This window comes from Vulpes lagopus, chromosome X (genome assembly GCF_018345385.1).
Source record: "Vulpes lagopus strain Blue_001 chromosome X, ASM1834538v1, whole genome shotgun sequence".
NCBI lineage: Eukaryota > Metazoa > Chordata > Mammalia > Carnivora > Canidae > Vulpes > Vulpes lagopus.
In genome coordinates this window covers 121,397,433-121,468,885 of record NC_054848.1, presented here as the reverse complement: position 1 = coordinate 121,468,885, position 71,453 = coordinate 121,397,433, and the positions used below count along the sequence as shown (strand labels likewise).

Genomic DNA, 71,453 nt, shown 5'->3' with positions numbered 1-71,453 from the left:
TGGGACTTGATCCCAGAACTCCAGGATCACACCCTGAGCATGAAGGCAGACGTCCAACCGCTGAGCCACCCAGGCGTCCCAAACCTTAGTATATTTTTCTACTTTTCAATGGCAAAAGTGAAATTATATTATTTAAGCCCTGTTTATTCAAACTAAGGAATTCAGTAAGACCCTCCTCATTGTTTTTTTTAAAATTGGTTTTCTCTTTCAAAAATGTCTTGACTTCTAATCTTGTACAGTTACTCTTCTCAATCTAGATTAAATTGTTACAGTCCACAAAAACTCCTCGGTCTTGACTCAGGGGAAAAAAATTTCCAGATTAATTTGTGAAGAATTGACAACTTTACTATGTAACTCTTTCCTTCCAGGAATGTGGTAGTTCCTTTTTTTTTTTAAGGTCTTCTTTTATGTTTTTCAGTGGTTTTGTAGTTTTTTAAATATAGGATTTTGGCATTTCTTAGGTTTACTCCCAGCCATTTTACAATTTCTGTAGCCAGAGTGAGTTGAATCCTTTTTTAAATTACATTTCCAGCTTTTTATTACTAGATGTATCTATATGTCTGTATCCTAAAAACCAGGAAATTGGTCTTTCTCTACTAGGTTTAATGAGTCTTTCTCCTCATGGTGAAATTCCACGGATGACATTTAAAAGATGATTGGAGGAGGATGCACGTGTTTCATTTTATATGAATGATGCTGATGCTGCACTATAGATCTTGTTCTGTTTCTTGCTTTGTTACCACTTAACACCATTAAATATGATGTTTGCTCTAAGTTTTTATTTTTTAAAAGATTTTATTTATTTATTTATTCATGAGAGACACAGAAAGAGGGAGAGAATGGCAGAGACACAGGCAGAGGGAGAAGCAAGCTCCACTCAGGGAGCCTGATGGGGGACTCGATCCCGGGTCTCCAGGATCACTCCCTGGGCTGAAGGCAGCACTAAACTGCTGAGCCACCAGGGATCCCCTGCTCTAAGGTTTTTTTTTTTTTTAATTTAGATTTTATTTATTTTTTTTATTAATGAGAGATACAGAGAGAGAGGCAGAGAGAGAGAAGCAGGCTCCATGCAGGGAGCCTGACAAGGGACTCGATCCCGGGTCTCCAGAACCACGCCCTGGGCTGAAGGCAGGCGCCAAACCGCTGAGCCACCCAGGTGTCCCCCTGCTCTAAGTTTTTAAATAGATACTTTTGATTGGATTAAGGAAGCTCCCTACTATTCATAGCTCTCTAAGTCGTTTTTCTCATAAGTAGGTGTTGTATCTTATTAAACATTTTTCCTGCATCTATTGAAATAATCCTATCATTTGTTTTCCTTAAATCTGGTAAGGTTGATTTTCTAATTTCAAACTATCCTTGCATTCTTAGTATAAATTTTAACTTGGTTATGATGTATCATTATACTGTGCTGGATTCAGTTTGTCTAGAATTTTACATCTATTTACCTATCCAATGACACATTTCCATTGGCTCATCATAGTAGTAATATTAGTTTTGTAAAATAAGTTTGGAGAGGTTTTTTTTCTGTATGTGGTTGGAATTAACCATTCATTAATAATTTAGTAGAATTTGGGACACCCGGGTGGCTCAGCGGTTGAGTGTCTGCCTTTGGCCCAGGGCGTGATCCTGGAGTCCCGGATTGAGTCCCACATCAGGGTCCCTGCGTGGAGCCTGCTTCTCTCTCTCTCTCTCTCTCTGTGTGTGTGTGTGTGTGTCTCTCATGAGTAAATAAATAAAATCCTTAAAAAATAATTAAAAAAAACTAATTTGGTAGAATTCATCTGTAAAGCTCTCTGAACTTTTTATTTTGGCATGGGATAGATTTTTAAAATACATAGTCAATTTGTTTGTGGTTATACAGGGGTCTATCCAGGTTTCATGTTTCTTTTTTAAAATTTTATTTATTTATTCATGAGAGACACAAAGACAAAGAGAGAGGCAGACACACAGGCCGAGGGAGAAGCAGGCTCCATGCAGGGAGCCCGACATGGGATTCGATCCCGGGTCTCCCGGATCACGCCCTGGGCTGAACGCAGTGCTAAACCACTGAGCCACTCGGGCTGCCCCGTTTTATGTTTCTAGGGTCAGTTTTGGTAAGCTGTGCCTTTCTAGGAATTTATTCATTTTGCTTATATTTTCCATTTTTCTGACATATAGTTGCTCATAATATCCTTTTAAAAAAGTATGTTTTATCTACTATCTATTGTGTGATCTATTGTATCTGTGATTACGTCCATTTTTCATTTCTAATATAATTTGTCTTGCCTCTCTTTATATTTTGGTTGTTAAACGACTGGCTTTTGTTTTTCAGCTTTTCAAAGACTCAGCTTTTGATGTTCTCAATCCTATCATTTATTTCTGTTTCATCAATTTCTACTCATCTTTATTTTTCTTCTATTTTCTCCAGGTTTACTCCGCTGTTTCTTTTATAACTTCTCTTCTCTAAGATTTTATTTATTTATTTATTTATTTATTTATTTATTTATTTGAGAGAGAGAGAGAGAGAGAGAGAGAGAGAGAATCAGCACAAGCAGGGGTAGGGGCTGAGGGACAAGTAGACTCCCTGCTGAGTGCAGAGCCTGACATGGGGCTCTATCTCAGGACCCTGAAATCATGACCTGAGCTAAAGTCAGATGCTTAAGTGACTGAGCCACCCAGGTGCCTTCTCTTTTATAGGTTCTTGAGTTGGATGCTCAACTTGTTGACTTGTTAACCCAAACGCCTTCTCAACACCTCCACTTGCACATCTAGTAGGCACTCGAAGCTTAACATGTTCAAAACGGAACTCTTAATCTGTACCTCTTAAAATGTGCTTTTCCTATGGGTTTTCCCATCATAGTGAAAGAGTCTGATTCATTCAGATGCTGAGTGAAAAACTCAAGAATCATCCTTGATTCTTCTTTCTCTGTACATCCAAACTTTTCTGTTCCATTTTGAAAATATAGATTGAGGGTCACAACTTCTCAGAACCTCAACTGCTACCACCCTAGTTAACGCCACTATCACCTCTTCTAGACTGTTATCAGGGTCTCCTGACTAGGCTTTTGCTCCTAGTTTGTGCCTCCAGAGACAGTTCTCCACACGGCACCGTCAACATGGATCTGATGATGTTAACCCTCAGTTTAAAATCCTCCATGGTGTCTCCTCTCAGAAAAAGCTCCCAGTTCCCGTGGTGGCTCCAGCTGCCTCTCAAACTGCACACACTAGTAATCTAGCCACATAAGCTTTCTCCCCAACATGCCAGGCATAGTATCTCCTTGGGGCCTTTGAATTTCCCTGGAATGTTCTCTCCCCAGACGTCCATTCGGAGGAGTAAAATGTGAGCAAAAGCCTATAGCTATCTAAATAGCACCTCCTGGGACACCTGGGTGGCTCAGTGGTTGAGAGTCTGCCTTCAGCTCGGGGTGTGATCCTGGGATTCCAGGATCAACTCCTGCATCTGGCTCCCTGTCAGAACCTGCTTCTCCCTCTGTCTGTGTGTCTCTGCCTCTTTCTGTGTGTCTCTCATGAATAATTAATAAATAAATAAATAAATAAATAGCACCTCCTTCACCCTTGCTTTATCTGTCTCAAAGCCCTTATCACTACGATGTTGTATTATATATTTATCTGTATGCTTAGTATGGATCTTTGCCACAAGAATGTTAGTCTACTGCCTTGTTCAGGATTGTGAATCCAGAACCTGGAACAGTGCCTGGCACATAGCAGGTACTTAATAAATGAAGCAGGGGCAGTAAATCAGAATTAGAAGGCCCCTTGTTAAGCACAAAACCAGTATAAGGAGCGTTGGATGAGTTGGTTGATGGGTGGAATCAGAGTGAGGCTGCTTTGCGAAATAGTCCTGTCCTGCACACCCCATCGGATAAAAGTTTTCTCATACTCTTAAATATTTTTCTGACACAGAATTGCTGCATCTGAGCTCCCAAGTCATCTCTTCTAGCAAGTCTTCCCTGTCCCCTCCTGGAAGAGCTAAGCGCCGCTCCCTTTGTGCTCCCACTGTCCCTTGTCCACACCTCTCCGGAACCATCTGATACAATAGTAACAGATCTCAGTACAGCCTGGGCACGCACTGTCTTCTCCCACCAGTTTCCCACCGAGGCCAGGGCTGCGATTTGTTATTTATTCCCCGACCCTAGGAGAGTGTGGCACACAGCAGGCCCGGCTGGAAGAATGCAATGGGTAGGCCCCTGAAATGAAGGTCCGTTGTCTGGAACGACGTCAGGCTCCAGGGCAGGCAACTTTCCTGCTTCCAGGGAAGGTGGGGATATCAGGGAAATGCAGGTGCGGTGCAACTCTTGTAGCAGTGTAGTTTGTGCGTTTGTGTACAGCGGGCCAACGGCCCGGGAGGGCCACGCAAAAAGACGTGCGGAGCCTAGGCCTTCACTTGCCCCAGCATCCGCAAGGGCCCATTAATCCTTAATATTCAAATTCCTCCTACTAAACCAGCCCCTCCGCGCCCTAGCCGCCTCTTTTCCCCAAATGACGGTCGACGGCAACCAATCGGGAGCGGGACAGGGTTGCCACCCCCTTTTCCCGAGCCGGAATGGACACAAGCTCCAGCCAATGGGTAGCGCCGTCGCCGAGACCCCGCCCCACCCCGGCCGCCGCACCCAATGGCGGGAGGCTCGCGGCGGCGCCGGGGGCGGGGCGCGGGCGCGCAGGTGCAGCAGCGCGCAGGCCGGCCGGGAGGGCGGGGCGCGACGTCGGCCGTGCGGGGTCTCGGCGTCGGCGGCGCGCGCGCTCCCTCCTCTCAGAGAGAGGGCTGTGGTAAAAGCCGTCCGGAAAATGGCCGCCGCCGCCGCTGCCGCGCCGAGCGGAGGAGGAGGAGGAGGCGAGGAGGAGAGACTGTGAGTGGGACCGCCGCGGCCGCGGGCGGGGACCCTTGCCGGGGGGCGGAGGGTAGGGGCGGGACGTGGCGCGGGAGGGGCCCGCGGGGTCGGGCGACACGGCTGGCGGATGGCGTCCCTCCTCTCTACCCTCCCCCTCCCGCCGCCGCTGGTGACGGCTCCCCCCTCGGCCCGTCACCCGCGCTCGCGGTGACCGTCCTCGGCGCGATCTCCCAGGGCCGACTTCGCCTGGCGCCCCCCTCCCTCCCGCCTCCGGCGCGCATCCCGGCTCCCGGCCCCGCGGGCGCCCCTGTCGCCGGGGTTTTGCCTGTCGGGGCTGCGCGCGCGTCGTGCCCTTCTCGGGGCTTCGGGCCCGCGGCGTCGTCGCGCGCCCGCCGCCCCGGCCTCTCCCTGGATCGCGCTCTCCCCTCTCCCTCCCTCGCGCGCCCCCTCTGCCGTTACTCGGCCCCCCCACCGGCGCGCGTGCGCAGTCCGCCTCCCGTCGGGAGAGTGCGCCACAAGGGCTCCTGCGCTCTCACCCCCATCTCCAGGCTTTGCCTCCCCCTCCTTCTCGCCCATTCCATGACTTTCTGCCCCCACTGCGAGCGACTCGGTCCACCGTCTCCTTCCCCTTCCAGCAGGAACAAGTAGGTGGGAATTATTGTCCACCCACAAAAGGGCTAGACAGTGTGTTCCTGGTCCCACAACTCATCATAAAGAGGCGGTTATAGTTCCCAGCACGAACCTTAGGTAGGGGATTATGTGTCTGGGAGCACCGGAGGCTCTTCGGGGGGAGCGCGCCCCCAGGGTCTTTGGGGCGTTCCGTGGCCTCAGAATGTGAGCGCCCTCCCATCCTCCCCGCCCCCCTTCGCCGGAGATCTTCCAGTTACATAAGTGGAGTGGGACATAGTATGTAACCGGCTCCTATAGTCCTGGAGCGCGCCCTGCTCAAGATCATCATCACCAGATGGGGCAAGTTCATCGCATCGCTGTGGTTCCTGTCAATTGCCCCTGAAAGTTTATTTTCTCTTTAGTTTGGTTATAACGAATTACCCAAACTGAAACTCAGGTGACTTACGTGGGGTGGCAGTTTCTGTGGTTTTGCCCTGAACACTTCATGTCACCGTAAAGAGTCTAAAAAAATTGCTTTCACAGAGGAGACCGTTTATGACCTTGTTAAGTGGACCCGAGGATGGGAAAGCTTGCTCTGGAATACCTACCTCTGTGGTGGTCGCCTGTGTTGTGAGTGTGTTCGTTGTGGATTGGTCACAGCAGAAATGGGCTCCACCACAAAAGTGATATTCCTGACTCATGGTCAGGCAGATGTGTGCTTCTGGTTCTTTTTCCAGGAACAGGAATGGACTCTGCAGAGCCATTCACACGTTGTCTCTGTTGTGCGGGATCAGTACCCCAAATTGTGAGATGGTAGGATCGAATTCTCAGGGGGGTGGTTGGTGTCGGTGGAAGCAAATCTAGCAGCGCGTGATGCCAAGTGGCTTAGACTTTGGAAGACTCTCACAAGTTTTAAATGTTTTGTTATACTAGAAAAATGAAGCTTATTCGTGCCGAGATAGTAAAATTCAGTGTTCTTAATAGGCAATTATTACTTGAGAAATGTATGTAGCATGGCCAGAATTTTCATGTGGATCCTAGCGATTTCAGTTAACAACAAGATTAAACTGACCTCTTGGGTCTTTTGAAATATGCTAGATCCCTACTTAAAATAAAAAATGGTGTGTAGGATTCTTAGGTCTTTTAGAAATTTCTACCAGGGATTTAGGGAATAGGCTTATTTATGGGCTTTTTATGACTTCTGTTTCAAATGCCAGTCAGGAAGCCCAGGAAACACTTGCTTTTTTATTTTCTTACCTGGACACAGGAGAACCTTAAGGGGGCATAATCAATGTAGTAGAGTACAGTTGGTTAAATAAGTTGCCACAGATACCCATTTGTGGCAGCTTGGTGGCAGATCAGAGGTACATTCCTATCCAGACACAGATGCACAAGCCTTACTTGACAGAGATTCCAAGGTTTGTGCATCCGAGCCTATGACATGACAGGACGAGGACTCTGCTTTGTTTTGCATCATTGGCAATGCATTTGCCTCCTCTGGTGCCCCACTAGTTACTTGTTCATCATGCCTCTAGCCTTTTAAACAGGCAGCTTCCAGAATATAGTTTCTCTGAAAAGTGCCTGTTGTCATCTGAAGTCAGTATGTTCTAACAGCTTGAAGAAAGCTACAGCTTTCTTGCTATTACGGGCCTATCACACCGTCCTATTTCTTGTTATAAATGCACTTGGAATGCTTTAACCTACAGTACCAGGTCTTTATTTCACCTGATAGAGCATGATGCAGTCAAACTCGACTCTTGACGTTTGTGCTGTTTACGTATTGAAAGGTTAGGATACAATTTTGTATTCTACTTGCAATTTCCAGCTGGAGTCATTGTTTCCCGTTTACCCTGCTTCTGTGTGGCCAGAGCAAGAGGGGTGGAGAAGCAAACTGTGGAGCTGACAAAAAGAAACTGTGGAGTTTGGCTAGATAAGTCCAATATGATGTTGCTACCACCCGAATCCTCCTTCCCCGATGTGGGCATTGAATGAGAAGCTTGCTTCTTTAACCTGAAATAGTGAAGAGCAGAAGCAAAATTGTTAGTTCCTTACTCCAGTCCAGTTTCCACCGCTAATGTACCTGCCTGGGACTATTTGCATGGTAAATGATGTGTCCTGGAACCTGTAATCTTTTATAAAAGCGAATTATCAGTGGAAATCTTTTAATTGTCTAAGGGCAGTTTGTTGCCAGGCTACCCGAGTTATCTATGAGGAGGAGAGAATCGTAGAAAATCTTTGACATCTGTAGTAACTATAGTTGACCTTTGAACGATGTGGGGATTAGGCGCCCCGACCTCTCACCCCCTTGCAGTTGAAAATCCACGCGTAACTTTTGACCCCCCCCAATTTAAGTACTAATAGCCTACTGTTGACCGAAAGCCTTATTATTAATGTGACTAGTAGATTAACGCATATTTTGTACGTTATATGTAATATATATTGTATTCTTACAGTAAACACAATAAGGAAGATGTTATTAAGAAAATTATAAAGATGAGAAAATACATTTACAGTACTGTACTGAAAAAAATCAGCATATAAATGGACCCGCACAATTCAAATCTGTGTTGTTCAAGGATCAACTGTAGTTTTTAAGCACATGGGGTGGAGGGGTGGAGGGAACACAGTCCTGGACTGGTGGCGAGTTCCAGGGAGTGCAGCAGGACACCTGCTTGTTTTCACCACCCTCTGCTGTGGTGACATGCATGCAGACCAGCCTCGTGTGGCTGGCAGACACAATCTTTTTTTCTTGGGTAGAACATTATTGCTGCTTCAGTGGAAGGACCTAGTCCTCAATTCTTCTATACCAGCTTTCTACAGTCAGATTGCTGTTGTCACCACTGTGACCACTGTGCCTTTACCTCACTTCCCGTAGGACAGATGTGAATGGGTTCTTCCTTGGGCTCACTTACACAAAACTTGTGCTCTTCTGCCGTTATCTGTTCTCTTCTGCCTTTTTCTTGCAAGGAACCTTTTCCTATTGAAGTCTTGATTTGCATGCCATTACTTAAATATCATTTTTGATGGTAGGTATGGTGTTGGGGGGGAACTGAGTGGGAGTGGGAATTTGGTGGCAGGCAGGGCATCCCCACTCCCACATCAGAGGAGGGGTGGCCATTCTACTCAGGAATAAAGCCTTGGCCTTTATAACTTCTTCAGGGCACACTTATGCTGGATCTGCTAGCATATGAAGGGGTCCTCACCATGGCTGTTTTTGCAGTTACTGCGGATGTCTGAACTCTAGGGAGCAAGCCTTAGGAAGGGTTCACTTGTCTTCCTTGCCTAGGATCTCGGGGGCATCATATATATGGACCTGCAAATTACTGCTTTATTGGGTTTTCACTTAACTGCTTTCATTTGCTGGCTCTTTTTTTTTTTTTCATGAAATCTTGAGTTAATCAAAGATCTTAAAATTTCAGAGCTGGAAGGAACCTTAGTCCAATTCCCTCAGTTTACAAGTAAAAAACAAACCGTGGCTGTGAGAAGTTGTAGCTTTGCCAGGGCCTCCCAGCCAGGATACCGGTTTGATTTTTATTATATGGCTGAGTGGTACTGTTACTTTGACTTCTGGATTTCAAAGCATTCTCTGACTCGATTATTTAAGGGAATTGTAAGGCCTCACCGCACCTGAATAGATAATTCTAGGTACCATCTTGGTAGTTATGGACCATCTGTAAAAGACTTGGTTGGTGTTGCCGTTCCTTTGGGTTTAATTACATGAGTAATGATTTGTGTGAATAGTCTCTAAATTGTATACTTTAGGCTTTTTTAGTCTAAAGGTAAAAGTGCTGCTCTCGGGCCAGCAGGCTAACCAGAGATTAGCTAATATGGGGCAGTTTAGGTTTTTTAACAAGGAAATGATGGTATCTTGATGAAAAAATGTAATGACAAAAGTCTTCTTTGAACGTATTCAAAAGCAAAAGAGAAACTATCAAACTTATAAGTTAGTTTGTTGAACATTGTGATTTAACTGATCTGAGAGGCTTAAAAGTGATTGCTCTGAAACAGACTTGCATGTATTGGAGGAGGGCTTTGGATCCCCCAGGGCATTTGGTTTCTGTTGGTGCTGCTTTTTTCCCCCTCTCTCTCAGGGTTAAAGCTCCTTTGAGTGATGTTACAGCAGCTCATCTCAAATTCAGCTGCTTGAAAAAGAAGGGAGACTTTGCCTCTGGATTTCACGTGTTCTTTTTGGGATGACATTTTGATGTCACATGTTCTCTTGAACATGTATTCTCTCCCTGAGTATTTCTGTATGACATAGTGCAGGAAATACTTACCACTAACAGTTGCTTTATAGTGTCAAAGTGTCCCTCAGAGGTGTCAAGACTTGTGATAGTGTCGATTCTAACACACATGAATCTTTATTTTAGTATTGTGTGTTACGTGCTAGTAATTTGTGGTTTATCCTTCGTTTCTACTAGGTAAGCTGGGAAATAGCATAGCACTTTGTCTATATGTTTATCTTCAAAATGTCCCAAATAGCCCTGGGAAAAAGGTCGTGCAGCACAATGGGGGCTTTCAACTTACGATTTTCTTTGTTTTAGGCTCCATAAAAATACAGACTCACCAGTTCCTGCTTTGATGTGACATGTGACTCCCCAGAATACATCTTGCTTCTGTAGACCAGCTCCAACAGGATTCCATGGTAGCTGGAATGTTAGGGCTCAGGTAAGTAACCTTCCTTTTTTTTTTTTTAGTATATGTCCTGGTTTGGCCATCTGTTTTTAAAAAAAAAAAAAAAAAAGAAAAAAAAAAAACAAGATGTACTACTCTTGGACAGTATAAAAGTACCCCAAAGACTAAAGATATAACTGTGCCAAACTGTGCCATATAATAAAAAAAAGTCACTTCCCTGAGCCCTGAAAGGTCAGTTTGGGTAGGGTTACTTGGTAGCCACAGCGTGATCTGGGGGCGGGCGTCAGATTAGAGCCGGAACTGGTGATCTGCAACTTCAGTTCACCTTGAAGCAGGTCAGCTGAGCTGAGAGCGCTTTGACTGAGCTCTTCACCTGCCACTGCTGCTGTTGCCTAGCGGTCTTCAGCATGGTGCTCTGTTTGCTTTGGTTTTGGGTAAATGACTTCCTGGTCAATATTAGTGAGCAGTGGTAAGACATTTTCAGATATGGGAACTGGTGTGTGGTCCCCTAGAAGGATGGCCTCCTGAAAGCTGTCTCAGAACAGCAGAGCCCATGGCTGATGGCTGTGCTTGCTACTCTCCTCCCATGGGAAGTACAGAGAGCACCCAGACACAGATATGACTCTAGAGCAGAATGGATGCCTTTCGAAAAGCTGAGGATCCGAGCCATATGAGGTCTGACACTCAAGTGCTCTATAAGCCACACTTTTGGCTACTTTGCTGCCATTGTGTGGACTTTAATTTTGTAAAAATGAGTGGTTCCCTAATTTCTCAACAGTCAGGCTCAATATCTCAAGCCTTTTTAAAATCAGTGGTCATTCCACATTTGATGTTTTGACACCTGGATTTCAAACATTTCATGTGGTAAGGCGGAACATACTCCTTGAATTTTCTCAGTCCTCTTCCTAAGAAAAAATGTGAGTTGACACTTATGCTGCCATTGTGATTCCAGCGGAGACCCCCAAGTAGCACTTTGTTGTGTCTCTCTGGTGGTTCCTGACACCTCGGTCTAAAGCTTTGTGGACATCCATGACATAGCCTGTTAGGGGACTATGTGAGGGGCAGGGTTTAGGGAAAGGAGAAGAGAAGGTGTGGAAGGAAGTGAAGAGCACTGCACTGCCTCCGAGTCCCAAATTTGGTTCCAGTCCTGATCCTGTGACTCAAATTGTCATTTCTCCTTTATTGCTGCGGGGTGTACTCTGGGCCCTGCTGACAGGACGTTCTTTGTACACCACGTATTTATGCTGGTGGGAGTTGTGTGGCTGGTGCTTTGTGCATTGTCTCAGAAATTGTGTGGACTAAATGTAATATGGGTAGTGAATGGGTTTCTTCTGGTAGATGTTAGGCCTGGGGGTGGTTTATGTTTTTAATAGTCTTTTTCTCAGATTATGAATGGGTTTTATAAAACAGGCAGTGGTCACTCTACATAGTTTCTTCTAAGAAATGTAGAAAGGAAGAGATGTTTAAAAACGTATCTATTACTTATGAGTGGAAAAGACTCAGCCATTTGAGCTTCAAGGAGCATTGAGGGGAATTCTCCAAGGACAGGACCTGTCTTTAGTAAATAAGTGTTGGATATCTTACTCTTCTTTTTTTAAGGAATTATAAAAATAAAAATAATGCATGCTTTTATAGAAAACAAACCATTTTAAAGTATACCATGTAAAAAGGTGAAAGCTCCCCATTACTCTCTGTCCTCACTGCCCACCCAGAGCAACCACTATTAATGTAGATACTTCTGAATCTTCTCAGACTATACAAATATGCATTTTTTGTGTTTTTAACAAACCAAGGATGGTATTACACATAATCTGCATCTGTCCATGTCATGTGTTTTTCTCTGCCTCATTTCTGTTAAACGGCAATGTGATCTGGTGCTGACTTACTGTCATGCATTGTCCCCCTATTGGCTTTCCCAGTGGTTCACTATTAAAAGATGCTACTGGATTGAATTTCCTCACGTGCCAGTCTTTTTGAAGAACAGCTGTCTAAACCTGGAATTGCTGATGGGTACCACCACATCGCCTTCCAAAATGTCTCAGTTCCCACGACAGTCTGAGAACGTGGCACTTCCCATACCCTCCAGAATTGGATGCCCATCTTTTCAATTTGTGCTCCTTGGGTTATTACTGAGGCTGGACCTCAGTAATCATCAGCTGTTTGTATTTTGTCTTTGTGAATTGCTTGCCTGTTGATGTCCTGCATTCATTCTTCCATCAGGATATTTTTTAAGTTGATTTGTAAGAACTTAAATGTATTAAGGATATTCTTTGTCATCATACAGATGTTTTTCCTACCTCATCATATAATTTTGATTCTGCCTCTCTTTTTGATGTATGAGATTTCTGTTATTTTTTTTTCTTTGGCTTTTATACTTAGAAAGTCCTTTCCTACTTAAAGAATATGTTAATATTCATCTATATGTTTTTCTTCCTAAAAAAACTTGATGTACTATATTGATATATATAAAAGAATCTTATAGGTAAGTTGTCCTGTGTTTTTCATATGGTTATAATGCCTGTTTTTGTATTGAACTTTGAGTAGGGATGAGGTCTAGAGCCCATTTAGCCAGTTGTGTCATAGCCATTTGGTGATTCAGTCATCTGGTCTTCACCTTCATCATAATGTTGACTTCAAGTAAGCAAAGCATCTCTTCTTTTTTCTTTCTGAAGTTTTTCTTTGTGAGACTTGATGGCAAGCTGGTCAGCATATAACCATCTCTTCATTCACCCAACAAGTCCTTGAGCCCCTGATTCAAGGCAGGGCCAATGTTGGGCCCTGCAAGTGCTGCCTTCTCCTTGACTTGGGGCAGGGCTACAGAGGTTGCAGTGCCAGTGGCAGCAGCTACAGTACTCATTCCAGAAGACTCAAGAAAATAGTGGATCTTCACAAAGTAGGTTTTGGATAAACTAGGAGGAATCCAGAGGGGTGTGTGTGTGTGTGTGTGTGTGTGTGTGTTAAATTCTAACACAGAAGTGAGAGCTTAGGGTAGACTGCAACATAAGCATCGTTTGTTTCCTAACTCATGTAATTGCAAGCTGATTTTTGTCTTGAATTATGATGAGGGCTTTTTGCTGTTAAAACAGTTCTATATTCAGCTAGCTCAGTTGTGATGGAATAAAAGTTGTGTACTGATAAAAATGGTAATTTACTTCTATGATGATTTTGAAGCATTTCTATAATAGCTCATAAAAATAAAGACAGGCTTTTGGTGATTATATTCTGAGGGAAAAAGTAATTTTTTGCAACTTGCATCATTTAAATCTAATAAATAACCTTAAAACTGAAGTGGAATCCTGATTTGAATCGAAAAATATTTTTTACTTAGAGGAGGGATATAAATGACTTATGATTAAGGAAAAACCTTCTTGTATAAGGCTGGGGTTTTTTAAATGAATTTTTAAAAATAGGTATATAGTACAGAATGAAAAAGGTTGTGTAAGAGGTTATATGGTTAAAGAGCTCCTTGCCACCTTGTCCCCAAATATCCATTTCTCTCTCATTACCAGTTTCTTACTAATCTAGGTGTGTGTGTGTATGATGTGTGTGTGTGTGTATGTACATGTGCCTGCGTGTAATTTTTAAAATTGTGGTAAAATATACATAACATAAAATTAGCATTTTATCCATTTTTAAATGTATACTTTTGTGACATTAAGAGCATTCTTGTGCACCTGTCTCCATTATGTGTTTCCATAACCCTTTTCATCTTGCAAAACTGGAACCATCTCCACTAAACCCTAACTCCCTATTCCCCCTCCCCCAGCCCCTGGCAACTACTCTTCTCCTTTCTGTTTCTATGAAATTAACTATTCTTAAAAAAAAAGGAAAAAAGAAATTATTCTAGATACCTCATATTATCTATTTTAGAATTGTGTTTATATATTTTGTGTGCATATATACATACAAACAAGGGTGTGTGTGTGTTTTGACACAAATGGTAAAATACCACGTACATTTCCAAAATGTGCTGTTTTTAGTTAATGTATCTTGGAGATTGATATCAATTTCTATAGAGCTAATACCATTCTTTTAAGGGTTTAGAAGAGATTTCTAGACGTGGGACTTGCCTGGGTCAAAGTGTATCTGCATTTTAAACTTAGATATTGCTAAATCAAAGGTGGCCTTTTAATTGCATAGTTTTAAAGAAAAGACTATGTATGAGTAAGTGAGCACAAAAATTTATGGCTGTGGTGCTATTTGTAGAGACTAGAGAGCCGTTAATTAATTAGGCTAGGAAGAAATAATTTTTAGCAGTTAGCATTAGAGACAAAACTTCAGAAGCTTCCATTTCATCAGATGTGACCTCATGTGAGCAGAGCCTGTGAGGCAGGACCCTTTACTTGACAAGGAGAACTTCAGCCAGTTCTCATCTGTGAACTTTGAAGAAAATGGAGCATTTTTATTTTGGTACTAAGTTGCACTGGCTCCTTGGGACTCAGAGCTGAAGAGTCTCCTGAAGCTGCTGGACCTTCTATCTTATTTGCATTTTAATATGCTTTTTAAAAGATGTCATTTATTTATCTATGAGAGAAACGGAAAGAGAGGCAGAGACATATGCAGAGGGAGATGCGGAACTCGATCCCAGAACCCTGGGACCACGCCCTGAGCTGAAGGCAGATGCTCAACCGCTGAGCCACCCAGACGTCCCTGTATTGTAATATGCTTAAGGAATATCCTGGAAGTATTTGGGACCAGATTGCTGTTGCTTCATTTCTCTTTGATTCTTGTCCTCTTGATAGAGCAATACTTCATTAATTTACCATATACCAATTGAGTGTATATTCTATGTCATTTACTGTACTAGATGCTACAAATTCCCCTCAGCTATCTTCAGGTATAAAGGAAGACTCAGATAGGCAAACAGACTATTACTTTACAAGGGGCCAAATGTTATGATGGAAGAGTACCGACCACTGAAGGTGCACATAAATGTTAGAGGGGTCCCATCTAGACTTGGTAGTGAGGTCAGGGAAGAGACTTCTTTGAAAAGTGATCTCCAGGACTTGAACGATAAGGCAACATTAGCTAGTCCAGGAGAAGATATGAGTGGGGAAGAGACCAGCATGTATGGAGGCTCAGACAAGAGAGAACTAATGGGCTGGGTCTGAGGAATCTGGAGTGTGGAGATGGGACAGGTGCAGCAAGCCAGGCCTGAGGGCTAGGAGCAATTTTGTTTACAGAGAGTGCTGGTAGGAAATCAGACACACCACACCCACTGTGCCAGATAGGTTCTGCTTTCCTTATACATTGTATCACATTCTGAAATGTTCCTGAGCCCCAGAGGCAATGAGAGGAGTTGTGGCTGTCCATCCTGTCCCCTTTCCATCCCATACTACTCCAGAGGCCCTCTGCCCCTGAGCTGAGTTCCCACCACCCATCAGGTCCCCAGGGCTCGCACTCCAGGTCTCTTTATGGAACCTTCCTTCCCTCCACTTCTGTCCCAGAAGACCCATGAGGAGAGGGCTTCCCCTTCTCCAACACACTTCATTCTCTTATACTTGATACTGAGGGGTGGGCAGGAGCTTAGGTGGTGTGAGAGTCACCTCTGATGCCAAACTCACTGCTTAGTTCTTTTGATTTTTATTTATTTATTTTTACCAAGACTTTCATGGTGAAGGAAGCAGTCCATAAGCAAGCTCACTCTCTTGTCAAGGACCAGGTCCACCCTGATGAGCCACCATGGATGGCACCACTGTAATCCCCACAAGCCTGGGCCCAGGAAGTTGGATCAGAGCCCTCTTTGCCTCTTTGTACCTACCTACTTCTCTGCCCTCTCTTAGGGCATCCTGATGCTTCTGCCTTTGAGGTATTGCCTTCCCGCAGTCCTCCTTGCTGTCTTCCTCCCAAGCCTCTTCACTCTGCTCATGTGTTAGCAACTCAAGTGCTTTCTACTTGGACTTCAGAAATGTTAGCATTTTACCCTATTCACATCATTCTCCTTCTATGAAACTCCAGTGTGACGGCTTCAGTGAAATCCCAGGCCGTGGTTGCACTTGCTTGCCCTGCCTCCCTGAGGTAGCCAGTCCTCCAAAGGTAATGGGGATACTCTCCATGCAAGCTTTATGCTGTGTTACACACGATAATATATAACATGATAATATATAACATTCAAAACTTGTTTTTACAAATATGCAGGAGGGTTTCCTACTCTGACATTCTGTAACTTGTTCTTTTCACTCAGTACTTGGCTTTTGAGCTTATTCTGTATTGCTCCGTACAGACCTTCATTCAACATGTCTCCCTGTGCTGTAGAAACATCTTTACAACAGAAGCCCCACCAGAGCCCAGAGGGAGAATGGAATTTAGAGAAATGGGGATTGACATCTGGTTTATGTTTACATCTTTTGGTCCTATTAACCAAGAAGATATTTTTATTTCTTTGTTTGTGAAAGCTTTCTACAAAAAAAGGCATCCATTTTCTAGATTTATTAATAGGGCAGTCCAAAGGTTTTATTTTTAGATTTGAAAGAAAGCAAAGAAGGCTTCTGAGATATGCACATTTCCCTTTGTTCCCGTCTTCTTTGCAACATTCCACATTGCTGCTAAAACACGAACTTGAGCACTTTTAAGCACTAGCTGACTTTCTACGTGTGGATTATTTTTTTTAATATTTTATTTGAGAGAGAGAGAGCATAAGTAAGCAGGAGCGGCAGAGGGAGAGGGAGAAGCAGGCTTACCACTGAGCAGGGAGCCTGACGTGGGGCCTGATCTGGGGCCTGATCTGAGGACCCTGGGATTATGACCCGAGCTGAAGGTAGACTCTTAACTGACTGAGCCATCCAGGCGCCCCTACATCTGGATTATTTTTGAAAATATTAAAGTATTTTGGTTTTTTGGGGACTTTTAGCAGTACTTACGTTTTGACGTTACTTTGATGAGTTGTATTTTAAATGAGTCTATACATATTTAAGAATGTATTTTAAAAAATATGAATTTGTGTGTTTCTGTGTTTTGTTTTTTAAACAGCAGAAGGTATCAGTCCATATTAAGTACTAATTTGCTCTAATATTTTCAGCTGTTTTTGGAATTATACTTGGCCAACAAAACAAAACAAAACAAATGTCTGCAGTTGTGACAGTTTGTCTTTTTGTTCTGCTTAACTCCAGAATAATTCTAGTAAATTTTTTTCTAGGCTCATAAGAACATAGAAATGATTAAAGTTGTCATAATACTTAAGGAGTTAGGGAAAGTTGAAAGTCTTTTTTTAAGTGGTCACCCTATAAAAAAAATGTAGCTTATAAGCAACTGTCTAAAATTTCTTAGATACTCTTCTAGATTAAGACAAAGAAAAATGTATTTGTTAAGCTATTTATTTTTTAATTATAAAGCATCATTGCAGAAAATTTTGAAAATGCATATAGAAATCACTCTGGAAACTGTACCACATGGAGAAAACTGCTGTTACTCTTTGGTCTGTATCTTCCTAGACCAAGGATTCTCTTCTGACTCATGGTTGAAAATCCATGGGTTCTGTGACCTTGGATGGGAAAAATACTTCATCTTGATGTTCACTAACCTCTCACTGAAAAATCAGTTTTCCTTCAATGAAAAATGTAGGCCACAGACCATGGTAGTATTAGGAGTACCCGTGACTTTGTCACCAATAGAGATGAAAGATGCTTTTTTTAAAAAAAAAATTATTATTAGATTTTCCTGTACTTTATTTTTTTATTAGATTTTATTTATTTATTTGACACAAAGAGAAAGGACACAAGCAGGGAAAGCAGGATAGGGAAAAGCAGGCTCCCTGCTCAGCAGGGAGCTCAGTATCAGAACCAGAATGATGACCTGAGCTGAAGGCAGATGCTTAATCGACTGAGCCACCCAGGTGCCCAAAAGATACTTTCTTATTACATTATAGTTATAGATATTTCAGAAATATCATTTGTCCTCATCATGTTTCACACCTAGGGTAGTTATTAGACCTAGTTATTTAATGGTTTCCTAAAGAAGCACATATTCCTCTAGCACCCATTTCCACATATGTTGTTAATCAGTTTCTATGCATCTAATTTTATGCATTTCAAAACATTCCTCTGAGGAGGGTTCCAGAGAGCCCAAAGGGTCCATGACAGAAAAAGGCTAAGAACACCTGTGTACATTATACCATGCAACTACAAACATTGATGCAGTTTAGCACTTGAGTAGCCAGTATGTGGGGAAAGAGCCTAAAGAAAGCCCTAGAGCAGGAGTGCAATAAAGGGAGACAAAGTAACATTTAAAGCTTACTTGAAAATATCCTATCAAATATTTTTATGAACACATTTAGTGTTTTGCAGAATCTGTGCAAAGTTTAATGCTACTAAATCTGTTTAAGAATACTTTTTGTTTTTTTTACAGAATGCCTGGATGGCTCAGCAGTTGAGTGTCTGCCTTTGGCTCAGGTCTTAATCCTGGGGTCGTGGGATTGAGTCCCACATCAAGCTCCCCACAGGGAGCCTGCTTCTCTCTCTGCCTATGTCTCTGCCTCTCTCTCTCTCTCTCATAAATAAAAGACATCAATCAGACGTCTATCTGTAGATGTCACACTTACAGGCAATTCTTTGTTTTTTCTTTTTTTTAAATTTTTTAAAAATTGTTATTTATTTATGATAGTCACAGAGAGAGAGAGAGAGAGAGAGAGAGAGAGAGAGAGAGGCAGAGACGCAGGCAGAGGGAGAAGCAGGCTCCATGCACCGGGAGCCCGATGTGGGATTCGATCCCGGGTTTCCAGGATCGCGCCCTGGGCCAAAGGCAGGCGCCAAACCGCTGCGCCACCCAGGGATCCCTTCTTTGTTTTTTCTTACTTTTTATTTATTCATTCATGAGAAAGAGAGAGGCAGAGGGATGCGGGACTCGATCCCAGGACCCCAGGATCACACCCCAAGCCGAAGACAGTCTCTCAACCGCTGAGCCACCCAGGCGTCCCTGAGAGACAAAATCTTAAGCAGGCCCCGTGCACAGTGTGGAGCCCGACACGGGGCTTGATCTCAACCCTGAGATCATGACACCAGAGCTGAAATCAAGAGTTGATGCTCAACTGACTAAGCCACCCAGGTGCCCCTTTACACCAGCGTTTTTGATGAGCACATGACTTTTCATTGAAGTCCGTGCCTCGATTTAATTAGGGGCATATCCGTTGTTTATGTGTTTTCATTGCTCCAAATGACAGGTATGGATATGTGCTGATGATTCCACTCCGTGCCTGCATCTCTAGCCTCCCTCTTGAGCCCCACATTGAGTAGGCTCTTCAGTATTTCCGCCTGAGTTCCTCACAGACATTTCAAACTTAACAAGTCCCAGACAGTTCTCTTGCATCCCCCCCACCCTTCATATCTGCTTTTCTTGCTGTCTTTTGTAAATCCCAGTACATAACATCAGTATCCATCCTGTTACCAATCCAGAATTCTATGAGTTGTCCTTTGATTCTACTCTTTCCTTTACCAGCAACTCCTGTGGGAATCTACATTCAAAATGTACCTCAGAGCCAACCACTTCTCACCACCTGTAATGCTAAGAACTCAGTCCAAGCCACAAGTCACCCCTCAATGGATGCAGCAGGACTTTGGGCGACATTGAGCAGCTTCCTCACTGACACTCATGAAACACCACACATTTCATAGGACTATTTGTTAAAGTGACACTCAATTCTAAATGATGGTATTGTTCCACATTGGCCATATCTGGCCAATACATTTCAGCTTAAGTATTGAATTCCTTGCTGCTCCATGCTTAAGGATCTGCAGTTCATCGGGCTGTCATCCAACCATTTATTCCACGATGGAGTTAGGTGTGTACAGTACTTCAGGCCCTGTGGTAAGCAGGCTGTAGGATGATTGAGACATTTTGGTACCTTTCATCATAGAACTTCTGTTTGGAGAGAGAGACAGACTTCACGTAATTGACAAATAATTATGTAATTTCAGTAGGTTAAGTGCTCTGAAGGACAAGTGGTGGTGGTGGGGTGCTTACTATGATCATGAGTAATGGAGGAACAGTCCAACCTGGAAGGGGTAAGGAAACCTGTGCTGAGGAGGCAATGTTGAAGCCGAGAATTGAGGGTGAAAAAAGTGGGCAAGATGCAGAGTGGAGAAGGGCTTTCCTAACTGAGAAGAGCCTTTGTGAAGGCCCCGAGCCTGGCGCATGAGAGAGCTTAGCGGTCTGAGGCACTTAAGAAGCCCTGTGTGGCTGGAGCAGAGCTGGGGAGGGGGATGGCAGTGATGCAGGCAGACAGGTCAATGGGCTAGGTGCACGGTTTTTTTTTTTTATAAGATTTTATTGATTTTAGAGCGTGAGCATGCTCAAGCAGGGGGAAAGGGAGAAGGAGAGAAAAGATCTCAAGCAGACTGTGCTGAGCGCAGAGCCCAGCACAGGGCTCGATCTCACCACCTTGAGATCATGACCTGAGCGGGAATCAATCAAGAGTCAAATGCTTAACCAACTTAGCTACCCAGGTGCCCCGGTGGAGGATTTTTTATGTTAGAGCAGTAGGAAACTATTGAAGAGTTAGGTTGTTTGGGGTTGGAGTTTTTATCAAAATATTACAGCCACTTGATAACAATATAACTTGTCTCAAAACAGGTTATGGTGAAAACAGCAGCCTACCCCTTCCTCTTCCTGTTCCACTACCCAGATAGGACACCTTTTAACTGGTTCTACTTTCAGTTTCTTTGATGGTTACCTTCAAAATTAAATCACATGCTTACACATCTTTCTTGATTTATACCAACCTTTGGGGAATTATATGAACTCCATGAAATGAAAGAGGATGGCTTAGTGTCTATCACCTCCCATGTTGAGACTCATATTTTCTCTGTAACTTCAACTATTAACATCAGCTTTAGTCTATATGACACTTCTCTGTTAAGGTGAAGATGTGAATGACCCTGCTTTTTCTCCTACCTTTTCCCCACTTTTACTTCTAAAAGCTACACTTGACCATATCAATTCTTAAAATTGTTAACATTTGTGTTCTGCCCTACAACCACATCCAGTTAGTCATAGGTTAATTTTAAAGTTGAAAACCTATCGGGGTGCCTGAGTGGCTCAGTGGTTGAGCGTCTGCCTTTGGTTCAGGTTGTGATCCCGGGGTCCTAGGGATCAAGTCCTGCATCATGCTCCCTCTGGGGAGCCTGCTTTTCCTTCTGCCTGTACTTCTCCCTCTCTCTGTGTGTGTCTCATGAATGAATGAATTGAATGAATGAATGAGTGAATAAAATAAAATCTTTAAAAAAAGAAAGAAAACCTGTCAATGTCACTGACACTGTTACACATATGTAAATATTGTTTATCCTGAGGTCAAGTCACAAATGCTAGGATGACATTTCCTTTATAGGTCTGCAGTCACAGTTGCTAGACCACTCAAAGGAGAGTGTGACCAAGCAAGGTAAATTGGATCCTCTTTTCTTAGACTCCGTCACCTGCTTAAAATCCTTGCCAGAATTAACCTGCTTTATATTTAGACCTTGGCTTTCTTATACAGGTCTTCCCACTGTTTCTGATTGCGTTTTGCTCTTTTTTAATAGTATTCCCTGATTTTGTTGTAAAATCTTTCCAGCCATGCTGTTTCTTTCTGCAGTTTTGTGTTATCATCTCCCCTTTCCCCCTCAGAGATTCCACTCAGAACTCTGTTCTCCTTCTGCAATCTGGATATTTATTCTCTAAGGTTGTACTTAGCTGCCACCTGGATCTTCCCTTCACTGAGCTCTTGGGTTGGAGCCCCAGAAGCCATGTCTTTTACATGGTTTACTCCTTGTTTTCTGGAATACACCTTTAAATAACTTACTAAGATAATGGTGTGTGTGGGCAATAAACTGTAGTGGACACTGTTATTACTTACCCGTGTCCATTCCTTCTTTACCCATTCCTATCAAAACCCTGGTATGATTCACCTTTCTACCTTTACCACCACCAGAAAGGATCCTTAAGTCATTCCCCACATTGTATTCCCTTGGCAATTGTTATTGATCAAGGTTGGACTTACGGTCTCAGTTGGTCCATTCAGAATGAAGGGAAGAGCTTTGATGGTATATTCAGGGTAGACTCTCTTTCCTTCACTGGATATAAATCAGGAAAGTGCTGTTGGCAGCTCTGGTGTAACCTCAGGCTGAGGTACTACCAAGCTTGAGGACAGCACTTCCTCACCACGGTTGGTGGAGCAGAGGGACAGGAGGAACCTGGTGTCTGCCCCAGCTCTGGACTTCCAGTTATGTGAGAATATATTTTCTTATTGTGTAAGCCGGTTTGAGTTGGCTTTTCTGTTACTTGCAGCCAAAAGCATTATAAGAGACAAGTCTTCTGAGTCATTGCATGTCTGAAAAGCTTTACTTATGCTCTTCTCGATTGAGCATAGGATTCCAAGTTAAATCATTTCACCCCTGATTTTGAAGGCACTACTTCCATTGTCTTCTAGTGTGCAAAGTCACTGATGAAAGAAACATCTGATGTTAATCTGATTGTGGTTCTTTGGTAGGTGGCCTTTTTTCTTCTTCCCTGGAAAATTTTTAGGATTTTTTTTTAGTGTCTTGAAATTTCAGGAGAATGTGTCTGGAATTGTGTCTTTTTCATTCATTGTACTGGGGTCATTCAGTCAAAATACTTTTTGTCTATTGTCAATTCTTTTTAAAAAAATGTTTCATTTTTCCATTTTCTCTTTTTTTTATGGAGATTCCTTTTAGCTTAATTTTGGACTTCTTATATTGGTCCTCTGTCTTAATCTTCTCATATTTTCCTTTTGTTTTCTTTCACTCTGAATTTTGGAAGATCTCCTAGACTCTATTTCCATCCCTTCTGTTAAATTCTTTATTTCAGCCAAATCTTTTTCTCTACTTACTGTGAATCTTGTGTGCCCACTGCCTAGATTCAATAATTGTTAACATTTTGACATACTTGCCTGGTCTGTTTAGATATGTGCATTTTTATATCTTTTTGCTGACCATTTGCAAGGAATTTGTAGATATCATGACATTTCATCCCTAAGTACTTCAGCATACATATCCTGAAAATAAGGACATTTTCCAATATAACACAATGCCCACAGCACATCTAAGAACATTAACAGTTCTCTAATGTTATCATCAGACAGTCATTCTAAATTCTAATTTCTCCCAAATGATTCTTGCCGCTGTTTGGGAAGAGGAAACTGGAAAGCGATTAAAATTTATACCTTTCATTTGAGTATGTTTCCTTTTTCTCTTTTATTTTTTTAAAATATTTTATTTATTTATTCATGAGAGAGAGAGAGAGAGGCAGAGACCCAGGCAGAGGGAGAAGCAGGCTCCATGCAGGGAGCCCGACATGGGACTTGATCCCGGGTCTCCAGGATCAGGCCCTGGGCTGAAGGCAGCACTAAACCACTGAGCCACCTGGGCTACCCTCCTTTTTCTCTTTTAATAAAAACAGCCCCACCCATTCCACCTGTGACATTGACTTTTTGAATCAGCCTGCCCAGTTGTTTTACAGAAGGTTCATATTCTAAATGTGTCTCTTTTCCTGTTTCTCCCTTATAATTAATTATAAATGAAAGGTTAGATTAGAGGGCTTGCTTAGGTAAACATATTGGGCAAGATTATTTAGTGTTAGTATCAGATCAGGAGACACACACTGGATAGGTATCCTGTGGCTCCTGATGTTCTGTTTTACCATTTAGTTGAGGAAGCAGATGACTACCAGGTCTCTCCAGATGCAGCTGCACAATTTTCCTGTTGTAATTGATAAGTAATGTGTGGTATGATGCTTTGGCACCGTACAGAGGTTCTGTTGCCCAACAACCATTCACGCAATGATTTTAGCATTCATTGATGATCCTTTCTTGCTTTAATCTGTTATTTCACTGGGAATTACAAAATGATGGATTTTCTGATTCTGTTACCTCTTCTACATTTAATATTGGCATGCTTCTGTAAAGAACTTTCCCTCATCAAGTAAGGAAGAACTGTATTTCCTCCTAAAAAGATACCATAAGTACTAAATCTTTGCCTTTAATTACTAAATTAATTACTAAATTCCAAAGTAAGGAGTTGCTGTAATAGTCACCCTCAGATGGTGGCAAACTGTTTGCTGTTGTGTTTTCTCTTCTCTTTCATGTCATTGTGGACTCACGGATTTTTGTTTATTGAATGTTTTATAATTCAGCTATAGTCACTTTTTTTATCCAATTATTCCAGATTTGGTCAATGAGAGCCCCTTCATGCTGGCACCTGGGTCCTTTGGCATACTCTCATTAATGAATCTTTGAGTGATTCTTTGCTTTCTGGTACAGTAAGAAAGCATGTGTTCTTTTTCCATGTGTGCTTTTCCTGCCCCAGAACTGGTTCCAAGAGCTCTGATTCCTTTTAGTGGAGAATGGTATTTAGTAGCCAAGATTTGGGTGCTAGATGTGCTCGTTCTTACAGGGGTGACATTCTCTCTAGGTTCTCTCAGTGGATAAAGCTACAAAATATACTGAAAAGGACTTTAAACTAATATTGGAAATTTAACATTTGAGGGCTTGTCTTTAACTTTTATTCTTTCATATCTTTTTCTTACACTGAAAATGTTGATTCATTTTTTAAGATTTATTTATTTGAGGGCAGCCCTGGTAGCTTAGCGGTTTAGCACTGCCTTCAGCCCAGGGCGTGATCCTAGAGGCCCAGGATCGAGTCCCACGTCAGGCTCCCTGCATGGAGCCTGCTTCTCCCTCTGCCTGTCTGTCTGTCTGTCTGTCTCTCTCTCTGTGTCTCTAATAAACAGGAAAAAAAATTTTTTTAAAGATTTGAGAGAAAGAAAAAAATTAAAAAAATAAAGATTTGAGAGAAAGAGACAGAGTGTACAAGTGGGGGGAGGGGCCGAGAGGGGAGAAGCAGACCCTGCCGAGCAAGGGAGCCCGGCGATGCAGGACCTGATCTCAGGACCCCAAGATCATGATCTTACCCTAAACCAAGAGTTGAGTGCTTAACCAGCTAAGCCACACAAGCTCCCCAAAGATGTTGATTCTTAACATACTTGCTTTATCAAATAATATACATAAAATAGTTATAAAATTATAATACCAATATTACCACTAACCTGCAGTCTCAGTGATTGAAGAATCACAGGACAGAGTTCACAGCAACCACAGAGGCTGGAAACCAAGGACAGAAATCCTGGAAAGCAGATAGACACAGGCAGGGGGCCCAAATTTTTCATATAAACTTGACCAAATTCCAGCTATGGCAAAATAAATGAACAGAACTTCAGATGCCTCCCACCGTAGGGGAAGATAGTTTGGAGTTTGAATTATACCAATTTGACTGTCTGCTAAAATAAATTGGTACTGTTTATTGGACTATAACAGAATCCAAAATCTGTCAGTCTATCATTCACAATGTCTGGACATTTGAAAAATTGGAAAATGTGATCCTTACTCAGGAACCAGGGGTAAGCAAATTTTTTCTGTACACAGTAGCTATTTTAGGCTTTGCTGGCCATGTAGTCTCTGTCACAACTATGCAACTCTGCTGTTATAGTGTGAAAGCAGCCATAGATAGTACATAAGTGAATAGGCATGATTGCATTCCAGTAGAATTTTATTTATAGATAGTAGGTCAGATTGGGCCTGCAGGTCATACTTTGCTTACCCCTCCCTATTCAAGAGAACAGGCAATCAATGGCACCGTACTCCAAGATGACCCAAGTGTTGGAATTAGCATAGACAAATTTTTAAAGCAGCTGTTGTAACGAGCTCAAGTACATAAAAGAAAATAGCTCATAATGAAAACACAAATCAGTAGTCCTAAATCCACTCATATTGATAATTACATTGGATGAAAACAGACTAGACATTTCAGTTAAAACAGCAGAGATTGTAAGCTGGATTAAAAATCAAGGCCCAGGGGATCCCTGGGTGGCTCAGCGGTTTGGTGCCTGCCTTTGGCTCAGGGCGCGATCCTGGAGTCCCGGGATCGAGTCCCAAGTCGGGCTCCCGACATGGAGCCTGCTTCTCTCTCTGCCTGTGTCTCTGCCTCTCTCTCTCTCTGTGTCTATCGTGAATAAATAAATAAATCATAAAAAAAAAATCAAGGCCCAGAGCTTTGCGCAGTGGCAGTATTGTAGCCAATGAGGTTTATCCGAAGCGTGATTATTGCTAATTGAAAAATCAAGGCCCAGGACCTCTGGGTGGCTCAGTCTGTTAAAAGCATCTGACTCTTGATCTCAGTTCAGGTCTTGATCTCAGGGTCATGAGTTCAAGTCCCATGTTGGGCTCTATGCTGGGAGTGCAGCCTACTTAAAATCAAGGCCCAACTATATGTTGTCTATGAGAGAAGTGGTTTTAATATAAAAACACAGCTAGGTTGAAAATAAAAGAATGGGGAAAGGTATACTGTGCAAACAGTAAGCATAGGGAAGCTGGAGTAGCAATACTAATATCAAAAAAAGCAGACTTCAAAACAAAGGATATTACCAGAGATAAAGAGACACACTTCATAGTGAGAAAAGGATCAGCTCATCAGGAAGACATTGACAATTGGGGATCCCTGGGTGGCGCAGCGGTTTAGCGCCCGCCTTTGGCCCAGGGCACGATCCTGGAAACCCGGGATCGAATCCCACGTCGGACTCCCGGTGCATGGAGCCTGCTTCTCCCTCTGCCCATGTCTCTGCCTCTCTCTCTCTCTCACTGTGTGCCTATCATAAATAAATAAAATAAATAAAAATTAAAAAAAAAGGAAGACATTGACAATTACAAATGTGTATCCGCCTAGTTATAAAACTAGTTATAAAGCTGCCAAGTACATGAAGAATAATTGGCAAAATTAAAGAGAGAAATAGATAAATTTGTAATCAGACTTGGGAAATTTTAATACTGAGTAATTGTTAGAACTAGACAAAAATCCGGATGCAGATCTGAACATTACCAGCCACATTGACTTAATCGACATTTATGGAATAACACTCAACAATTACAGAACACATTCTTTTCAAATGTACATAATACAGTTCAACACTATATCATTTGCTGGATGATAACACAAGTCTCAGTAAATTCCAGAAGTTTGATTTATGTTCTTTGATCAGAATGGGATTAAATTATAACAAGATCTAGAAGAAAAACCCCAACTATTTAAAAATTAATACATTTCTGAATAGCCCATGGGTCAAAGAAGTCAAAAGAAAAATTAGAGAATATTTCAAGTAACAATGAATTATAATGAAAATAAAACATTAAGATTGATAGGATGCAGTTAAAGGAGTACTCAGTGAAATTTATAACCTTAAATGCATTTACTAGAAAAGAAGAAAGGTATAAAATTAGTGATCGAAGATTCTACTTTAAGAAGCTAGTAAAAGGGATCCCTGGGTGGCGCAGCGGTTTAGCGCCTGCCTTTGGCCCAGGGCGCGATCCTGGAGACCCGGGATCGAATCCCACGTCGGGCTCCCGGTGCATGGAGCCTGCTTCTCCCTCTGCCTGTGTCTCTGCCTCTCTCTCTCTCTCTCTCTCTCTCTCTCTCTCTCTCTCTGTGTCTATCATAAATAAATAAAAATAAATCTTAAAAAAATTTTAAAAAGCTAGTAAAAGAAAAAGCAAAGTAAATAGAGGGAAGGAAGTGATAAAGGTAAGAGCAGGAATTTATGAAGTAGAAACAGCCATAGAGATAATTAACATAGCCAAAAGTTGGATCTTTGAATATATCAACAGATAATCCCCTGGCCAGGCAAATCAAGATGAAAAGAGAAGCTCGTGAGTTACCGATATCAAGCGTAAAAGGGATGTTACTGAAACTTCTTCAGACATTAAAAGAATCCTAAGGGAATGTTATAAGCTAGAGTTGGCATATGAAATGGACAAATTCCTTGAAAAAAAAGGACATGTCAAAACTGACATAATTTGAAATAGAAAATACTTAATAGCCATTTATCAAGTAAAAAGATTTAATTCATTATCAGGGTGCTTGGCTGGCTAAGTTGGTAGGTAGAACATGGGACTCTTGATCTTGGGTTTGTGCATTCAAGCTCCATGTAGGGGATGGAGCCTACTTCAAAAAAGATTCCCCCCCAAAAAAAGTAAAAAAGAAAATTCTAAGCCTAAATGGTTTCACTGCTGAATTTTTTTTTTTTTGGCTTTTTAAATTTATTTTATTTTATTTTTTAAAGATTTTATTTATTTATTCATGAGAGACACATACAGAGAGAGAGACAGAGACACAGGCAGAGGGAGAAGCAGCATCCATGCATGGAGCCTGATGTGGGACTCGACCCCAGGACTCCAGGATCATGCCCCGAGCCAGAAGGCAGACGCCCAACTGCTGAGCCACCCAGGCATCCCTATTTTTTTTTTATTTAAATTCAATTTGCCAACATATAGTATAACATTCAGTGCTCATCGCATCATGTGCCCTCCATAATGCCCATCACCCAGTTACCCTATCCCCCTCCACTTCCCCGTATGCCACTTTTGGTTTATTTCCCAGAGTTAGGAGTCTCTCATGGTTTGTCTCACTGGTGAATCTTATCAAACATTGAAGAAATAACACCAATCTTACATAAACATAAGCTTTTAGAAGATTTAAGGAGAAACACTTCATAGTTTATGAGTCTGCCATAACCCTGATACCAAATCTTACAAAATGATTACCTAACAAGAAAATTATAGACCAATATCCATCCTTAACATAATGTGAAAATCCTAATAAAATATTAGTAAGTCAAATTAATATATAAGAAGATAATGGATCACAACCAGGTGATATTTTTCTCAGAAATAAAAATGTGATTTAACATTCAAAAGCCACTCTGTAGTTCACCATATTAAGAGAATAAGGAGGGTACACCTGGGTGGCTCAGTTGGTTAACTGGTCAGCTCTTGATTTGATCTGGATTTCATCTCATGATCTCAGGGTCATGAGATCAAGTCCTGTGTTGAGTTCCACACTGGGCATGGAGTCTGCTTGTTTCTCTCCCTCCTCTGTCCCTCCCCACCATTTGTGCATGCATGTGCACACATGTTCTCAAATAAATAAATCTTTTTATTTTATTTTTAAGATTTTATTTATTTATTCATGAGAGACACAGAGAGAGGCAGAGACATAGGCAGAGAAGCAGGGTCCATGCAGGGAGCCCAATGTGGGACTCGATCCCTGGACTCCAGGATCACGCCCTGGGCTGAGGGCAGGCGCTAAACTGCTGAGCCACCCAGGCATCCCAATAAATCTTTTTAAAAGAATAAAGGAATAAAAACATAATTATCTCAATAAACCTAGAAAAAGCATTTGACAAAATTCAATGCCCTTTCATAATAGAAACTTACCAGATTAGGAATGGAAGGGAACTTGCTCATTTGTTATGATGCATTTATGAAAGCTACAGATACACTGTATTTAATAGTAAAATATTGAACATGTTACCCCTAAAATCAGAGAAAAGGCAAAAGTGTCCACACTCAATACTTATGTTTAGTATTGTACTAGATGTTTTAGCCAGTATGATAAGGCAAGAAAAGATAAATAGCATTAATGTTAAAAGGAAATAAAACTGTTCTTTTTGGGGGTAATGTAGGAAATTTGAGAACCTATAGAGGAGAGAAAAAGCAACTAAAACTAAAAAATGAATTCAGCAAGGTCTCAGGACATAAGATCAATTATACAAAAGTTAATTGAAAGGTGAAAATAATAATGCAGAACCATTAGGAATAATTTAATGAAAATGTACATGGTCTATACACTGAAGCTGAAAACATGGATAAAAGAAATTAATGACCTAAATACCATGTTCATGAATTGAGTGGTTGACTGTATGTTAGTTCCCCCATCTTGACCTGTAGATTAGACATAATTCCAGTAATAACTACAGACTTTTTGTAGAAATTGACAAGCAGATTCTAAAATGTATATAGAAATGCAAAGTACTAGAACATTCAAAGCAATCTTGAAAACAACAAAATTGGAACATTTACCCTACCTGGCTCTGACTTCCTATAAATCTGCAGTAATCATGACTGCTTGATACTTGCAAAAGCATAAACACATAGTTCACTGGAGTAGAAATAAAGAGCCCAGAAATTTTCCAAAGTTCTGTGACCTTTTTTTGTTAGAGAGAGAGAACAAAGGGGGTGGGGTTGGAGAGGGAGAGCAAGAATCTTTTTTTTTTTAGATTTTATTTATTTATTCATAATGGGGGGGGAGGGCAGAGACACAGGCAGAGGGAGAAGCAGGCTCCATGCAGGGAGCCTGATGTGGGACTCGATCCTGGGACTCCAGGACCACACCCTGGGCCTAAGGTAGGCGCTTAAACCACTGAGCTACCCAGGCTGCTCAGAGAGCAAGAATCTTAAGCAGGCTCCATGCCCAGTGCAGAGCCTCATGCAAGGTTTGATCTCACATCCCTGAGATCATGACCTGAGCTGAAATCAAGAGTTGAATGCTTAACTGATTGAGCCACTAGATGCCCCAATGATCATTTTATTTTTAACACAGGCACCAGAGCAGTTCAGTGGGAGAAAGGACAACCTTTCCACCAGATGGTTCTGAATCATAGCAAATAATGTTTATACCAGACAAAAATGAACCTTGACCCTATCCATGTTAGTTTTCTAGAACTGCTATAACAAAATACCACAGACAGGATGGCTTAAAACTCAGGGTGTCAGCAAGGCCATGCACCCTCTGAAACCTGTAGAGAAATCCTTCCTTGCATCTTGCTAGTTTCTGGTGGCATGCTGGCACTCTTTGATGTTTCTTGATTTGCAGCTGCATAACTGCAGTGTCTGCCTTCCTCATCACATGGTGTTTTCCTCATGTGTCTGTGTCTTCACATAGTTGTCTTATAATAAGGACACCAGTCTTAGTGGATTAGGGGCCCACCCTATTCCAGGATGACCTCATCTTAACTAAATAGATCTGCAACGACCCTATTTCCAAATAAGGTCACATTCTTAGGTACCGGGGTTTGGAAACTTCAACATTAAAATTAAAATTTTTTGCTCTTTAAAGGATACCGTTAAATTGAAAAGACAAATCACTGAGAAAATAGTTGAGACAAGTAATAGAGAAAATAGAAAATCATATATTTGACAGAGTACTTGTATTTAGACTATATAAAGAACTCCTACGGTTCAATAATAGGGGAAAATTTTTAATAGATACTTCACAAAGGAGGGCATATGAATGATGACCATGAGAAAGTGCTTAACACTATCCATCAGAGAAATGCAAATTAAAACCACAATGAAATACTACTACACATCCACCAGAATGGCCAAAATTGAAAATTGACAATAGCAAATATTGATGAGAATGTTGAGTATGACTGAATGAGAAATGGTAGCAGGGAACTTTCTGTGGTCATAGTGATGTTTTCTATCTTAATAGAGGTTTGGCTTCTACAGATGCATGCACTTGACAGAGCTCATCAAATGATTCACATGAAAGATTTGTCATTTCACTGGTTGTAAATTTTATCTAAAAAACCGAAAATGAGTTCTCAACTCTAGTTAATGGTATGTGTGCCAAAGTATTTGGGTATACTTGTGTGCAAACTCTGAAATGCATCGAAAATAAGATGGAGGGGATCACTGGGGGGCTCAGCGGTTTAGCGCCGCCTTCGGCCCATGGTGTGATCCTGGGGACCGGGGATCGAGTCCCACGTCTGGCTCCCTGCATGGAGCCTGGTTCTCCCTCTGCCTGTGTCTCTGCCTCTCTCTCTGTCTCTGTCTGTCTCTCTCTCTCTGTCTCTCATAAATAAATGAATACAATCTTTAAAAATAAAAAAGAAAATAATATGGACTGCTGGATAAATGAATGATGTCAACAATGGCAAAATCTAGGTGATTGAGTATGTGGGTGTTCTTTGTGTGGTTTACTCAATTTTTCTGTATGTTTGAATTTTTCTTTATAATATGTTGGAGGAAAGTCACTTGGAACAGTTCTTTCCTGTGTGGTTTTATTATTGATTTGATATACAGCCAGGTTTATTTGTTTTCAGCATTGTTTACTTTTTTCCTCTATTTTTAGAATATGTAAAGTGTTTAATGGTTCAAAAGTCAAGCCTAGGGATTCCTGGGTGGCACAGCGGTTTAGCGCCTGCCTTTGGCTCAGGGCGCGATCCTGGAGACCTGGGGTCGAATCCCACATTGGGCTCCCGGTGCGTGGAGCCTGCTTCTCCCTCTGCCTATGTCTCTGTCTCTGTCTCTCTGTGTGTGACTATCATAAATAAAAAATTAAAAAAATAAAAAATAAAATAAAAAGTCAAGCCTAATTTAATATGGGGAATTGCTACTTCACTGAATCTTGTTTAGTTGTGATCATAGAATAACAAGTTACAATTGTAATAATGGTTCTTTATATTAATGGCTTATGTGCCCACATTTTATGTATATGTAAGCAACATTAAAATGCAAGTTGATGTCTGTTGAATCTAGTATAACAGACTTGAATTTTTTTAAGCCAACCCATATAAGAAATATATACGCAAGGCCACCTGGGTGGCTCCGTCAGTTAAGTGTCCGCCTTTTGCTCAGGTCATGATCTCAGGGTCCTGAGATCGAGTCCTACGTTGGGCTCCCACTCAGTGGGAATCTGCTTCTCCCTCCTCCTCTGTCCCTCCCTCTGCTCATGCTCGCTCTCTCTCTCTCAAATAAATAAATAAAATCTTGAAAAGAAATACTCAGAAGCCGCATTTCTGTTTCTACCCCCTTGATTCCCTTGTAGGTGATCACTTTATTAGTTTTTTGCTCTTCCTTCTAAGTGTTTCCTCTTACAAAGATAAGCCAATAGACCTGTATTCTTATTTCTCCTTCTTCCTTGCACAGGAAGTTAGCATGATGGATATACTGCTTCACATTTTGTTTTTAGTTTGTTTCCACTTGGTCTGTCCTGGAGATCATTCCCTGTCAGTGTCCATTCCCTCCTCTTTTTTTTTTTTAATTTTTTTTTTATTTTTTTATTTTTTATTTTTTTTTCATTCCCTCCTCTTTTATGGCAATATGGAGTTTTCTCTTCCTCATTCTTCGTATTCCTGCTACATAGACTCCGTTGTATAGATGAACTGTGCTTTAGCTGAGCAGCTCTCTCTGGATGGACATTTGGATCCTTTTCAGCCTTTTCCTATTGTAAACAATGCCACACTGTTGTTATGTATTTGTAGCTAATCCATTTTTAATCTCTGAACCCTTGTATTGTTTGTTTCTTTCTTGTTTGTGAACACTTCTGTTATGGTTTTATAGCTATATTGTCTTCTAGAATTTTTCCCAGAATATTATATTTCCTCTAGGGACAGAATTGGTCCCTCTTCCATGTTGCTGGATCTCTTCCCCTGGCCCTGGAGAGCCATTCAGGTTGGGGACAAGAAGCCTGGGTAGTTGGCACACTGCCTCTGTTCTGGTGGAGTCCCATTTCCTGTGGGGTCTCTCACCTAAGAGGGATTTGGAGTAGGAGTTCTGTTCGGGACAGAACAGGTTAACCAGAGTTGCATTTGCAAGGTAAGCAGACAGGAGTCAACCTTTCTGCCATGGACCCTCAGAGGCCAGATAGAAGTGGGCTTCACCTGGGCTGCTGTCCACCAGGAGCTTTGCAGGGAGGAAAGGAAAGTTCCAGCCATAGATTTAGAAAAGACCCCTTGGTTTCTTGAATACAGGAGAAAGTGGCACCTAGCCACTCAAAGGGTGCTCCACCGACCAGCCCCAGTATCATTAGCCTCACTTTGGAGCTTTCTGGAACTGCCGTGCTGCAACCTTCTCAATGACAATATGATGCTCACCCAAGTGATCCATGAAGTTTGAGGCGCACTGCTTGTCCCTGGTCTGCGCTGCTCTAAGAGCCTCTTTTGGGTTCTTACTGGCACACGGGCTCCCATTTCCTTTGTAGTACATTGTGCACTGTTCCATTAGTCAACATATTCGTCCTACTTCCAGCATCTAGAAATTTGTGAAATATATCCGTTCAGAAGTCTCCTTGTGGTATCATCTCTGTTGGAGGTCTCTTCCTCTTTATACATCTGTACTTTGTTTCTTCAAGATTTGAAGGGCTAGGTAGCAAATACATGTATATATTTGGTCTTTGTCTAGTGAAGGATTTTTAGCAAGGACCTAGCTGTAATGTGGTGAACTTCATCAGAGGCGATAGGGACAGAAGTCAGATTGGAGTGAGTGGGAGGTGAGAGAGTAGAGACCAGGTATATACAACTCTTTTTGAGAAGTTGTGCCATGATGAGGACCAGAGAAATGAGTGTAGGGTCGAGGTTGATGGTGTTACAGAGGGTCTTTTTCAGATGGGTGGCTATGAGAGCATGTTTATGTGGGGGGCGGTGGGGGAGACAGAGCCCTAGAAGAGCAGAGTCCTTGCATGGAGGGTGGGCTTTAGGTGGGAACTTCCTCTTTGGTAAGGGTGGGGAGGGTAGAAGTCATATGGATCCTTGGTTAAGGTTCACTAGTCTGTTGAGAATTAGAACTTGTATAGTGCTGGAGGCCGAGGTCCAAAATTCAGGTGTCACAGGGCCCCACTCTTTCAGGAGGCTCTAGTTAGTAGAGGATCCTTCCTGCTCTTCCAGTGGCTGGCAGCTACCTGGCAGTCCTGGATGTTCCTTGGCTAATGGTCACATCACTGCATCTGATGCTTCTTTTTTTTTTAAGATTTTATTTATGGGAGAGAGAGAGAGAGAGAGAGGCAGAGAGGCAGAGACACAGGCAGAGGGAGAAGCAGGCTCCATGCAAGGAGCCCGACGTGGGACTTGATCCCGGATCTCCAGGATCAGGCCCTGAGCTGAAGGCAGCGCTAAACTGCCGAGCCACCCGGGCTGCCCGCATCTGGTGCTTCTATCTGCACTTGGCTTCTCACCCTAATCCAGGAGGAGCTCATTTTGAGATCTTTCACTTCACCACATCAGCAAAGACCCTTTTCCCAGATAAGGTCACATTCAGCGGTCCAGGTTTAAGATATGTATGTACCTTTTTTGTGGCTACCATTGAACCCACCTGTCCATCACCAGGGTAGAAGGTCCTAGGGAAGGCCCCCACAGAACAGTTTTCAGTGGAATCCAGGCTATAAGCAGAGGGACAGTAGCCAGCCATTCAGTTCTATTTTGTGTAGCATGACCACAGTATTTTAGCTAACGGAGCTCATGGTAGACTTAAGGAGCTATTTATCTTGTCCTGAGTGGTCTTTTTAAAAAAATTTTTAAAGATTAAAAAAAAAGTCTTTATTTATTCATTCATGAGAGACACAGAGAGAGAGGCAGAGACACAGGCAGAGGGAAAAGCAGGCTCCGTGCAGGGAGCCCAATGTGAGACTCAATCCCGGGACTTCAGGATCACATCGGGTTGCAGGCGGCGTTAAACTGCTGCACCACCGAGGCTATCCCGGAGTGGTCTTTATACAGCACCCCTGTAACTCCTGGGTGTCTGGCTGCCACAGTTTGGGAACTGTAACAGAACAACCTTATTCACTGGAAAGTTTGTGTAGGTAAAATCAAGAGTTCCTTTAAGTCTGTTCTCATACTCCTGTACCTTGGGCCATGACTAGATGTGGAAGTAAAACATTAAAAAGTGAAAGTGCAGGGCACCTGTGTGGCTCAGTGGGTTAAGCATCTGCCTTCAGTTCAGGTCACAATCTCAGGGTCCTGGGATCAAGCCCCATTTCAGGATCCCAACTCAGTGGGGAGTCTGCTTCTCCTTCTCCCTCTGTCCCTCCCCACTCTGTGCTCTCTCCTTGTCTCAAATCAGTAAAATCTTTTTTTGTCTGTTTAAGTGAAAGTGCTGGAGTGCCTGGCTGGCTTAGTGGGTAGAACATGTGACTCTTGATCTTGGGGTTGTGAGTTCAAGCCCCACGTTTGGTGTAACACTTTTTAAAAAGGTGAAAGTGCTTACAATTGTGCTTATTTAAAAAATGACTTTTTGAAGATGCACATACTCTGAAGCCTAGCCACAACTTTTTGTTCTTTCTTAAAGTCAGACAACTTTTACAGTAGCTGCTGCTGGTGCCCGAAAATGTAGCCCTGATCGTTTCTATCATCTGCAAAAGCAGAGCTCCTTCTATGTGTCCAGCTGAGTGCCTCCATACCCAGCTTCAATAAGGCTTTTTTGTCCTTGCAGGCACTCAGATGCCAGTGAAGGTTCCATCTGCTCCCTGGCCCAGACCTCCCTCGTATCCTCGCTCATCTCCTCTATGTGAATGGCATGGGGAGTCGTCGTAATCCCCAGGCATGCCACCTCGACAGCTTCACCAATTTCATGCTTTGTCATATTCTGTTGTTGAAGCCTTAACACTGATGAAATTCGGTTATCACCTGCCACACAGCTGAATAGAGCCCCCTGACTTCTCTGGCCAGCATACTGCAGTTTGCCAGTTTCTCCTTGCCTCTCCCACCCTCCTCATCAGCCATCACACCTTCTGATACATTGTTTCCTAGTTCCTGGAGAGCAGGAAAGCAATCCAAAGGAGAACATCAGCAGGTCCTGCATCTCCTCACTAGCATCTACCTCTCCACCCCATACCCTCACTCCTCTCCTGGGCCCTTGCTCCTGTTTCTGTTCCAGGCCATCTCTGCAGCCCTCTTCTGTGTCAGAGATTGATTGTTTCCTTCATGCTGGATCCTTCCCATATCCCTTGAAGCCTGCTGCTACTTCTCCAACTTTGACCAAAGTGGCTCTTGACCCCACCACCCTTCCACCTTCTTTGCCTCCCTTTACCGGCAGGACTTCTCTCTCTCTCTCTCCACACACTTTCTTGAGCTCTCTGTAGTTGGCTCTTTGCTGACAGGAATGATGACCTTTGTGTCTTTAATAAACCCAGGAGTTGTTACTTCTCTTTCCTGACGTGTCAGTATCAGCGATCTTGGTTATCCATGTGAATCAGTCCCTTTCCTCCCTCGAGGCTTTGCTCAGTGAGGCCTACTCTGACCACCCTGTTTCTTCCAAACCACAGCTTTGGTCCCTTTCTAACAGAATAGGTGACTGACCATATTTATCTTAATTGTCATCCTTACTGGGACAGAACTCTGCAGGGCAAGATTGTCCATTGTATTCAGAGATCCTTCGTAGTCCTCAAGAGGTCCTTCATGAGTGTGTCCCCAAGTGATGTTGGAGGCCCTCGAGCTTGCACTTCTCCACCTTCACTCCTAAGGTAATCTTATCTAGCCCTCATGGCTCTCTATCCATTTGCAAACCTCTGGCTACCAAATTTTTGTCTCCAGGCTGACCAGGCGCGCTGAGCTCCAGACCCATGCTCCTAGTGCCAACTTAATATCTGCTTATCTTCTAACAGGCTTCTCCAACTGTACCTCTTCAAACCTGGGCTTTGACACCCCTTCCGCACGCAGTGCCTTCTCTTTCCCTGGTCTTTCCCTTCGCAATAAACAGCAACTCCGTCTTCTTGTTCCCGTGCCAAAAGCCTGGTGCTAGTTACCCACATAGCTTCTACACCATATCCCATTTATCCACAGGCCCTGTTTGTTCTCCCTGACAACTCTCCTCATCTCACCTGGTCCCATCCTGGTCTAAGCTCCCAGCCTCGCTTCCTTTCGCCTTCATCTCTGGCCTTCATCTCTGGCCAGCCATGCAGGCTGGAGTAGTATAGCACTCTTGATCAGGACCCTCCCTGGACCGCCCCCTCCAACTCAGAATTAGAGCCAAGGTTCTTACAGTGGCCCACAAGGTCTGGTGTGATCACCTTTCCTGCCACTCTCCTGTTACTCATTCATTGTGGCCTCCCTAGCCTCCCTTCCTGGACCCTCTGAGTATACCCTGCCCTTCCCTCTCTTGGGAACATCTTCCCCCAGGTATCACACAGCTCCCTTTTGGTCTCCTTCAAGTCTGCTCAAGTGTCACCTTCTACTCCCTGAAAGCTGACACCTGACTCTACTGCCACCAGTTCCCCTGTCAAGCCTCACACTTGTCACTGTCTGCTATATGCTGTTTTTTACTCATTGGTTTTATTTGTGTTCTCTCTCTCTCTCTCTCTTTCTCTCTCTCTCTCTCTCTCTCTCTCTCTCTCTCTCTCCCCCACCCACAAGAATCTAAGCCCCATGAGGGCAGGGATTTTCTAACCTTTTTCTTGCTGTATCTCCATGCCTAGAATCATGCATACTTACTTGTTGCATGGATAGATGGATGAATGAATTTTGTAGTGGGACCTGGCCCTAAGATTTTGTTTTATGCTGAAAGGGATAGAATAGAAAGTAGCCTGCTCTGCTCTTGACTCATTAGCTTCTCTGTGGCCAAGAGGAACAGTTTTGTTTATGGGTTAATCAAACCTGCAGTCTGGAGTCAGAAGGTACACATAAAGGGCAGATATGTGGATTGGTTAGTTTGATTTACTTTTTGAGGATTTGCAGTTATCCAAAAACATGGAACAAATTGATGAAAGTCTAAATAACACCCACACAGTTCCCCCACTTTTTAAACATACGTCCTCTATGAGTGTATGATTTAACAGCATGCTTTTCCAATGCAGCTTTGCAAAACAGGGGAAATGAATTTTAAAGACGGTCAGGTGTCTTTGCAGTCTGTGGCTTTGTATTTGTGTAACAACATTTGTGTTTTACCAACAGATGTGCTGCCTAAAGTACCCATGAGAATGGCCTTTATGGTTTTCCGCCTGACTGGACGGAAGCTCAGGAACTGATTCCTGAGAGGAGGCTGACACTGCCCACCCCAGCTCTCAGGCCTCAGGAGCCTGACCACTCCTCTCCTTGGGCCCTTAGCGACCCCTACAGACATCCGGTGCAGCCCCCATAGCCAAAAAGGATGATGGTCTTCTGGCATGTGGCTCTTTCCCTAGTGGATGTTGAGCTTCTGGAGCAGAGAGCCCATGCAACTCCTTGGGACCTTCCCCTCTGTAGTACAGTGCCCAACATGAGCGGCTGATGGACTCACTTCTGAGTGTCCCAAGACCGGTAAGGGGCAGAATTTCTGGCTCACCACATGGCCTCCAAGCCACATATATGTATGCCTGCTACCTGGGCTTCGTGTCCAGGCTCACTCAGCAGGCTTGGGCTGCTCCTTTTCCTACTCGGTGGCTATAGTTTGGGAGAGCAAAATGCTCTGGTTAATTGAACTTTTGGAGTCTCAGCAATTCGAACAATGTTTTTGTTTTTCTTCTGGTCAGGTTATGGCACCCACTACTATGAAGGCAAGGAAAGGACTCTGGTGTTGTAAGAGGTAGTGTGTTACGTCATTAATTGTTTCACTTTCAAGCTTTTTATATTTCTTTCAGTAAAGCAAATTTTCTTTGAATAAATAATACTGGGAGCTTATCACACAGAAGGCATATGTGTTGTCCTCAATACATTCTGAATTATCTGAGTTTATTTTTGTCTCTCAGATTCACTTATAAACAAATAAAAGGCTGCACTTTTGGGATCCCTGGGTGGCGCAGCGGTTTGGCGCCTGCCTTTGGCCCAGGGCGCGATCCTGCAGACCCGGGATCGAATCCCACATCGGGCTCCCGGTGCATGGAGCCTGCTTCTCCCTCTGCCTGTGTCTCTGCCTCTCTCTCTCTCTCTCTCTGTGACTATCATAAATAAAAAAATTAAAAAAAAAAATTAAAAGGCTGCACTTTTAGCCAAGAGAAATAGGAAGAATTTGAGAATATGGTCATTTTTTAATAGCTTGAATTATAGTGATTGTGATAAACTTGATGAAAAAGCCATGTAACGAGTAAACCTCACATGTGGTTTATTGTGAACATTTTGGTGTGGTATTTGTTTGTTTCTAAACTCCTTGATACCTTTTTTTGGTGTCGAATCCCCGTTTTGTGGATCTTGGGTAGAGGTGGACCTTAGCTTCTACTTAAGAAAGCCTAAGATGGGATTGTCCTGTGCCCTGAAGTCTGGAGGTAGGGTGTTCGTGCCCATTGCAGTGGCTCCAGAAGTATCTGGGATCCAGGGCCCCTCCCATCTTTTTCCTCCATCACCTAAAGCAGGTGCCTTCTATCCTCAAAAGTTGCCCATGGTCACAGGGTGGCATTTGCAGGTCTAGCCATTGCATCCTCCTTTCCAGGTAGGAAGAAGGAGGCATGGAGGAAGGGCAGAAAAGCACTTGTGGGCTTACTGTCCAGTCCCACTTAGTAACTTCCATTTCTGTCTCCACATCTGTTAGTTTTTACTGAGGAATGAACAGTGGCTAGAACAGCAATCATTTATTTCATACTCATAGGTCTAGGTCAACTGCCAAATGGGGTTCAGATCTGGTCCCAAGCCCATCATTCCAGGAACCAGGAGGGAGAAACAGCTGCTAGGGACAATCTCTTCTTAGGCGAATGTCATCCCCAAAAGGAATGAGCAGAGACACAGAAGCCACTTAAAGTCTCTTCATCCTCAGTCTCATCAGTGGAAGCCAGACATGTGAGCAAGTGCAGAGCCAGCAGGCGGGGACATGAGCTCTGCCCATGATCCATGGGGCAAGAGCAGGCATGAAAAATAGGAAAGGCAGTGCCCTCGGCCACTGTCTCATTGGCCAGAATGTCATCCCAGCTCTGCTGGGAAGCTGGAAAATACCTTTTCTTAGCTGAGCTTAGGGTCTTGTTACAAAGGCCTACAGTGAACCTCGGCATTGAGGGGTAGCTGGTAGGGCCTGCTGTGACAGATATTCCCTCTCCTTGCTCCCTGGAAACTAGGGGTTGGTAGCGAGACCTAGGCTCAGCCAAACCCCTGCTGCACTCAGGCACTCTGACTCTTGAAGGGCAGTGAGAGATAAGTCATGGTAGTGGCACATGCATCAGGAAGCCAACAGTAGCAGCTGATCCAGCAATGGGGCCCCTTTAATACAACTGTGGCTGTGTTTTCAGTTGTGCAGCTGCTTTTCTGGGCTTAGTTCACTAGTCGTCTCTCCATTTTCAGATCTGCCAAAGAACTCCTTTGTGATTGAAGTTAACTAGAGGTGGTTTCTGTTGCTTGCAACCGAAGACCTTGCTGCAGTGCATGGGGTCTAGGCAAGGTAAAAAACATGCTACTTTCACAGTTTTATCTTAAGTATAGTAGACAGGCATAGGTTTTTGAACTTTACGATTAAATCCCAGCTCTCACCTACTAGCTGTCAAGTCACTTTTCCCTCTTTGAGCCTCAGTGTTGCCTTCGATAACATTGCTTTGCAGTGTTGCTGAGCACTGAGTGAGATTGTAAAGTGATGATTATGAGAGCGTTGGGAAAATGTCCTGCTCTGAGCTTTTGGATGAACTATATCGTGTTTGGGTCATGGGCTTGTAATGTAGGAGTGCTGGTCCTTCTGGAAAGCGGACGAGGAAGGGCAGGAAGCACCACTAGTGCCTGCTTTGAGCAGGGCTCTTGCAGACCCCAGCCTCCATCAGAGCACTGTGCTCGACAGACAGAGGCTATCTGGTGAGTGAGTGAATGCATGCATACTGGGTGCAATTTCATGGGACTTGGGTGAGTCTGAAGTGTTTGAATATTGCAGCTGCAGATCCCCATCCAGTGAATCATCTTAGACTTAATGCTTCTGACTGGTCACTGGGAACAATGATCTTGGGCTGTTACACAGTTGTTTATTGTGAGTTGGGGATATTTTTAAATTTCCTTTTCAGTCTAGACTTGCATACAACAGTTTTTATTGCTAACTTACCACTAGTCACACTAATGAACAAAGAGTGAGAACAGGAAATTTAGAAGAGAAGAGATATAGGTGGCCAGTGAAGGCAGGAAAAGAATTCTGCCTCAGTGACAGAGACACAAATGAAAACAAAGAAGATGCCATTTTCACTTACCAAATTTGTAAAAAGTAAAAAAGGAAGAAGGAAAGAGAAGACCTAGTGCCTGCTAATACTGGGGTTTGCTCCTGCCACACAGCTCACTCCCCACCTCCAGGGCTGGCTTGCACACCCAGCCAGGTGACGTCCTTCCTTGTCTGCAGGTGTGCTTGGATCTGCTATTGAGTGGATGAGCCATGCACATCGTTCTTAACTCAAAGCGCACACCATAGGGTAACCCTTGGTCTGTGCCACCCTGGCCCCTCTGCAGGGAGCAGCTGCTTCTGGGGTCTGATAGATTTCCTGTGAGGTGTCCTATGCACGTACACACAATTTGAAACCTAATTTTATGTTCCCTGCACCTGCTTGGGTCAGTGTGGCTAAGGTATATTTTTGTCCATTTTGTCTGTTACTAAATATACTAGCCTGAAGTTGTGCATAACTTTTATAAACTTCTGCAACATCTGTATTTATGTCTCCTTTTTTGTTTTAGTATTGTTTACTTGTACCTCCTCTGTTTTCCTTGTCTTGGTAGAATTTTGTTGGTTTTATTACCTTTTCAAAGAGCGAACTTGTGGGCATTATTGTCCTGTATTTACTATGCATCTTCAACTCATTATACTCTGCTTTTATTTTTGTCATGTCTTCTACTTTCTTGGAGTACATTCTCTGGTTTTCTTTTTCTCTCTCCTATAATTGTAAACTTAGCTCATTGATTTCCAACCTCCTTTCCAAATACAGCCATTTAAAGCTGACCTGCAAACTATTTCAGCTGTATGCATCAAGTTTTGATGTGTAGTATCATCACTTTAAGTCATCTAGAAGGGTTTTTCAGTTCCCTTTATGCTTCTTTCTTTGACACCCCCCCCAATTATTTAGAAATGTGTTTTAAATTTCCAAGCATGTGGCTTTGTGGTTTGTTTTTGTTTTTGTTACTATTGTAGAAAAATCAAGTTCCAGCTAAACTGAGAACGTGATCTGTGTGACAGTAGCCCTTGTAGCATGTTGAAAAGTGCATGGCTGCCTGAATGGAGTGTGCAGCCGCCAGGTGGAAGTGCAGGAGCCCATACAAGCTCATCACCTCAATCTTGTTCACTGGGTTATGAAAGTATTCTCTCTTCTTACTGTCATTTTGTCTATTTGATTTACCCACTGTGGGAGAACACGTCTCAGTATTCTGTGCTGCTGGACACGTCAGTTTCTTCATGGGCTTTGTTAATTTGGGCTGTATTTATTTTGAGGCCAGATTTTCAGTTTTTGAAACAGTTTTATCTTCCTGGTGAATTGAACCCTTTGGCATTATGAAGTGACTGTATGTGCTTTTGCCTTGAATTTTACTTCATCTGATGGTTAGTAGCACTGCACCACCTGTGTTTTTGGTCAGCACTGCCACTTTTCATTTTCTTCTTGTGTTTTTATGGGTTAGAAGTAGCTCTTGAAAATGGCAAATAGCTGGATTTTTAAAAAATTTGTTCTGTTTACATCCATTTAATTGCTAATGCGTTTGGATTGTTCATACCATTTTATTTTGTATGCTCTGTTTTTCCACACTTTCTGTTATTTTTTCTTCTTTCTTGCCTTCTCTTGAAGTTTTTTTTAAATTGTGTAAAGATACACATAATATTTACCGTTTTGACTATTTTTTTTAAAAAGGTTTATTTATTTATTAGAGACAGAGACCACATGAGTGGGAGGGGCAGAGGGATAAAGAATCCCAAGCAGACTCTACACTGAACATGGAGCCCGACGTGGGGCTTGATTCCAGGACCCTGAGATTATGACCTGAGCCAAAACCAAGAGTCAGACACTTAGCTGACTGTGCCACCCACACACCCCATCTTGATCGTTTCTAAGTGTACAGTTCAGTGGCATGAAATACATTCTCATTATTGTGCTACTGTCTCTCAGATTGAGGCTTCCTTTTTTTTTAGAGAGAGAGAGAGAGCGTGAACATGTGGGAACAGGGGAGGAATGGAGAGGGAGAGGAAAATATCTGAAGCAGATGCCCTGCCCTGCTGAGCACGGAGCCTGAGATGCGGATCAGTCTCAAGACCCTGAGATCATGACCTGAGCCGAAATCAAACATCAGACACTTAACCGACTGAGCCACCCAGGTACCCCTGAACGTGGTATTATTAATGAACGAATATTTCTGTAAGCTTCAGGAACCTTTGATCTTCCAGAAGGTGGTCCCATGGACTGTCGATGTGTTGTCAGACATCCAAAGTTAGCTGGGCAGGTTCTTTTCCACCCAGATGTTGCCCCCGCCCCACCCCCCGCCTGAGGAGGTTCCCGTTGCCCACTGTTCAGTCCCCAGGTAAGTCTTTGGGTTTCAGCTGACATCCCATTAGGTGGCGACAGAGAGCACTAAAAGCAAGTTTGAAGGAAATAAAACTTGTTTTGTTCATGTTAGAAAAGGCACATGAGGTCTCCGTGCACATTAGTCAGATTTAACCACACAAGGCATTTGAAGGTTTTTTTTTTGCCCTTTTTGCTCCCTCCTATTCTCAACCCACTGCCTCCCCCAAAATAAGGTGGTTAGATCAGAAGACCGAACAGCTAAAACCCATGTCCTCCGGTCTCTGTCGCATTTGGTAGCAGCAGCAGTCATGCAAGCTGGGAACCTGCCTCAGCCTTCACTGCCCACAATCCTTTATTTCTCCCACCTCTGTCTTCTATGTCCCTTCCTCCCTGAACCTAGTTCAAGTCTTCATCTCGCCAGGACTCCTGCAGTAACTTGCCAACACTCCTACACGTTTCTCTCTTCCATGAGGTCCCTAGAGTCAAGTCTCACTCCCCTGCTTTAACCCCAAGAATGGTACCCCTGTCTTCAAATGGCATCAGGGCCCCTGCTATGGCCCCTGCCTCTTTCTGTCATCTTCTGTTGCTATTCTTTTTCTCAAATGTGTGCCCCTCGGCTACACAGAACTGCTGTCATACTCCTGGCTATGCCCATCATTCCCTTGCCACACTTACTCCTCTTACTCTTGAAGATTCAGTTCAGGTATCTCTTCCTGAAGAGAACCCTTACTAAGCCCCCAGGCCCTATCCTCGTGCACTCCTGGTTCACTGCCAGTACCCATGCTGAGAGAGCAGCCTGCTGACTGTCACAGCCCATGGACCTCAGACAGGAGGAGAAGCTGTGTCCTCTGTGTTCAGGATCCATGTTCTCATAAAAAGCATGCTGTAAGACTCATGCCGCTCGGCTTTCCAAGCCCACATACTCCCTGTTGCAGGCTTGTTCACTGCCCAGACCATTTGCCTCTGCTGAGAATTTGATGCCAGGCCCACAGTCTTTGTCTCTCTGTCCCAGTCCCTTCCATCCCACAGGTGACTTAAGTGTGCATGTAGATGGCCCTTAACCCCTCCTCTGTTCCAGTGACTTCTACCACCCACTGCCTTAATCACAGCCTGGAATTTGTCATCACTGGAAACCGCTCTACCCACAGAGTTCTAACAGACAGCTCCACTGGTGACAAAGACTTCCTGTGCTCCTAGCTCACAGATTCCACCCTCCCTGGGACCCTGTCAGTTTTCTCTCTCATGACTCATGCCCATCATCATACGAACGTATTTTAGAATTTCCCATCTTCACTGAGCACTCCTTCCTCAGCTCCCACTGTTTTCTGTTAGCCCTTTGGCCAAGCTCTTCAAGACTTGGCTACTCACCTTCCCCCTTTTTAACCTCCCACTCTGCTCAGCCCAGTTCATGGAAGTTTTCTTCCCTCACAGTCCACAGAGCAGTCTTGTTAGCCTCCTGTGGATGTCCATGTTGCCATGGCCAGTGGTGAGTCTTCCTCTTGACATTGGTTGTTCCCTTCTGGAAACCCTTCCTTCCTTGTGTCTGTTTGGGGATACCGCCCTTTCCTGGTACAGCTTCACTGGCTTAATTTTATTTTCTTTGGACACCTCACCTCACATCTAAGCCCCCTTCTGTGTTTGAAGGAACTCTCTCCACACCTTAAGAATTTGATGGGAGAGGGGCAACCTGGGTGGCTCAGTGGTTTAGCGCCTGCCTTCAGCCCAGGGCGTGATCCTGGAGACCTGGGATGGATTCCCACATCGGGCTCCCTGCATGGAGCCTGCTTCTCCTTCTGCCTGTGTCTCTGCCTCTCTTTCTTTCTGTGTCTCTCATGAATAAATAAATAAAATCTTTAAAAAAAAAAGAGTTTGATGGGAGGCCAGGTGACCTGACCAGTTGCTTAAACACTAGATGCTTCCCTTTTTAGTTTCCCTTTTAGCCAGGGCAGCAGTCAGCAAACTATATCCCAAGGCCAAACCTGGCCTACTGCCTGTTTTTGTAAATAAAGTTTTATTGCAACCCAGCTCTACCCCTTCCTTTATGCATTATCTGTAGCTGCTCTCCCACTATAGCTGGCAAGTTCAGTGTCTGACAGAGATCATGTGGTCTGCAAAACAAAATATTTGCTGTCTGGCCCTTAACAGAAAGAAATGGCCTGAGTCCTACACAAGGGTATGGGTGTGTGCCCCATATGCTGGTCATACCCATCCTCAGAGGGGATCAGGAACAACAGAGAAGCCCTTGCTCGGCATCTGGGCTGCAGAAAACACAAGTTGCTGAGCTACATAGTGGCCATGGTGCTGGTGGTCACTGCTGCCCCCTGCAGAGTGGCAGAGGCAATGCTAGCTGCCCTATGTCAGCCTGGCAGCAGGATTGAAATATTGTTTCTGGCCAACTAAACTCAAACCTGTTCCTCCAGCCCTCTAAGGATAATCTGGCCACCAGTAGCCTATTTTCCTTAATTTTTTTTATTGTGGTAAAATACATATAACAGAATTTACTGTTTGAACGATTTTTAAGTTTACAGTCCATTCATGTTGTGGAAACATCATCACTTTCTGCCTTCCAGTAGCCTATTAATCAAGGCTTTGCCTGCATAAATCAGCTAGAGTTGGTCTCTCTCACTTGCCACCAATACTCAGGGCAGATATACCTGATTGTGCTTCTTCCTCGCTTCTCTTCCTGTCTCCTTTGCTGACTTATTCTCATCGCAGCTACAGAGAGTGGGGGGAGGACTGTCCACACTTGGCGTCCATGGGGCCCTCTTTCACTCACCTGCCTCTTCAGACATCTGTGCTGAGGACCCCTGGATGTCTGTGTCTAGCCCAGAACTCTCCCCTGAACTGCAAACTCATATCCAGCTTCCCTTTAGATCTTCAGAAGGTAAACTGTCTCAAAGTTGAAAACATCTCATTTGGAAAGCAGAACCCTTGATCTGTGCCACCCCTGCCCACAGTACACATATGCCCTCTACTGCCAGCACCTACACCACCTAATTATCCACCTAGATAGACTCTGCAGTGGCCCCGTATGGCAGGTGTGGAGGTCGCTGTGCTGGGAGTGCAGTCAGCAGACAGCCTCCAGTTCCTTTGGGCTCCGCTGGGCCTCAGCTGCAAAAACTTCCCCAAGGTCAGACTCCCGTTTCCAGGGCAGCACTCCGGTGACTGAGTGAGGTGGGGATACAACCTCCCCTCGCCCTGCCATCTCTGTCCAAGGTGCACAGGACCTTTATTGGGCTTGTGGTACACTTCAGTTTCTTCCTCTGCTCAGGTCTGCTTCCTGCTCCTTTTTTCACCGATGTCAATCCCTAATAAACATTTAGTACCCCAAACCATGAGCTCACCCTGCAGCACCTGCTATCTCTGCCCCCTCACTCCCCTTACATGCTATAACTTCATCATTAGGATGGGTTTTTTAAAACTGTTCAGCTGGTCATATCACTCTTGGGAGCAAAACCCTCTGGGGGCCACGTAGCCCTCTCAAAATGAAATCCAAAGTTCATTACCACGAAGCAAAGCCAGCTTCCTGGGCATGTAGCCTATACAATGTCCGGGCCTTAGAAGAACCAGGCTTGGTTTAATGCTTTACTGGGGCTATCTCAGAATCCTCCATTTTTTAACAAGAGGTCCTGCATTTTCATTTTGTACTGGGTCCCGCAGATGACCTGGGCTGGCCTGCTTCATTTTGAATTCATCTTCCCTTCCTTGCTCACTTGGGTCCAACCCACCACTCTTGCCTTCCCTAGAACATGCCAGGTTGTTCCTAGGCCAGGGCCTTGGTTCTTGGTGCACCTTATACCTGAGCCCTACTTTATATGACCCACTCCCTCACTCCCCACTTCTTCAGATCTGGGTTCAGACTCCCCTTGGAGAGGCTTCCCCCAGGGATCAGACTCCTGCCCGTCTCTCTGACATCTCTGCTCAGTGTGTGCGCGCACATACATGAATGCAGCACAAATGGCCCTGTCAGGATTTGAACTCATCGCAGGCTGACTGCCAAGCCTGTGCCCCTCACTGCTGTGCTGAGCTGCCCTGGAACTGTGTAGATGCTACACACTACTGGTCCTCTGCTGTTTCCCCTCTTAGAAGTTGTTTACATTTGCATTTTCCTTCAAAGTGCCTGAAGCATTCTTTCTCTTATCCTTGAAGTTGAGGAGGTTGACCAGAGTCTGTCTCACTGTTAAGTGTTCCTTATCACATTTTCCTGGGAACACATTGTGTTCTTTCAAGGTGCAAATGTAGCTCATCTTTGTTTCAGGTCTGTTCTCTTATGTTTTTGATAGCATCTTCCGTTCCATTTTTTGGGTTCCCTACTACAGGAACACAAATTATCCTTATGTTGGATTGTCTTTGTGTCTCTTCCAATGCTATTAGCTTTCCTCTAATTGCTTTAGCTTTTTTTGTTTTGTTTTGTTTTTTTTCATCTGCATTCACTGTCTGATTTGATTTTCAGCTATATGTATTCTGTTTCTGGCTGTTTTTAAATGTATTTATCAGTTCCATAATGATGTGTTTTGGTCTGCAATTTGTTTGTCTAAGTTGAGAATTTGTCCCTTTCATCATACTGTGTTTTATCATCTCATCTTTGAGTTCTTATTGAGAACATGCTCTTACAAAGGTTGCAAAGAATTTCCTTCTCTTCCTTGTAGCATATTCTCTTCTTGGTGGAAGACTGCCTTTCCTGAACCATTCCCCCCCCCTTTTTTCTTTTGGTCATAATATGTTTGCAGAGTTACCATGTCATTTCCAGATACTCTGTTTGCTTTGGTACAGCGGGGGCGTTCTTGGCTTTTTCTTCCTAGTCTCTTGGCATCCTATCTCACTGCTTTCTCCTCTGGGCTATCATGAGCTTGGTATTGTGTGGTCAGAGAGAAGTTGCACACTGGGGGAGCTGCACCCTTGGGTAGTCTTTGGCAGTATCTGGATTCTTTTCTGTCCCAGGAATTAATTGTGTTAAATGTCTTATACCAAGGTTCATTCGAGCTGCTTGAGGGACATATATGCCGTTCCCACGAGATGCAGGAAAGGGCAGGCCCCAGGCTCTGGGTGGTTCCCTGGGTCTTTATGTACCCAAGAGCGGTCACCTCCCACAGAGCCCACCTGGCTTGCTGGGCACCTCCCAGCAGGAGATTCTATAGTTCCTGGGTCTAAATGGAAAAAATGACAGACTCCCACCCAGTTGCTTCTCTCCAGCTTATTGGCTAAGGTCTTTGGGTATTTTTGGCTCCCCAGCATGGCTTCTGGGGTGAGACAGGGGCAGGAGCACCAGTAGGCTGCTGGGTAGGTTTTATGTCCTTTGCCTTTGTTTGATGGAGTCTTCCCTTCACACCTCCTCACACCTTTGTTTCCTGGTTTTATTAGGGACTGGGAGAGGGCAAGTCTGTGGGAGGTTTTAACCAGCCATTTAAAGCTAATTCTCTAATCCTCGTGGAATCGACTCTGTTGTGTGGCGTGTGATGCAGTGGTCACAGGAAGCAAGTAACGGCCCTGTTCTCTGTACTTCCTCTGGCTGTTCACAGATGCTTATTCTAGGTAAATGTCAGGCTCTGAAGGGAGTTCCAGTAGGCTCTGGACTGGAAGAACAGTATTCAGTCTTCCCATTGTATTTTCTCCCTGGTTAGTGTTTAGACATAGGGAAGTAACTGACTTTGCTGATATTTGTCTTGTCACCAGGTGTGTTACTTACTTTTTTACCCAGTCCCCAGAGTTGTTGACGGGGTAGAGATTTAGTCCCTCCTGCTTGTCCAAAGCTTCCCCATGGCTTTGAATCCCTGTCATCCGGGCAGCCCCAGTGGCCCAGCGGTTTAACACTGCCTTCGGCCCAGGGCGTGATCCTGGAGCCCCGGGATCGAGTCCCACATCAGGCTCCCTGTATGGAGCATGCTTCTCCCTCTGCCTGTGTCTCTGCCTCTCTCTGCCCCCCCACCTCAAATAAATAGATAGATAGATAGATAAAATCTTTTTTAAAAAAAAGAATCCCTGTCATCCAAAGCCAGGATGGTGTAGTATAGAGGCCCAGGGTGCTGCTGGGGAGATTGGTAGGATCTCCATCTATATCTGTGTATCTCTGGATGCTCCAGCCATGCAGGCTCACTGGAGTACTGCAGCCCTTCTCTGCTGGCCCCCTTCTAAGCAGTGCCCCGGGAAACCTCTCAGCCCTTACTGGCCCTTCCAGGTAAGGCACTATTCTAGGCCCTCCATTTGCCACCAGTAAACTAAGCTGCACTTCAGCTAGTCTGGCTCTAAGGTCCTGTTGTTCTTGAAGACTTCCTAGGGCTCTTTTGGGGAATCCTATCTGCAGTCGTCCCTGCTGGGTCCCTCCTGTGCTCCCATGTTTGAGTAGGGCAGAACTGCACAAACAGTACTTCACTCACATTGAGTGAAGCTGCACGGTTTCTACAGCACTCTCAGAGCGCTTCAGCTGTTGGAGGCACCCTTATTTGCTAGTGCTGACAGAGATTCCCCCCCCCCTGCTATTTTTTATATTTTATTGGCCATTTCAGTGGGCTCAGGTGTCATCACTGGGAAAAAGAAGTTTGTTAGGAATCCATATAGGTGGCCTACACTAGTGAGAGGTACAATAAGGAAAACACAAAGTGAGCTCTTACAGAGATTTCTTTCCCATTACTAGAGATTTATTTTCCACCCCTTTTCCCCCAAAAAACACAGTGCCTCTCTTGAAAATTTATTTTGGCAAATATTTTGTTCTTCGATAAAAGCAGCCAACGCTTTGATAAAAGCTTGTAAAACTTAACTACATAAAGTATACAGAGGTAAGAAGAAAACAATATCAGCAGAAAAGTGGGAGAAGCAGCAGCTGTGGGAATGTATTGCTGGGGACCAAAAAGGCAAGTATAATGTAAGTGCCTGTGCAGACTGGCTGTTGGTATCGTGAGGACTGGACAGTGTCGTGGGGGCACTGCAGGCCAGGTGTCCGACCACTCATGCAGAGGATAAACATGAGTGCCCATGGCGTGTAGGAGCAGAGGCATTGGGGAATAGGATGGGAGAGAAGTTGCTAGATGTGGAAGCTCAAGAATGGAGAGCAAATTCTAACAGTATAGGCTTTCCAGGGGAAGAGAGAAAATAGCAGAAACATCAATAATGAGGATTGGGTTCTTGGTTTTCTCCGGTTCTTATCTCATCTGGCCAGTTCCCTCTACAGTTGCCTTCATGGGGACAGGTGGTGGGGAAGCCAACCTGCTTGGGTTTCAGTCATGATCCACAGCTTCACCACCTTTACCGTCTTGGACCCTTTCCTCCCCCACCCCACCCCCCACCGCCCCAAGCAGCTTCACATTGTCAGGCCATAGTGTTGCCATTGCATCTATATTCTGGAGTTCTTCCCCTACCTCTCAGTAGCTCCCCTTTTACAACATTCGTCAAAATTGCTATGATTTCAATACTGACTCTGCCCAGAAGATGGTCAGCACCAGGAGAAAGATAAATGGATGCAGGTAGGGGGGTGCCTGGGTGGCTCAGTTGGTTAAGCATCTGACTCTGTTTAGGTTCAGGTCATAATCTCAGGGTCTTGGGATCCCCCCTCCACCCCTGCATTGCTCCACACTCAGTGTGAAGTCTGCTGGAGATTATCTCCCTCTCCCTCTGCTCCTCCTGCTCGTGTGTGTTCGCGTGTACTCTATCACTCTTGTTCTCAAGTAAAATCCTTAAAAAAAGAGAAATGTATGCAGGTAGAAAGCTTGTGTTCTTGCTGTAGCATTCCTGGCCCTAGCACAACTCATCCTCAGTACCTACAAGGTGCTTAAAGAATGTTAGCTACTGAATGAGTGGGTAGGTGAGACATTGCCTTGTGCCACTGCCTGTGGTCTTGCTGTGATGACTTCTGTTTAAAACTTGACCCTACCGGCTAAGCATTCCAGAACGGAAGCAGTTTCTGCTGCCATACTTTACTCCTATCTAGTTCCAGACCGTTTTCATCAACCCCAAAGGAAACCCTGTGGAAAACAGCCTGCCAGTTCCTCCAAAGGTTAAACATAGAATTCCCATTTGACCCAGTATTGCCACTCTGGGCATAGACCCAAGAGAATTGAAAACATATCCATGCAAAAACTTGTACACAAATGTTCATAGCAGCTAGAAGGTGGAAACCACCCAGCTATTTGTCAGCAGATGTATGGATAAGCAAAGTGTGCTGTGTTCTTACAATGGATGTTTTTCAGCCATAAAACGGGATTAAGTTCTGATACATACTACAACATGAATGAACCTAGAAAACATGATGCTGAGTGGAAGGAGCCAGTCCCAGAAGGCCATATATTGTATGATGCCATTCATATGAAATGTCCAGAGTAGGCTATTCCATAGACCTAGAAAACAGATTAGTAGCTGCTGAGTGCTGGGAGTAAGGCCACCTGGAGGAATAACTGCTTAATGGGGATGGGGTTTCCTCAGGGGGTGCTGAAATGTTCTGTAACTAGGTGGTCATGATGGTTGTACAACATTGGGAATGTACTAAGTGTTGCTAATGGTAAATTTTATGTTATGTGCATTTACCGCAATAAAAAAAAGATTGATCAAATGCCCTCAGAATATTTAGCCAGCAGCCCTCAACTTGGCTAAATGCCTGGTCATTAAACTTTTTTTTTATGTCATTAAGCTTCTTGAACTAAATTCTTTCCGACTGTCATGGTTCCTATGTCCTGGGTTTCAGAGATGGCATTCACATCGGCTTGGTCTGGTCTAGCATATCACCCTCAGTCCCACGCTGGCCTTTTTCTCTCAGATGGACGGCAGAGCTGCCTGCCTGGGCTCTGTCTGTACCCAGACGGGGTTGCTTGGAGACAGCTGTGGGTTCTGAGCACTGCTTGGGCATCATAAATCCTACCTTTACAATTTGGGGTAATAGGCAAAGTCAGCTGTCGTTTTAGTGGGGTGTTATAAAAATTGAGATATAATTCACATACCATGAAATTCATGCATTTAAAGTGTACAGTTCAGTGGCATTTAGAACATTCACAGTGTTGTGCAACCATCACCTCTATCTGGTCCCAGGACATTATCACCAATAAAAAAAAACCCTAACCTCATTAGGAGTCACTCCCTATTACCCACTCCCCCCAGCCCATGGTGATGACTAATCTACTTTCTGTCTCTGGATTTGCCTATTCGAACATTTCATATAAATGGAATTATATAGTATTTGTCTTTTTGTGGCTGGCTCATGTCACTCAGCATAGTGTCCCCAAGGATCATGCGTGTTGTAGCCTGTGTCAGAATTTCCTTTCCTTCCTTTTTAAAGCTGAGTAACATCCCATTGGTGGATGGACTGCATTTTCCTTATCTGTTCATCTGTCAGTGGACCTTGGGTTGCTTCTACCTTTTGGCTACTGTGAATCATGGCACTATGAACATGGGTGTACAGATATCTGTTCTGGTCCCTGTTTTCAGTTCTCTTGGCTCTACATCTAGAGTGGAAATACTGGGTCCTGTGGGAACTCCATGTTTAACCTTTTGAGGAATTGTCTGACTGTTCTCCACAGTGGCAGTGTTTGTTTAAACCTGCTTTTCTTAGCTCACGTGTGATGGACTCATGAAGACTGTATGGCACTGGGTGCCTTCATTTGGGGAAAGATGTACCTTTGTCAAGAGCTGTATTTTATTTAGCTTTTCAAAACACAGTTTCTCTTGCATCTTCTGAAAACTGGGGTATTAAAAAATACACTGAGTTCAGAGCCGCTGAACTTCAGGTTCTACTGCTATAGCCTTTGAGCTGAACCCCATTTGCTCTTTTGCTCCCCGGAGACCACTGAGACTCTCTTCCAGTGCCAGTTTGATTTCTCTCAGATCTTTAAAGGGGCTGAAGCTGGCATCTCAGAGTGTGGCTGCCTTTATTGATTCGTGCAGAGAAGCCTCCTTGATTCTGAGATTCTGTAGCTCATACTAAAGGTAGAAAGAATTGGAAGCACTGAGGGAATGACATTGCAGGATGGAAGGAGCCACTGCAAAAAGGCCATTTCTCTCCTCTGGTCCCTGACCATTCACCTGGGGAAGTGGCCACCACCTTGGCCTGATGTGTCATGGCCTTATCGTGGGACGTAGGCTCCTTCTGCAGCTCAGTGGAATGGGTGACTTGAAATGAATGGTGCTGAGAAATGCTATATCCTGAAATTGGCTTCATGCAAACATGACTGAAATGGGGCCGAGGATATTGCTGGAGCTCACTTTGGAGGGGGCTGGATTCTGATTCACGGGAAAAACACCTTTCTGCTGCTTTCAACTGCCTTTGTAGTCTTTCTTCTTTAATCTGAAAGCCTCGGGGATTGAGTAGTCCCTCCTCAGTCGCCATTGTCTGGCCAGCTGCACCTGCCAGCTGTTGGTTGCCTGCCCCCCTGTAGTGTACAGGAGCCTGGGGTCACAGGAGTGCCAGGTACAGCTTCTCAGGGCAGCCTTCTGCACAATTACTATAGGTTACTTTCATTATGAAAGTACAGGCAGTTCTTTCCATCAAACCCCTTGGGATACAGTAATTTGGCTCAAAAACAAGATTCCTACAAACTGGTTTTCCTTCACTAGATCAAAGAAAAGATTTGATCTAATGTTTGTGTTCTAGCAGAAAAATTGCTAGATGGTATTTTATTACTCAAGAGCCTTCTTTCCTTCCTGGTAGATATTTAAGGTTTGTGAAGGCCTTTCTGCTTCAATGTGATATGTGTATTTCTGAAAAAAATCCCTGTGTTCTACAAATCACACAATAAAAAGAGTCATGGGAAAAATGGGAGGGGTAGACCACGCCAAACCTATGTGATTTGGTAATCAGAGCTCATTAACAAAACCAGTGACAAGTCTGGTTAAAATTCTGGTTAAGAGACCTAACACAGGGATGCCTGGGTGGGTCAGTGGTTGAGCGTCTGCCTTTGGCCTAGGACGTGATCTCAGGTCCAGGGATTGAGTCCCACATCGGGCTTTCACAGAGAGTCTGCTTCTCCCTCTGCCTGTGTCTCTGTATCTCATGAATAAATAAAATTTTTTTTTAATCTTAAAAAAGAAGATGTAACAGGGTCACACTGAAGTGTCTGTTGGCATTTGTACCCAGTATTGCCATCAGCCCACCCTTTTTCGCTGTAACCCCCAGATTTGTGCTTCCTTCCATATGATGTACAGATTATATTACACAGTTCCTTTGACATTTAAAGTGGGGTCCTAGGCAGGGCTGCCTTCAGCAATGATCTTTTTTTTTTTAATTTAAGTAACCTCTACACCCCAACTTGGGGCTGGAACTCACAACCCCGAGACCAAGCAGCAGATGCTTTTCCCACTGAGCCAGCCAGGCACCCCTTGTGATGATTTTTATATGAACATATATATACACACACACACATATACATATACATATATATATATGTTTATGTATCCGTGTGTGTATATGTATATCTGTTTGTGTGTGTGTATATATAGCTTTGACACCTTCCCTTCATTCGCACTCACAGCTTCAAATAAAGCATAACACTGAAAACATTATAGTTCTTTGAGCCACTAAAAGAAGGTACTTCTATAAGATTTCCAGGTTTCCCTCTTAATGTATTCGTGTACTGTGACGGTATTCTCTTTGTTAGAAAACTCATCTGAAACTGCTTCAAAATATTACTCTCAACCTGCACAGCTTCCAGTTATATTTGATGTCATAACCTCCTTTTCAAACATGCTGCCATTTTAGTACCGTATGCTTCCCCAAGTCATTGTTGCTCCTTTACACTCCTAAGTGCTGCTTGAGCCTGGCTCTCCTAAGAGCATTATGCTGCACTTTTGACCCTCAAGGAGCTTAGCACCATGCCAACGTGGAACCAAGTTCCACGAATTCACATGGGGGAATTCACATTCTGTCAATGCCCCATGAGCACCCCTTTAGTGCCTTTGAACCAGAAGCCAGCACATGATTGCTTGTTGCCTTCTGCTGTTCTCTTTCACCAGGAGCAGTTTGCATACCTTTTTTCATGCTGCAGACAGTTTTGAAGACTCCAGTCTCACAGTTGAGGGGAATGCTCCTCTCTCTGGACTCTTCTAGTTGTTCCCTTATGTGGCCTCATTTACCCCTTCTTGCAGGATGGGACAGTGCTGATGCTCCTCATTCGTAGCACTTCGGCCTTGGTCGGTGGTGCTCAGTTTGACCACTTGTTAATGGGTCACCTGCCAAATTTCTCCATAGAACAGGACTCCCTACCTTCCTTCCCTTACTCTTGAAACTGTATATTCCTTACTTTTTCACTAGCTTACAAGTCAAATGCAAGCAAAACTTTTTAAACAGCGTCTTATGTAGTATCTTCTACAAGATTTTCAGTCTAGCATTTTTCGTAGTTTCCACAGGAGGAGTGTCTGCAGACCTGATGCTGATCCCTGGAACCCGCCCTTGCAGCATAGCCATCCTCCATACTTCTACCCCCATGACCCTGCCCTCCCTGTCGCTGTGGATTGTCACTGCCTGTTCTCCCAGGCCCTCACTGACTGCCCCAGTCTTGTCTCTTGCCAGCCCAACCCACCAGTGCTTAGTAGGCTACGGTAGCACCTAGACTCATCATTTATTCACTTACTCAGACCGTGTCTGCTTTGGGTGCTAAGCTGGCCCTTGCTCCTCAAAGTTACTGGTCAGAGGCATACAGTCATCAAAAGAAACAAAAGTAGTACAACCTCTGGGTTGTGATTGTTGTTTGGCACTCCTCTGCTTGGCGATGTGTGAGTGGAGAGATGACAATAAAGAAGGCATGCACCGTCGTGGGGTGGGGAGGCTGACCTACATAGTGGTGTGTTCCAAGTACACTGGGGGGGGTGGGCATAGGGTGCCCTTGCTCATGGGATTGGAGAAGGCAGGAGCTGGGAAGTCTCCTCAGAAGTGCTATCTTAACCCAAAAGAATATGGGAGAGAGGGCCAGCCCAGAACCATTGGTTGTACAGGGTAGGTGTCATTAGTCACTCCTCCCTCTAGGGCTAGAACTATTGGTATCACTGCCTACTATCACTGGGAAGGGTGTCACTGTTTTTTTCATTACTTCTTTGTTTCCCTGACGAAACTTGGAGCTCGTGAAGACCAAAGAGTGATGCTAATTCTGCCCCATTTTCCCAGCCCCCAGCAGAGTCTGGCTCAGGGCGGTAGATGAACACACATCAACTCAGCCATGACCTCAGACGAGTTCCCTCATGCGACCACACAAGGGAACTTTGTGTGCTTCCTTCTCTTTTCATCTGTAACCCTGAAGAGTTGGATGGGTGGTTTTTCTGGAGATCCTCTCAACCCCAGAATATATGAACTCGTTCAGTTCTGCTACTCATTTGAAGATAGAGTGTGCACGCTATATATATATATATATATATATACATACATACATACATACATACATACATATACATATATGGTCTCATTCAAGGCAGGATGAAGAAGACTGATTTCTTTGAAAAAGTGTGTGTTTCAGCTAACTCCATAATGCCCTGGTGAGGAGGCCTCTTAGGGAGTTGGGTCACCTTGGGACCGAGTAGGTGGATTACCTGTTTTGCATCATTTTTACCTCCAGTCCGCAGCCAGTGGCATGGTTTCCAGGCTTCTTTGTGGGCACTTGTCATTTGTTTTTGCAGAGAAGTAGCAGTCAAAGTAACAAACCTGTGTGCCCCTCAATGCACAGAATTGAACATCACCATATTGTTGTAGCTGCTTCAAGTAATTTTAATTTAAAAGAACTAGGGCAAAAAAAAAAAAAAAGAAGAACTAGGGCAGCCCGGGTGTCTCAGTGGCTGAGTGCCTGCCTTCGGCCCAGGGCGTGATCCTGGAGACCCAGGATCGAGTCCCACATTGGGCTCCCTGCATGGAGCCTGCTTCTCCCTCTGCCTGTGTCTCTGCCTCTCTCCGTGTCTCTCATGAATAAATAAATAAATAAATAAATCTTGTTTAAAAAAACTAAAAAAAAAATAAAAGAACTAGGGACAGGACACCTGGATGGCTCAGCGGTTGAGTGTCTGCCTTCGACTTAGGGCATGATCCCTGGGTCCTGGGATCAAGTCCCACATCAGGTTGTTCTCGGGGGGCCTGCTTCTCCCTCTGCCTGTGTCTCTGCCTCTCTCTCTCTCTGTCTCTCTCATGAGTAAATAAATAAATCTTAAAAAAAAAAAAGAACTAGGGCGCCTGGGTGGGTGGCTCAGTCAGTTGAACGTCTGCCTTTGGCCTAAGTTGTGGTCGAGCCCCGCACTGGGCTTCCTGTTCAGCGGGGAGTCTGTTTCTTCCTCTCCCTCTGCCTGCCATTCCCACTGCTTCGTGCTCGCATGCGCTCTGTCGGTCTCTCTCTCTCTGTCTCTCAAAGAAATAAAAGAACTAAAATATTACAGATTGAATTAAAGGCCCTTTTATTCTTCATCTTAGGTGCTATTAAAAATTCATTTGTTAGACACTTAGGGTTTAAAAGGCAAATTTTGTTATGAATGTTTTATCACAATGAAAAACTTAAAAAAAAAAAAAAACCAAAATAGTTAATTCAGGGCCAAGTCAAACTCTGAGCACAGCTGGGTCTCCTCTGTGGCTAATGTCAAAAAACTATGTTCTTGTCTCCTTGAACTTCTAACCATGGATGTGGCTATAACCCCCATGTGTTCCTGGCCCAGGCTTTCCTGTCCTCAGTGGCACCACCATCCTTCCAGGCATTGGTGATAGTACTTAACTCATCCCATCCCCTCACCCACACCAGCCTTTCCTCGTTTCTGTCACTCCACCTCCTGGTCATTTCCCAAATCCTCCACTGTCCCCACCCTGGGCCATGGGAGACCACTGAAGAGGCTTCTCACAGGTGCCCCCTGCTTTCCACACAGCAAGTAGTGATCCTTTAAAGATAAGAGCTCTTGTCCCTTCCCCTGCCCAAGACTCCCCAGTAGCAATCTGACAAAGCCCTCCACATCCCCCTTGAGGCTGCTCTGCTGCCCAGAACCACCTTCTGGCACATAGCTGCATGATTCACCCCTTGCTTCTTGTAGGATTTTCTCTCTTTTGTCCCTCATTGTGATCCAATCAGTTTGTTCTTTCAGATACTCACCTTGTCATGGTGTCATCTAGTGCAAGGAGTCCTTTTAGCCACCTCCTATGTCCTTTGACTTTCCCATCCTCTGTCCAAGCACTCCCCTGCCTTTCTGCCCTCACCGGCCACCGTAGAACCACAACCACCCACTTCTCCCAGGGCCAGCCTGGTTCCCTCCATGGATGCTGGACATGTTCCCTAACCCTGGGTGCCATATCAGGCCTTAAAATATGTCCCACCAAGGATATGCAGAGCAGTGTGGTCAGAGGTATTTGAAATACATCTTCTCTTTGGTGTGGTATCAGTTTGATACATGGTTCAGTTTGTTTGTGTTTGCATTCAGTACAGTAGGGTTTTGGTACTGTTTATTTTCTTTCTCATTTTGGTTATGTAAACTTTTACGTGATTCAGAGAGGTCTTGCCTTGCGCCTGTACCTTAGCTCGTTCCCACCCATCCTGGGACTAGGAAGTACTTCTTCCCTTGTTTCTCATGTGAAAGGCATCCTGTGATCTGTAGGAGATCCAGAGGTGCTCCTTCTCAGCCCTCTCAGGCTGCATGGCTCTCCATGCTATAGGCATGGCATCGTCCATTCAGTACGTCTTTGTTAGTAGCTCTATGAGTTGTATGCAGTACTGGGTCAGGAAAAATGATGCCGTTACAAATAATATCATAGACTTAACCGTTTGGCATTTCTGGGGGTGTGTCTTCAGGGTAGAGTTCTAGAAGGGATTGACCTTGATGGCATCGACACCCTTGATTGTATCTAAGAGGCATTCCTGGGATATGTGGTTTGTACTTGACCTCGTGGATGGTTAAACTATTTGGGGAATATAAATGAGCGTTCTGGAGAAACCAGACCTTTCCCATGGGTGCAGTGTTGTCCGCCGACTCCAGGACTATCCAGGTTCCAGGGAGTAGCCATGGCCTTCAGCGGTGGCCCGTGGACTGGGTAGAAGTGGTCATTCCAGTTCATCTGCCACTCTGCTGCTGGCAAGCTCCCCTTCTCCCCTCTGTGATGGGGGACTACAGGCTATAGGCCACACCAAGCTTCTCAGGATTCTTCCTCAATTCCTGCTGAAAGGCTAATAAGACTGTGATAATTGAAAACTAAGCTCTGTGCTGCAACAGATTAGAGACCCTCACTTTACAGCAAGAGAAGATCTCCTGTGGGCCGTGGGCTAAATCAGGGTCACCCTGGCAGCCATGCTTTAGAGTCCTGAGCTGCTAAAGGATGACCCAGGATAGGGAGGAACTCAGGGACAAGCCTGTATCCCAACCCCTGACCTGAGCTGTTCAGAAAAGGCATGTTCTCATGGTGCCAAGAGTCCTGATACTAACCCACCTTTGGAAGCTTACCGACATCATTTGAGTCTGGTTTCCAGTACATACCACAGTGCCTCCATTGGAGTCTCCACAGTGTGAACAAGGGGGTTGCTTGGGATAGACTGGCCATGAGGCAGTGACAGTGCTGACACGAGCCACATGGGACAAGGCAGCTCTAGGGCTGAGATATCAAGGACAGGAATAGTCTCATTCTCTTCTAGACTGAATTGCTGAGAGACCAGCAGATGGCTGGTTCCAAGCCTCCCCAGCGTGGGTGGTGTTCCTGCCCTCTTAGCCCTGCTTTAAGAACACCATGGCCAGACTGATTTCCAGGGTCCAGGGCCTTTCCAGTGCACACAAGGAAGGGACCCTACCAGGTGGAGCCAAAATAGCAGGAAGGAACTGCTCTGTCAGTGTGAAAGCATAAGGAGATGCCCACCCTGGAGTGGGGAGGGTGCTCTTCTGTGCCTTTGTCCTTGTTCTCCCCTTCTACTGGTTGAGTGTAAGGCAGTCATGGCTTGTAAAGGAATGTCTGATAATAAAAGTTTAGCAGACCTGGGGTGCCTTCTCCTCACTCCAGAACCCTGGGCAGCAGTTTCTGGTTGCCCGAGTTGGCTAGTGTTTATATGGTGCTTTTGTGACTTTTTTTCCTCTGGGGTGTTGGTGCCTATTACCAAGATGAGGAAACTAAGGCACGGAATGTTGAGGTCACTTGCTCAGGTCCATGTTTAGAAGTTGCCAAGTCAGAATTTGAGCTCAGGTTGGGCTGGCTCCAAACCTGTGTGTTTTTTCCACAGCACTGTGCTGTGCCTTATCTCCCAAGGGGGTAGTGCTAGGCTCTGCCACCGTCAGTAAGTTGCATCGTGCTCCCTGTTTTATCAAGCACACATTTGAGAAAACTTAAAACACAGAAGCTATACTAACACCCAAGCCAGGTCTTTCGTGAAGAGTAGCCCTGGCCACATTTTGGGTGGGCAGCTCCCTCTCCAGTAGTCAAGGGCCTCTTGTCAGCCATGAAGTCTAGAGACTGTTGGGCACAGCTTGTAAAGTGGCCTCTTCCGAGGCAGTACACTGAGAAGCCATCTAGTGTTTCTACCCAGAAAAATGCCGCTCATTCTCCTGCTTGTTAGGAGTGGGACTTGGACAGAAGGACTCAGAGTGGTCACAGTGCAGGTAGGGTAAAGCCCAAAACCCCAAAAGAAATCTTTGAAGGAGAAAGGCATCAGGATCTGGGTGAGCATCGGTGGGGCAGCCCTGTCTCTCAGAGCCCTGCCTGTGCTGGGGTGCCCCAAACCCGCCATTGCTTACTTTTTCTACAAATCGGTGTGTTCCCTGTGATACTTACATACTTATTTAACACTTCAGGGAAGAAAAGTCAGAAGACCAGGATCTCCAGGGCCTCAAGGACAAACCCCTGAAATTTAAAAAGGTGAAGAAAGATAAGAAAGAAGACAAAGAGGGCAAGCATGAGCCCCTGCAGCCACCGGCTCACCACTCTGCTGAGCCAGCAGAGGCAGGCAAAGCAGAGACCTCAGAAGGGTCAGGCTCAGCCCCAGCTGTCCCGGAAGCTTCTGCCTCCCCCAAACAGCGACGCTCTATCATTCGTGACCGGGGACCCATGTATGACGACCCCACTCTGCCTGAAGGTTGGACCCGAAAGCTTAAACAAAGGAAATCTGGCCGCTCCGCTGGGAAGTATGATGTGTATTTGATCAAGTAAGTAAGGGCAACTTCTGTCTCTACAAAGCAGGGAAGGCTGGGTGGGCAGGAGGCTGGGGCCAGGTGCTGAGAAACTAATGGGGATCCCTTAGAGTGGCAGCTCTTTTTTTACTCGATGATCAGGAAAATGTGTGTATATCACCCATCTTGGGCTGGGGGTGGCTTCAATAATGAACACCACTTGCAGACCCCTCCAGGTATGTTTCAAATGACTGTGTACAGAGGTCACCGCCCTGAGTGTGACTTTACCCCACCAGCCCTTGAGATCTTGTCTGGAGATGGCATTGCAGTAGGGCCTACCCAGGGCCACAGTGAGGACACAAGGAAGAGAGGTCACCTGGGAAACATTGAGGACACAAGGTCCTGCCCAGGCTGGTCCCAGAGGCCACAGGACCTGCCATGTGTAGTGGCCTGTGCTTGGAAGGCAAGCAGGGCTCTCTGGGTTCCTCTCATTTCCCAGCTGGGAAACATCCAGCTGATGGGCTCTTCTCAGAACCTGTTAAACAGCTCTTCTTTCTGTCAGTCATTCCGTGACTTGGCTTCATGACCCAGAAGAAGTAGGAGTTCAGAGGGCTCAGTCTACTCTCTGAATCATGTTGGGAAAGGTGAGCTCTCTGACAGGGCCTCTGGGGACACATTGGTGTCTCTTCATGTGCCTTTCCAACTGTCATTGGTGCATTTGTCCAGCTTTGGGCTGGTCATTGGGCATTTTCTATTGAAACAGTGTAATTCCCAAGCCAGAGCTTCAGAGGACTGAATAAATACATTTCAGTTCTGGCCCTTAGATGATCCAGAAAAGATAAACAGTTTTGGAAGGATATTTGCAGACATCCTCATTTGGTCGCAGCAACTCTGAGAAGGGTGAACAAAAAGCATTATCCTACTGACTGATGAGGAAACCGATCCCAGAGAGGCTAAGCAGCATGCCCAGGTTCAGACAGAGAGGAGTGCTTTACTTACTGACTGGGCCCAGGCACCAACCAGCAGAATGCCTGCCCCTCAGCCTTCTGGCTCAAGCGGGTCTCCAGGCCAGGCCCCTTTGGGAGCCGGAGGAGGGGCCCTGGTGGTAGGCGGATCCTCAGGGGCAATAGCTGCAGAGCAGCTGACACCCAGCTGTTCTTGTCACTGGAGCACACCCTGTAGATGCTCTCCGCCGCCCAGCAACCCAGTTGCTTTGTGTGTGACCATGCCCCTCTAATTTCAGCCCATTTTGGCTTTTCTCTAATGTGACTCTCATTCAATAGTATCATCAGGCAGGTCAATTGCAGAACGTCCTGTCACAGAATTCAGCACATTCTTCCTGCCCCATCTTTGTACATTAGCGGGGAAGCTTCTAATCTTTCTTTGTGTCTCTCCATTTGTTCCCACAGTCCCCAGGGAAAAGCCTTTCGCTCTAAAGTGGAGTTGATTGCGTACTTCGAAAAGGTAGGCGACACCTCCCTGGACCCTAATGATTTTGACTTCACGGTAACTGGGAGAGGGAGCCCCTCCCGGCGAGAGCAGAAACCACCTAAGAAGCCCAAATCTCCCAAAGCTCCAGGAACTGGCAGAGGTCGGGGACGCCCCAAAGGGAGCGGCACTGCGAGACCCAAGGCAGCAACATCAGAGGGTGTGCAGGTGAAAAGGGTCCTGGAGAAAAGTCCCGGGAAGCTGCTCGTCAAGATGCCTTTTCAAGCTTCGCCCGGGAGCAAGGCTGAAGGGGGTGGGGCCACCACGTCAGCCCAGGTCATGGTTATCAAACGCCCAGGCCGGAAGCGAAAAGCCGAGGCTGACCCCCAGGCCATTCCCAAGAAGCGGGGCCGAAAGCCAGGCAGTGTGGTGGCAGCTGCCGCCGCAGAGGCCAAAAAGAAAGCCGTGAAGGAGTCTTCCATCCGGTCCGTGCAGGAGACTGTGCTCCCCATCAAGAAGCGCAAGACTCGGGAGACGGTCAGCATCGAGGTGAAGGAGGTGGTGAAGCCCCTGCTGGTGTCCACCCTCGGCGAGAAGAGTGGAAAGGGACTGAAGACCTGCAAGAGCCCCGGACGGAAAAGCAAGGAGAGCAGCCCGAAGGGGCGCAGCAGCAGCGCCTCCTCACCCCCCAAGAAGGAGCACCACCACCATCACCACCACTCAGAGCCCCCAAAGGCACCCGCGCCGCTGCTTCCGCCCCCGCCCCCTCCCCCACCTGAGCCTCAGAGCTCCGAGGACCCCGCCAGCCCCCCTGAGCCCCAGGACTTGAGCAGCGGCGTCTGCAAAGAGGAGAAGATGGCGAGAGGAGGCTCGCTGGAGAGCGACGGCTGCCCCAAGGAGCCAGCTAAGACTCAGCCCACGGTCGCGACCGCCGCCACGGCCGCAGACAAGTACAAACACCGAGGGGAGGGAGAGCGCAAAGACATTGTTTCATCCTCCATGCCAAGGCCAAACAGAGAGGAGCCTGTGGACAGCCGGACGCCCGTGACCGAGAGAGTTAGCTGACTTTACACAGAGCGGATTGCAAAGCAAACCAACAAGAATAAAGGCAGCTGTTGTCTCTTCTCCTTATGGGTAGGGCTCTGACAAAGCTTCCCGATTAACTGAAATAAAAAATATTTTTTTTTCTTTCAGTAAACTTAGAGTTTCGTGGCTTCAGGGTGGGAGTAGTTGGAGCATTGGGATGTTTTTCTTACCGACAAGCACAGTCAGGTTGAAGACCTAACCAGGGCCAGAAGTAGCTTTGCACTTTTCTAAACTAGGCTCCTTCAACAAGGCTTGCTGCAGATACTACTGACCAGACAAGCTGTTGACCAGGCTTCTTAGGGTATGCCTGCACCTCCCCTCCCACCCAGACCTTCCCCCACCCCCCATGTGCTCATTAGGGACAGAGAGTGGTTGAGAGGACACTCCCAGTCTCAGCTCTCCTCTCCTCCCGCCCTGCCCCACCCCCATCCCCCAGCTCCTCCACCTTCCCCATCCCTACCCACATTGGGACAAGGAGGTGTGAGGCAGGAGAGACAGTTGGATTCTTTAGAGAAAAAGACAGAGATGGCCAGTGGCTACAGCCTGTGTGATCTCACCCATGGTGGCACAAATCTGGCCCCACGCCAGCCCCAATCCAAAACTGACTAGGACATTTCACAGGACAGGGAAGTAGTACCTGTTCACTCCAGTTCTGGCATGGCTAGGAGGGAGTCAGTCCTTTGAGCTGCTGGGTGTAGACTGGCCTGAGCCAGAGGAGAGGATGGCCGAGGGCCGTTCTCCAGTGGGTGGCGAGAGAGAGAGAGAGAGAGAGAGAGAGAGAGAGAGAGAGGCCGTGGAAGCAACGGGACAAGGCGTAGGCAGGCTGGCCCCGGGCTCCTGGGCTCCTCCGGGTGGCACAGAGCAGTGGGGCTCATGGAATTCCTAGTTGCTCAGAGCAGTCTGTGACTGGTAGGTAGAGGCCTAGTGGACAGGTTGGGGGGCCAGGGGGAAGTAGGGGAAAACGTTCTTCCAAAACTTTCCAATTCTACTCCTTTAGGGACAGCTTAGAACTATTTGCACTATTGAGTCTTCATGTTCCCACTTCAAAACAAACATGCTCTGAGAGCAAACTGGCTTGAATTGGTGACACTTCGTCCCTCAAGCCACCAGACATGACGGTGTTTAGAACTACCTGGATCTGTATATACCTGCGCTTGTTTTAAAGTGGGCTCAGCACATAGGGTTCCCACGAAGCTCCGAAACTCTAAGTGTTTGCTGCAATTTTATAAGGACTTCCTGATTGGTTTCTCTTCTGTCCTTCCATCTCTGCCTTCTTTCATCCATCCTTTCATTTCTTCCCTTCCTCCTTCATCCCTTCTGTACCAGGTACCCACAGTTCCCAGCTTTACCTGAGCTGATGCTGGTCAGCTCAGGCCCCCAGATCTCACCCTGCCCTTGGCCTTCCCACTGCCAGCCCTAGCCCCGACCCAGCCCATTCTGAGGCCTGAAGAAAACCCGGGCTCTGCTGAGTCCACCTGGCCCTAGCACCCTGGCCTCTCCGAAGGGCAAGAGAGCAGCAAGATTTTGCTCTCTGAGGGAGCTCCCTTCCCTGGTCAGACCCTGGATTCTGGGCCTTCTCTACCTTCTACCCAAGAAAAGCAAGCAGGAGAAGTTGGACAGATTTGGATTTGGAAGCTGAGGGTAGCACAGAGGCCCCCATGGCCTGCCATAGTCACCGAGTAGCCCAGCCCTGACCTTGGCCTCGCCAGGCCCAGCCAGCACAGTGCAGTGCAATGGGGTGGCAGGTGGGAAGAAACGCAGACGCCCCAGACCTGAGCTGGGACCAGCACCTAGACCCCTGGCCCCTCGGCCCCTCCTATAAGTTAACCATGAGTTCTTTTCTGATGGAAAATGCCTGGCTTTTGCTTGCTGGAGACTGGGTGAGGCCAGCATATCACACATCTCCACATCTGTGCCAGGGGAATGGTGTGGGGGCCGAGAGGCTTGGGTTTGCTATGGGTGTTCATTGATCAGTCTCCACTTAGGACCCCATCCTGTCATTCTGTGTTCAGGAAGTCCTTATCTAGCTGCATATCTTCATCATATTGGTATATCCTTTTCTGTGTTTACAGAGATGTCTCTTATATCTAAATCTGTCCAACTGAGAAGTACCTTATCAAAGTAGCAAATGAGACAGCAGTCTTATGCTTCCAGAAACACCCACAAGCACGTCCCATGCGAGCTGCTGCCATGAACTGTCAAGTGCGTGTTGTCTCGTGTATTTCAGTTATTGTCCCCTGGCTTCCTTACTGCGGTGTAACCATGAAGGAGTGAAACATCCTAAAAACCGTCTAGCACTTCCTTGCCAGTCCTTAGTGATCAGGAACCATAGTTGACAGTTCCAATCAGTAGCTTAAGAAAAAAAAAAACAAAACGCGTTTGTCTCTTCTGGAATGGTTAGAAGCAAGGGAGTTTGCCCCCATTCTGTTTGCAGAATCATAGTTGGCCTTTGTAGCATTTTTGTACCCATTTCCTTATGCTGCAAAAGCAAGTCCCACACCAGACCCGCTCTGCTGTTGACCCTCTGGGCTTCACTGCTGACTCCTCCCCAGGAAAGGAAGGGGGGTCGGAGGAGGGGGCGAGTCTTTCAGGACCCCTCTTCCTTCAAGGACAAAAGGCTCCTGACCCCAAAGTGGCCTCTCACTCCTGGCACCCACAAAGGATGCCTAGCCACACGAGTGCAGTGTCCGGCCAGTTTGCCGTGGAGACACCGGCCGTTTTGGTCGGTTGGGTTTTTATCCATTACACTTAGCCCAATGGAATGTGACTCCCGGAACCAGTGTCAAGAGCTGGCCTCTCCATCAGCTCAGTACCATCTGGTCCTGGGAAGAGGAGTGCAGGGCCCTCCATGCCCCCCTTTCACCTGTGACCATTCAGGGGCTGACCGGGCATTGGTGGTTGAGAGCACATCATTTCAAGTGTCATTTTCTCTCGGCCTGTCCTGACCTGCAGCCCCTGAGGCTCCATAGGGTTTTCTCTCCTTACGCCCTTTCTTCCACATTCCCTCTTCTTCACCTAATAAAGGCATCACAAGTAAGTCACCATTAAGCAGGTCGCCTTGGTGGTTTGTTCCCCTGGCAGGCAGGGGCCCTGCAGCTGCCGTGCCACCCGTGTCCTGGGTCGGGTTGACAGGAGTTTGGAGTGAAAGCCAGGCAGTGGGGTTCTCACCAGCCGTATCCAGCCCAGTTTGGGGGTGTGACCTCGATTTTGTGTGTACTTGAACATCATGAAGATGGGGGGCATCTTTTAGGAACTGTGTGAAGAATACAGAAATTGACCCACAGCTCTCAGACACCTGTTCACCTAGGTCACACAGTCCCTTTCAGTCTCTCCAGCCCTCGTTCTAGTTGGTAGTCACTACCTCCTCTCCCAACAGAATGCTGTATGTCCTCAAGCTCCTCTCACAATGCCCTGCCCTGCCCTGCCCATTGGTGGGCCTGCCCTAACCAGTGCAGTTGCTGGCCTTGACGTGGCAGTGAATCAGGGCACTAAGCCACAGCCAGGCTCTGAGACAGCTCCCTTCTGCTGCTGCTGCATTCCCGTATCAGAAGGCACAGGCGACACCTAGAAATGCCCCGTTCCCCAGTCCATCAGTGCCAAACTACCCAAGGACCTCAGCCCCCTCCACTCCCTGGAAGGTGAAAGCCGTGGTGGCGGCCCAGGGACACTGGCTACAGTCAGAACCTGGCTTCTACCCTTGAGGTCCCATGCAGGTGCGGGCAACACTGTTCAGGGGCACCATTCCAGGTGAGAGGCCACAGACTGTGGCACCAGCACCCAGAGCAGCCCCAAGTTGTCCCCTGTCCCTCTGCCCAGCTTTTTATTGCTGTGACGCGGATCATGAAAGAAGGGACTAGCCTGAAACAAACTGCCATGTTTGATGGGAAAGGAGTTTCTTTAGCTGACAGGACCTCTGGATCTAAGTAACTTTTAATAAGCAGCCGAAGCGCATGAGGGAGCAGAAGGTATGACGTGAACTCACCAGGTGGGGCCCACTGGATCTTGCAGAGCCGAAGTGGGGCCTGGCAGCCGAGCTCTGTGCCCCATTTCCAGAGCATTTCCTCCCGGCTCTCTGGGCTGATGGAGCCAGGGAGGGTCACAGGTGCCGGTCTTGGAGAAGCCTTTTTCACCTCCTTTCCCAGCCAGTAGCCCCGAATTGTTGTTCCCTGATGGGAGTTTCACGCACAGATTTTAGGACTGATGGCCCGGACCTCAGGAAGCAAGCTGTGTCTAAGAGCCCTGTGGGCGTTTGCGTAGCCAGATCCCAGAGTCCGGGCTCATGGTGTTGGGGGCGGGGGGCAAGCATGGCAGCGTCGCCCGGCCTGTGGTAGAGCCCCGCTCCCGTGCCCCTGTGGCCCCACCATGTCGCGTTCCTGCTCTTACTCTGTCCTCTGTAAGGGCCGCCACCTTTGCTCTCTTCATCAGTAAACTCGTCCACTCTGGAGGGGTTTGTTGAGTCTCCATTTTTGCGTCTTTGTCTTTTAGATACCGTATCAATCTTTAGAAAAGGCATAGTCTAATTGTTATATATCGCTAGGATACTGCCTCCCCCAGGGTCTCAAGTTACATATTAAAGGAGAAAAAAAAAAGTGAACACTGAAACCCGTTCTCAACAATTCAGAAGGAAAACCTAGAAAACATTTGGCAGAAAATTACATTTCAATGTTTCTGAATGAATAAGAGCAAGCTTTTGCAAAAATGCTGATCTAAAAATATTTGGAGTTTGGCCTGACATGTGGTGAGTGGTACAGGAAAAGGGGAATCCAGCCTGAAGCTGCTGGATCTGAGACTCGGGGCCATCCTAGCATTGGCGAGCCCCCTGTCCTGTGGGGCCGCCTGCCTGGTCCCCAAGCTGTAGGAGCCCAGCGCTTGGTGTGGGAAGTAGCGTCAACCAGTGGCTCCCAAGATCTGCGACGTTCTCACCACCCAGCACCACCTGTTTCTTGCTCCTTTCACATCTCGACAGGACATTCCCCAAGTGCTGATTTTTTTTTTTTTCAGGAAAAAGGGAGTTCTAACTAGGGCCCAGGCAACTAGGAAGGTGAGGGTGAGGTCCCCCTTTTGGCCTTTGCCGGTCCCCCGAGGACATCCCCTGCTCTGCTCTCCTAGGGGCCCAGGGCCTGGGTGAAGTGGTGCTCCCGTCTGCGCTCAGGGGTGAAGACAGAGGCCCGAGCACTCACTGTGGTGTGTGTCCCCCTCGCCCCTCACCAGCGAGAGCCCCTGGGCCAGAGGGAGGGCAGGCACAAGGAAGGGTGCTGGGCAGAACCGAGACCCTCACGAGGGGAAGCCCGGCCTTTGAGTCTGAGAGCATTAGGGAAACCTGCAAATTGCCTTTGCTCCCCTAGCCCCCCTCCTAGCTTATGTTTCCTCAGGTCCTCAGCAGCGAGAGACAATGAGATGAAAAGGCCAAGAGGTTTGGCTCCTGCTCACTGCTAGTCCCTCTCCTTTCAGTGTTTGTGTGTCCAGTGACAAAGGTGTTCTTCCTGGTGACCCTGAGCATACCCAGTATCTTCTAGACTGTATGCGTAGGCCTGCTTGGTCTCCTCTCTCCTGGGCTTTGGTTTTGCTTTTTAGCTTTGCTTTTAGTTTCTCTGTCCCTTTTATTTAATGCACCAACTAGACACACAGAGCAGTTGAATTTTTATATATATATCTGTATATTGCACAATTATAAACTCATTTTGCTTGTGGCTCCACACACACACACAAAAGACCTGTTAAAATTATACCTGTTGCTTAATTACAATATTTCTGATAACCATAGCATAGGACAAGGGAAAATTAAAAAAAATAAAAATAAAAAAAAAAACAAAAACAAAAAAACAAAAAACAAAAAAAACTACAAACCTGTCTGCTGGTCACTTCTTCTGTCCAAGCAGATCCGTGGTCTTTCCTCGCTTCTCTCAAGGGCTTCCCTGTGCCAAGCGAAGGAGGCTCCAGACAGCATCCGGGTTTTGCACTGTTTCTCCCATGCTTGTGAGAGAGGTCCCAGGATGCTGGTGCAAGACAGTTCACCTCAACGGGTGGGTTGAAGAGCGCTTCCTTGCCCTGGCAAAGTCTGGAATGTAGTTGGTACCACCTGGCCCCCTTCGACCTCTGGGTGGGGCAGCTGGAGTCCACGGGGGAGGGGGATGGCCTGACCCCACCCCCAGCCCTCCCAGTGACCCAGTCACAGTGCTCATGTATGGAGAGTCAGCTCAGCAGGCCTCCCCACCAGTAGGGCTTCCACTTGGCTGAGGCTGGAGGGCAGATGGGAGGCCTGTCACATCTCACATCTCAGAATGTGTGAGCTGTACAGGTAGACCCCAGGGACCCCAGAACCACATACAACAGTCCACTGGGTCCCCTCTAGGAGGTAGCAAAGACTCCAGAAACATCCCTTTCTCTCCTCCCCGTCCTACGAGTAACTGCATTTGCTTTTGTAATTCTTAATGAGCAATATCTGCTAGAGTTTAGCCGTAACAGTTCTTTTCGATCGTTTTTTTTAAGTAATTAAAAAAAACACCAAAAAAAAAAAAAACAAAAAAACAAAACCCAGAAACTTGTTCTTCCAAAGCAGAGAGCATTATAATCACCAGGGCCAAAAGCTTCCCTCCCTGCATCATTACTTCTGAGGCCTGAACCAAAAGAGAAACGCTCATAAGCCCTTTGGGTGGCCAGGCTACCCGTGGGCCCCTCGGAGGACCTGGGCTGGGGCAGCCTCTGGGCCCAGCGTGGGGCCCGCTCCAGCCTGCGCTCAGTATTAGTGATGGGTCACGTCGTCTTTTCCCACCCAGCCTGGGATGGGGGCAGAGGAGGCGAGGAGGCTGTTGCTGCTGCTGTTTGCCACTAACAGGTGGGTGTCCACATGTGTCCACGTGCGTGCTTTCTGACGGAAGTGTGAAATCAGCGCCCAAGTTAGCCTCACCCAGTGACCTCTCGCCCGCCTGGA

General features: G+C 45.4%; 1 protein-coding gene and 1 pseudogene across 2 annotated transcripts; both read left to right on the top strand.

Annotated features, from left to right (window-relative positions):
- Positions 1 to 26,100: 26,100 nt before the first annotated feature.
- LOC121483745 lies at positions 26,101 to 26,274 on the top strand (annotated as a pseudogene).
- Positions 26,275 to 40,842: 14,568 nt separating this feature from the next.
- MECP2 (methyl-CpG binding protein 2) lies at positions 40,843 to 68,966 on the top strand. Of its 2 annotated transcripts, none has more exons than XM_041740698.1 (3): positions 40,843 to 40,932; positions 61,694 to 62,044; positions 63,418 to 68,966. In XM_041740698.1, the coding sequence occupies exons 2-3, from the start codon at positions 61,947 to 61,949 to the stop codon at positions 64,499 to 64,501; spliced, it is 1,182 nt and encodes a 393-aa protein (XP_041596632.1). In that variant the 5' UTR covers positions 40,843 to 40,932; positions 61,694 to 61,946; the 3' UTR covers positions 64,502 to 68,966. The 2 variants fall into 2 exon arrangements, with proteins under 2 accessions (XP_041596632.1, XP_041596633.1); XM_041740699.1 differs by lacking the exon at positions 40,843 to 40,932 and having other exon boundaries at positions 61,975 to 62,044; positions 63,418 to 63,472; positions 63,582 to 68,966.
- Positions 68,967 to 71,453: the final 2,487 nt, after the last annotated feature.

Coding starts and splice junctions, on each gene's coding strand:
- MECP2 (XM_041740698.1), top strand. CDS start 61,947: ATGTATGACGACCCCACTCTGCCTGAAGGTTGGACCCGAAAGCTTAAA. Junction 62,045..63,417: donor TATGATGTGTATTTGATCAA/GTAAGTAAGGGC, acceptor TTGTTCCCACAG/TCCCCAGGGAAAAGCCTTTC.